Source organism: Pelmatolapia mariae, linkage group LG4 (genome assembly GCF_036321145.2).
Source record: "Pelmatolapia mariae isolate MD_Pm_ZW linkage group LG4, Pm_UMD_F_2, whole genome shotgun sequence".
Lineage (NCBI taxonomy): Eukaryota > Metazoa > Chordata > Actinopteri > Cichliformes > Cichlidae > Pelmatolapia > Pelmatolapia mariae.
Window position 1 is genome coordinate 24,587,814 of NC_086230.1, and position 63,671 is coordinate 24,651,484.

Here is a 63,671-nt window from a genome sequence, read left to right on the forward strand (position 1 = left end):
ATTTAAAAATTGCAAAAAAGTGAGACAATGTGGATGTTTGTGTTTTGTGCAGATAGAGCCCTGCTATTTTCTCGTGGGTTTGACTGAATTAGAGACATCTACTATGGGATAGCCACTAAAATTAAAGTTAGGACCCGCCCAGCCCCTTTTATTAATTTCTAAAATGATGACTCTGAGCTGTGGTGGGCTCATTCTCTGAGTTCATTCAGTCAATAAACAAACAGTGTTCAAGCAAAATAACAATAATGAAATACTGACATTTACATATTTAAAAAAATATTACCATCAATATGAGCATAATTGGGGTCATTGTTACGTAAAAAAATCACATTTTTACGAGCGCAGCATTTCCAGTGATCCATTTTTTAAAATCTTGTATCTAATTGACTCAGGTGTCATTCTGTTCTAATTTAGGTCCCGCTAACTAGAGCTGCAAAAAAAATCTATATGACAAGTTACCAGGTAAATTTGTTGTACTTTACACGCTGTCTGTGGGTAATGACAACCTCTCAGAAGTGGGAACTGACAAATTACGCGAGTAATAAACGTGATTTATGATGGAGTCCCTGGAGGCGCACCGCGCAGCCATGCGACGCAGTACACCGTCCTGTGGGAGGGACAAGGCGGAGGAGGAGAACACAGGGAGGGAGGGAGTGATGGCGAGAGGGAGAAATTGAATTAGAGGAGCAGAGCGAACCTCAGAGAAGCCACCACAACAAAACTTCTCCTCAACAGTCAAGCAAGTGGAGCTGCACACTGGCTTGTCTCCTTTTCTTCGCACATGGCTGCCTAGTTCCAGCAGCAACAACGCCTGCAGTCTAAAGTTTTGGGTCTGGAAACAGGTCCCCGCATTGAAAGATGGACCATTTAATAAGGACCTGGTCGCGCTGGAGACTAACACTGTTTCTGTTTGTTCTGCTTCATGTAACAACGACACAAGCGGGTAAAGTATTTAGCTGGACACTCAAATGTACAATACAGATCCTTGAAAATGCAAAAATGTTTTTATGCCCCCTTATAGCCTTCTGTTGTCTGATTGACGCTTTGTCCCCTTCATCTAAGTTTCCCTGACTATTTTTCAAGACTCTTTTATTGATCACTTGGCCTTTAGCCAACACAAAGTTATTTGCGCAGATCTTCACACCTTCATCTTAGATTCAGTTTGATTCCTGGTGTCTTAGACTGATTTAAATCTTTGCAAATGGTTTGTTGATGCTGCTACTTGTTCTACAGAGTCGCTTCGGGCTGGGATTAAAATTGCAAGCTGACTCAAATGACTTTTAGAAGTTGTCGGAATGCTTGAGAGGTGTGCAGATGATTGTAATATAACCCCTTCTTGCATATGACAGATTAATTATCCGCCTCATTGCACTGGGAGGGTATTCAGCAGCTTCCTCAGCTTTTCCTGTTCTCGTTGTATTTTAATCAAAGATATTTCCAAGATTTGAATTGGGCTATGTCCTTCATGCGTCAGGTGTAAATCAGCGATTTAAGGAGATGTGTGACGTCATGTTTGAGTTTGCTTGTGACCGGCGTCGGTTTACTGTGAAAGAGGGTTTGACGTTGGCTTGCGAATGGCTGAAACACTGCAAGAAGTGGGCAGATTAAAATTCCTTCCATGGATCTGTTTAATGCACACAGATCTTAAATTAATGCACATATTACTACTGCCTTCCTGATTCTGGCACACTTTTATAGTGATGTATTTTATTGCAGACTTGAATCTCAGATCACATTTGCACAGTAACTGATATGACCCACTTCCACTATGGTGGAATGTAATCATTGGACACATTTTCCAGTTATCCACCTGCAAAAAAGAAGACATCTGGTGACTATCAAACAGCTGTATCTGTCTGTCACAGTGTCCAGGCCTTCACATTTGTTGCACTTTCAAAAATAAATAAATAAAAACCAGCCATTGATGCAGCCATTTTAAGAATTGCTTGTTGCCGACATGGCAAGTAGCTCACTTCTAATTGTCACCCATGCAGGTCTCTGGCACAAGTATCGTTAACTGATGCAGACTACTTCTTTACAAGAGTTGCAGTTTACAGATTTGGTGATGGAGTGATTTTGTGGTCTTTCCAAAGTAGTTACACATATTTTGTTGTCACTCTTGGTTTTTCGGCTGCACCTACTTTTATGACTGGCAAGATTTTTGGAATTCATTGGCTCAAACAAAATCAACAGAGGAGGAAGTGAGCCAATAGACACAAGTGGCATTCAGGTGGCACAGCGGTTGTCCATGGTGTCCATTGCTTACTATTGAGGGTCTGTGAAGTGAGAGCCTCACACGATTAAAAGAGTGAATAGGACATATGGTGGTACAGATATGACAGTCTTAGATATGCACATGTGGCTGATAATGCGTTTGTGTCTTGTGCCTGTGAATTTAATCATGCATGTGTGTGTGTGTGTGTGTGTGTGTGTGTGTGTTTGTTGTGTGTACTGCAGTTCAAGAATGTTTTCCCATATGCTTTCTGTGTGTGTTCGGGAGATGAGAGAGTACTTTGTAGTCATGTTTGCTAACAGGAAGTGCGATGTTCTTGGACATGTGCACGGTTCATTTCTTTTAGAATCCTCTGTTCTGCTGCCTCGATGTGTTTCTGCTCAGTTTTGTTTTCTTTCTTTTCTTTTTTTAGTCCGTTCAAAGTCTGGGTGTATGGGATGTTTGTTTTTATTTTATATGCCTTATCACATTATTTACATCATCTTGCTCCTCTTGCTTTTGCCTGTGATAGGGGGCAAATTGTGCATACAGCCCCCTCACTGTGTCCCGTTTGATTCAGTCTTCTTGCCGATCCTTCACCAGACTCCCAAAGGATGGCAGCAAACCTTGTTCGCTTTTGATCCAGCAACAAATTACCGGCAAATGAAAACACATGAAAAAAGGCTGCTGCATTTATCAGCATAGAGAATGAGAAAATAGGCATTACAGCTCTAGTGCTAGTTCCTGTGAAATGAGTTTAAGCTATTCTAATTGAATCATTAAACATGAGAAGTGTTAGATATGCTGATGTCTGTCCTTACTTGCTGATGCTGCAAGTATCACATCAAAACTGCTTCTCTGACATTGTGATGAAGCAGACTGTTTGGAATTCCCCCAAGTGTTTAATCTTTAGATATGATGCCTATACACTTTGTGGCGCCAAACCTCAATCTATAGTATTCAATGGACATCTGGCTTCCAGAAACTCCCTTCCCCTCAGGCTTCTATGGCTCTGAGTTCCTGATCACTGGATGCTCCAAGCAGCTTTTTGGGAGACTAGCTGGAACGGCTTCCTGTGGACTTGCAATGAACAAACATCAGATGAGTTTCCTTTCTGTCCATGTATCCTCACATGTCATTTGCTTTAATATCCATATTTCTGAACTTCAGAAAAGTTATTTCAAAGTCATTCATCACATGCACCATCTCTGACGAGGTCTCTGAATAATCGTTAAGAGTTCCTATCAAAGTCATTTAAAACTATGTACGACCACTAAAATTGCAGTAATCCTGGTCTCTGAGTTCCACTTATACTGTTTCTCTGGAGCAAAAATGAAATAGTCATGTCTGTACCTGTATTACACATAGTTTGTGAATATTTTATTTTATAATACTGTGTTCTGCTTTGATTTTGGAAACCCTGTTGCTCTCCATAAACCTGCCTTAATGTTATGTATCAAAGTCTAGATGACAGCTTGCGTTTGAAACTAAAATGGGCTTGGTCATGCATAGATGTGCATGTTTTTTCCTCACTATTGCCCAGGGCTTGATGATTTGAATCAACAAGGACCATTGTGAGCCTTGCAGTAGAGAATGGATTTACATTAGTGAAAGAAAGTCCTGACAAGCCTAGTAGTATAAATGTGTGTGTGTGTTTCTATGTATGTTTGTGTGTATTGCCTGTCCAGTTATGGGCCTTGACGGGCAGGTGTTTTCTCTATGGGCCAAACAGCTTTTGGCCTGTTAGCCTGTCGTGCTGTGAGCAAACATGAGCAAAACAAACTGTGGAGACTGAAGAATGTGGTACTGATGTGAACTGGAGCAAAATGTGTAACTGGATTCCACCATTTAGTGTCAACACAAAAAGTATTACTGATGTGGGCATTAGCCCAAACAACCACATATGCCCAGTGACCTACATTGACAATCAGCAATGTTGTTGTAATATTTGTTTCCGTTCACCTGTTTGGATTATTTTGAGTGTAGACTTGAGATAGATCAAGTTCTTATTATGAAGAGAGCATATGATAGATACCTGGTTTACATAATACATGCTTAAGACAGAACACTTAATATTCAATTAGGTTGTCCTGTTTACTCACATCCTTGCTTTGATTGACCCCATTAATAGGACTTCCTAACTCGTTACCCCTGAGAAAATGATTAACAAAAATTCCCAGCCACCATCTGTGCAACTGCTGACTTGACACGCTCCTAAACTGTCAGTGACAACCAAAAGCAGATCTATAAACACAACAAATTCAGTGTAATAAATATCTCTGCATTTTTATGCACTGCAGGCTTTCAAAATAATACTTTGACTTGACTCCGACCACACCCATCATATTGACAAAATCCGGCCAAAGACATACAGACAGGCATTGAAGCTTCTGCCAAAAAACCAAAATGACAATGACGTTCCCCACCCCCAAGGTGTATCTTAGAGCAAATTTTGCCATGATGACACTGTGAAACACACTTTCTTAGACAGTCACATGCTGTGGAAAAAAAGCACTTAAGTTGGCACTGCAGGGTAACAATATTTATTCATACATCTGATAAGGAGGACTTTGGGTGTTTGTTTCTGGTGCCCTTTACTAAAAAGTCTCTTTGTGGGCTGTTACACATTTCTCTTCATAGTCAACCTTTATTTTGGTCACCAGTGTGATGACTATATCTTGCCCACAGACAAACAGCCAGACAGACAGACATAACCCTATCACCCACAACATTTAAACCATTGCCATGTTGTATAAATGACACAGATCATCTTGTTCAAATGCAGTATTCTGCAAAACCTTGAGTCCTTGGTCCTGGTATTCGTGTGGGATACTCTCACCTACACATTGCTCCAGACCAAACACAACCCCAAAGGCAAAGGCATTCCCTCAAAACAGCAGCTTCCCCAGCATTATACAGCGCACCCTCCACAACTCAAAAATGGCACAGGGACAGCTTGAGGAACACAACAAAAAGCCCAAGGCACTGATCCAGCCTCCAGATTCCCCAGATCCTAAGCTCAGAGAGATTCAGCTGAATGTGCCAGAACAAGCCTGATCCACACATGCACACAGATCTCTAAAGGTCCTTTGACTATGACTGATGATTTAATGGCACGAGAGATATTTAGTCAATACTAGGTTGTTGTGGCCTCAGTATATAAGCAATGTCCAAAGAACGAAAAAAAATGCTTTTGCAGTAGTTTGCACAAATGTATTCTTGTGTTTCAGTTACTTTTATTTATAAGCAAATGAGTAAAGTGTTTGACACAGTAATTAATATGGTGAGAGAGAAATTGTTACAAAGGCAGTGTTCCAAAGTGCTTTTCTCTTCCTCTGGGAATGTTAAAGCTAGAACTGAGCTATAAACAGTTTTTGTCTATTCTGCTGTGACTAGGTGTGCAGACAGTTTATTATTCTTTTTTTTGTGCTTGCGTGTCTCTTCCGCATGCATTAGCTCTCCGCAGCTCAGAGAGTTCCTGTCCACACACAGTCGTGACCCAGACAAAAGGTCACACCAAGTCTTAATTAGATTAAAGGCTATTTTTCTTGCAGCCATGGGGGAAAATGTGTCTGGATTTATTTGACCACTGTGTCTGTCATAATTTTCAATACCATTCAATATTTTACATCATTTCCCATTTTCTGAAGAAATTCTGTCACAACAGCAGATTTTGTGGTGAGTTGGATTTTAATAAACAGATTTTAGATGGATTTCATATACCCATCTAAAAAGAATAATTCACTGGCTGTGTATTTCAGCTTCATGTGCACATGTTTTCTGTCTAATTTGTTATAGGCTACATCTGAAAAGTATTTCGGTCTTTAAATGTAAGATTCTCTTCCTCCACTCATCTCAGGGTGTGGCCCAAGATACTATGGGAAGTTCTTATTGCTGAGATTTCTTTCTGGCTGCATTTCTTTTTAAAAGTCCCCAGTTTCAGGATTCAGTACTTTTTGACAGAGTAGTGTGTGTGAGAGGGGTATTTTCAGGGATGGTTGTGAGCGTAGGTGGTATGAGTCATGGAGAATGTCTTTGGAGACATTTGCTTTTCAAACACAGAGAACACATTATGTCTATCTACGACTGAAGTGGTGCTAAGTTGTATGACCGCAGGCGATGGAGAGATTATGTCAAGTGTCACACAGCCAGAGAAGACACAGAGAGATGTGGATTGTTTGGCTGTATTTACATGGGAACTCTGAGTTGGACTGCAGAGCTTTTTACTATGAGGAAAACTGTGCCTGTCACTCTTGTGGGGCAGACATGGTGTTCTCAAAGATAAAAGCACAAACAAACAAAAAAACAGACTGACAAGTGTCTTACGGCATTGAACTGTATGCATTTATATGGATGATTATGTATCATCATATGATGTTCAGTGCATGTTAGCTATGAGTATTCTCAAAAAATGCCTGGTGTCTGTGCAATTGCTGGACATTTCAGCCCCTTTCCAAACAGTCTGACCTTTTGGCGTGATTGGAAAACATTCTGAGTCATCAGTCCTTTGAGAATTTCTGATGCTGTTTCACAGCACATTCAGCCAAATGGTGGGGACCGTTTTGTTTATCAGTAGCCCGTACCAGATGTTCTCTTTTATGCTCATCTACTCTTCCCAAGTTTCTGTAGAATTAACATAATTTGAAGGGTGAGGTAAGGGCACGAATACTGCAAAGCATAATGAGATGCGAGCAGAACCTGTTCAGACAGTCAGTGCTGCAGGATAGGTAAGGAGGATGCAAGAACTGACACAACTCAAGGTGACATAAGAGACTCCAAAGCAGGGAATAGATAACATTCTTTCACTGATCCAGACTTCATTTGGCAATCTTCCACCACTCCTAGTTCTTCCTTTTATGCCAGATAAGGTGTGAGGTGTAATAGGGATAGTCATCCTTAAATCTATCAAGCTGTAACAGCAGTGAAAGTTTGATAGATTTAAGGACATAGGAAGTCAGGACAGTGACTTCCTATGCCCTCTGAGTCAGCTTACCAAACAGATCCATGGCTATTTTTTTTCTCTTTCTTTCAGTGTAGCCCATTAAACTGATGGATCCTTTTCGAAGGAGTTCCTGCTGCTTGTCTCAGAGTTTTCCCTGTGGCATTGTTGTGTTTTTCCACTTTTCTTTGTTATCTTGTGAAAGTCAGAGGTCAAGAGTCTCCTGTCAGCCCATACTTAAAAAAATGTTTGGAATTGGGTAACAGCTTTAAAGCTCATAGTGATTAGAGGGGAAAAAAATCTTCCCTGACTCAGTAGTTGCATTATTAAATTAATCTCTGGATGGTAATTGTGCCCAAAAGCAAATTATGTTAGCTTACATTGGTCATTTTGTCAGGTGCTGGTCTAAATTCAGTTGAATGTTAAAAATCCTCTATAATTAAAACCACAAGACTTTAGTTTTAAACATTATTCAGACTGTTCCAAAAATCATTGCCTCATGACCTCGCATCCTCAGACAGAGGAACATTGTGTGTATACTGGATTTGGACTTACTTTTGCAAAGGAAATTGATTTGCAGTCAGGAATCAAACAAGGCCACACCAGAGCAATGAAGAACTCTCTTGGGATTAGACAGAGAATCTACCAATTCAATGAAATACAAACATTAAGGATTGGAACCCAGACATGAGGCGAAGTCCAAAGTAAACTTTTGCTAGAAATAAAGACAGAAATGTAAACGCTTAACTATTTAGTGAGAATTTAGCTAGATGAAAAAAGGGGACTCTAGAGTGCTATGCCTTTTGCTTCTCCATAGGCAGTCAACAGAGAGTTTTTGGTCATCCATCCATCCAACCATCAATTTGCACCATGGTGTGGTGGTTATTGGTTGTCATTGATGTCGCGCGGCAAGATGTTTTGGTTTTGACTTTACTAGTCGGCTGTTCTGTACATGGATTCACTTTGGCTTTCTATCACAGTCCAAAGACACGTTAGGCTACTTGGTGGTTCTGGATTGGCCATTAGAATGAATGTGAGGATGAATTGTTTTCTGGCATCATATGGTAGACTGGTTGCATGTTTAAGGTTCAGCGTGCCCTATCTCTTCTCCTATGACAGCTGTGATTGGCTCCTGCAACCCTGAACCGCACATGCAGTTAAGAAAATTCCTAGGTTTTTTTGGTGACTTGCTTATATTAAGCGTCACAAAGATGAACTGGTTGTAACAAGTTCATTTTGGTAGCAAATTTAACCAGCAGGACAGCCCATATAATTTTTTATTTATCACACCTCATAATAATTCAAAGAGTCTTGGTATGCTTTCTCTATCCATCTATTTATTGCCTCTCTCAGCACCTGATCCTGTGATATACTGCCAAATCTGTGATTAACAGATCTGGCCAGTTTTCTGCAGAGGACTCAGGTAAGTGAAACGTAAAATTTGAGGTAATTTGGATTAGTGGTGATTTCATTAATGGAGTCTTCTCTTTCTCACTTGGCAAGAAAATGGTGGAGTCTGTCGCTAGGCATCATCAAAGGAAAATGAACAATATATGTTAAATTCACTGTTCAGATCATGTGCTTAATTTATTATGTCACTCTTCTCTGCCTAGTTATACTCACGAGTTCAAATTAAAAAACATGTTTTTCTAATATTTCTGTGTAATTTTTGTGTATTTTCAATAGTAACTATGGCTATAGATGTTAGTGTGCAGGACTTGGTAGAAGAGAAGCTGTGTGTTGTAATGAAGTCATTTAACAAGTATCAGTATAAATGTATTTTTGCAGGGAATAAATAAATAAATAAATTGATTAAAGCATTATTACGTATGTAATGCTACATGTAAGGTTTACATACATAAATACACTGCCATTAGTAATTTGTCATTATTTTTCAACCTGATGGTTGTACGCAGCAAAAAGACATACAAGGTAATATGAAATTAATACAATTATAGTGTTAACTCAGGCACCTCTAACATATCTCTGTGATACTATTGTTGATAATTTTGCTGAGTATTGAGGAAAACTCTTAAAACGTTGCACAGTGAAAATAACAAGAACTAACACAGCCTCCCTAAAGATATGAGAATATGAGAAACTGAAAACCACAACCAGAAATTTGCAAAAGGAAGGAATGCCAGTCCTCAATCAGGTTATAAGTGTGGGCAGTGTGTGGGAGTATAACAGTTCAAAGTTTCTGTTGAAAGAAGATAGGACCTTCTGTAACTACTTAATTTACAAAGCTTGTTTAAAACTGTGCATAAATGCAAAATTTAATCTTTGAGATCTTAAACGCTTTTAGATCTGTCCTTTTTGTTTTACATTGTTCGAGCCTGGCTACTAGCTTTACAACCTTGTTGCCATGCTGGCTTTCTGAGAGGGTGAGCTCTCAGAGCTGATTTGAACAAAGGATGTATGCTATGCAAATAAATAATGGCATAAAATGTAACACAGTGTTTTTTCGGTAAGCACTGTCTGGACAACAGTAAACTCATTCCATATGTTTAATTAACAAGGAGATAAAAGGAGAGTTCTGTACGAGGGACAAGAGCTTCAGGAGGCAATTTGGGTTTAGGATCCTCATTTCAGATGCCTGGAATGCTAAGTGCTGAGTGGCTCTCTCTAGCAGCTGGTGGGGGACTGGCTCCACACAAAGCTCTGATCCTGGCTAATGCTCATAGCAGCATTTTATCAGCGGAACATCTAAAATTACACGAACAGCATACTGCAAATACAGCACAGGCTCATTATAATGAGAGAGACTTTATACTGGAGTACATTTCATATCCGTCAGGCCAAAAGTTGCTCTGCTTATTGCAAATAAGTGAAATTTAATAATATATGCGTTTACATGAAAAAAAACCAACTTATTTTTCAAGATTTTTCTTGCTTGAAGTAGTAATGACGTTTAGTCCATTTAGATTTCAACAGCTTTTATTGGAGTGAGTCATTTTACTGTGATCAGGTACCGTCATGGTATTAATTTGATTTCTTTGTCTATTGTTCGAAAAGGTGCAAAGGGAATTTCATGGGAATAAAAGAAGTGTCACCCTGTTACCATAGATGTTACATTTTTCAGAAAAAAAATTATATTAAAATTAGATATCTTACTTAAATATGTTTAAGTAATGAATCACCGATGAACTAATTTAAATCAGTGAATTGTTCAGTGTGATAAACAAGATGGGGGGCATATTGCTGCTAGCTGCTGCAGGGTGAGTGGGGTGCAGGTGTCAGCTGCCAGGTGTGCTAGAGCAGGATTATGGTTAGGCTTTGTACTACCCCAGTCCTATAATAACACCCACAGTAGTCTGGCCACCTGCCGCCACATCTCAGAGGAGCTTTTCTCTTCCGACTTCTAGGAAGCAGGAAGGCTCCACACTTTCAAACAAGCTTCCAGCCTCATTAAACCCTGCCTTTCAGCTTGGTAGCAACCAGCACTTAACTGAGCCAGACACAAAAGTGCTGTCACACTGGCAGAATTGAAGTTTTAAAGTGACAAGCAAAAACACAACCTCCACTCAGCATGTTTATTATAGTTCTTTATACAAGAATACAGAAATAAAGATAAAATATGGAAGTCAGACAAGTTAACATCACCTTGTTGAAAGAGAGAAAATTAGCTTCAGTTTATGAGAAAGAAAACCCCCCACTAAATTGTTTTATCTGATGTAGAACTATAGACAGTTGGCTAATTTCTTTTCTTTCCTTTCACTTCCAGCTGATTCCATTGATGTTCTGCAAGTGCTGAAGCTGTCAGAGAACATGGAGGGGGTGTCCTTGGAGGCTGGTCTCTGCACCAGCAGGAGAGGCACAGAGGAGACAGACCTGGCCTACAGGATCAAAAAGATCCAGCTCAGTGCTCCCACCAAACAGCTCTTCCCTGGTAATGGGCTATTTTTTTTCCTACAAGATCTTATACAGAGTCGTTTTTCAATGTAATATAAAGAAAGAAACTCTGAAATTTTCCAAAGAAACAAGCAGAAATCACTCAAATGTGTCTCAGCTCGTTTCAGCAAAACCATAAGAAATATGAACAAACTCCATGTACTGCTCCTCCTGGGCTGACGGCTTTCATTGGCAATAGTTTTAACCATTATTATTTCTACTCAGTTGTCACTATAGTGAGGGTGAGGGGTCCCTGCTGTGCTCTCTCTTGTATGACTTATCAACTCTCTCCTGTTCTCTCCTCTCTCCCTTCAGATACCAAGTTTCCTGAGAATTTCTCCCTGATGACTACCATGCGAGCTAAAGAGGGCTCCCAGTTCTTCCTGCTTTCGCTGTATGATGACCAGGGAGTACAACAGCTGGGGCTCGAAGTAGGCCGGTCACCTGTCTTCCTATATGAGGATCAGGATGGGCAGCCAGCACCAGAACTGTACCCCATTTTCAAGAAGGTCAACCTTGCTGATGGAAAGTGGGTAGTTTGAGGGCTGATATCTTCTACATAAGACCTATTAAAATTTAGAGTGAAGGTGATTTGTGTGTTTGGTAGATCAAACCAGCACACCAGCATAAATGCATAAATGACATTAACTGCATTTGCAACAACTTTCTTAAACCTTAAACAGACAAAGCTTATATCTCAAGCCCAAAGTGTGTTAAGTTTCCCTTTATCTTTGTTTCTTTCAGATGGCACCGGATAGCCTATAGTGTGCAGGATAAAACTGTGACCCTTTACTTGGATTGCAAGAAAGTAGAGACCGTCGAACTGCTGCGAGGGGACAATGCTGTAGTCAGCACAGAGGGTGTCACTGTGTTTGGGACACGGCTGCTGGATGAAGAAATATTTGAGGTAGGGCATTATGAAAAAATAAAGCTCAAATCTAAATGTTCTATAGTTTTTCAGGCAGTACGATTTTCTGTTTTTTTTTTAAATTTGTTTGTTTTGGAGGTTTTTAGTATTCATTCAACATTTCTGCACATCTGTTTAAGCAGACAAAAAATAAAAGTTTGAATAGATTATTTTTATGTTGGCTATGAATTGTTCCTCTAGTCTCCACATGCTAAAATGTTCTTGGGCAAAACATTGCATCCCAGAGTTACTTGAGGCAAGCCAGTGCAGTCAATTCCTATCAAGTGTGCATTCTTTGTGCATTAATTAATTGAGGTATACAAATATCTAGTTTCACTGATATGCAATGCAATGCAGGGCGCATTGAATGATCTGACAAGATGACCTTGTTTTCATTTGCACGAGTTGTTCGTGTTTGTGAGCCTCTCGAACTTCTTAATGTTTCATACTGATACCAATTTAGCTCTTTAATGCCTAAGATGAGTCTATCTATCTACCTGTCTGTCTGCCACAATATAGCATTCATTTCAGCCTGTGATGACAGGGCACTAATAATCAAGTGCTATTGAACAAAAAAAAGATAAAAATAAATGTGTTTCAGAGGAAGTAGAAAGGAGATATGACCAGTTTAATCAAGCCCACCTCAAATCCAATAATTATGCATTTCTTGAGGGGGGGTTGCCAGCATATATCTACCTGAAACAGCTGGTGATTTAATCCTTGTTCAGTTACAAAGATTTGTTCACATGTATCAATATGCATGGAAAAAAGGAGAAGCCAAAAAAAAAACATAACAAAAAAAACTTGTGTTTTTTTTATTCCTCTTTTTTGTCATAAATAATTCTGTGTGCTTTCCATAACAATACACAACCCCTGCCTCATTGTCATTCCCAATGAAGCTCCACTCTAAGTCTCTCATCCACAGCATAAAATAGAGACAGGCTCAAGCCCCTTCCCCTTCTATATCTCCAGGGCTTTGTCTCTATTCAGCGATGGAGCAAGAAAAAAATGTAAAAAAGAGAAGGTATAAGATGTTAATTTTAGTAGAGGTATAAGTTATACAGTTGGGTTAATAAAATAGTTTTCCTTCTCCATCAGTGACCTAAGAATACTACAGTCTGCAAAAAGGAAGACTGCATCTGAAATTATGAACATCCAGAGGAAGGGTTATTATAACTTTACTCTGTCTTTTTTTTTTGACCAGTAGAAACAGATTTCCTCAGTCCTGACAAATGAACACCTCTAGCCTTTTCCTTTTCATATATAATCAATAACTAATTCCTTAACCCTGTCCATACATTTTTTCATCTTTCCTGTGCAATAATCTAGTTGACCATCTCATATTGTAAGTCACTCTTTTTTTCCTTCCTACTCTTTCCTCTCAGGCATTCCAGTTGTTAAATTATTTTATATCCCCACTTCAGTTAAGAAATGTGTCTCCTTGTGGGCTCTATAAATTTCCCTGTTCAGAAGCAATGGAGACTATTTAATCTTTGGCTTTGCTCCAAAAACACTCCCATGCTCTTATTCGTCTTCACTTGTGAAAAGTTATGATGATGATACCAAATTTGTGGTGATGACTAATACTCTTCAGACCATCTTTAATCAGATCCATCCTTTACTTTAATACATGCACTTTTTGTGGTCACGTGTAAGGAAGTGTGCAATCAGCTTAGTCTATCAGAGTCTTTAAATCTTGTTTGCTGTAGAGCGTTAAGTAACCCAAAATAATTTGTTCAACTTTATATTTTTGTTGATACAAGTGTCGATAAAAGACACGTTTCTCACATATGTTATCTGATTATCAAAGTTGTACACCTTGGGTGAGGCTGGTGCCACAGGGAAAAAAAATTAAGTAGGCTGACCTTTGGCCCTCTGTTCCCAGACCCTGGTTCTGGGGAGGAGGTCAGTGTTCCAGCCCAGTTCTCCCACCGTGGGAGCTCAGCGTGGGAGCATGGGGACTTTGGTTAGCCACTAATGTCTCTATTGCTTCCAGATTGCTTACAAATGACTGCAGAAGTTTTGCATTCATACCCTGCTCTTTATAGGAAAGCAAATTTTAGGTCTGACTGGACTCCTTTTTGGCTGCTATGTGCCCTGTTTGTATGTCTCTAACATGCTGACTGCTCAGATAAAATCCAGCCCAGTATTTATTTGTTAGGAAATTCAGATTCTTTCTGTCTCGCTTAGTACAGGAAATAAGAAATATTTTTGGCTCTGCTTGTAAGGCATGTTGAAACAAAGTTTTGTCAAGCATATCTTTAAAGTTTAGCTTTATTGAAATGCTTACCAAAGGCATACATAGATTTACCATTAAAAAATAGAGAAGTATTAATCAAAGTCTCTTTAAGTCAAAGTTAATTTTGTCTCGCTAATGACTCATAGCTGATGATAGTCAGATGTTTTTGGTTAGACATGAGCATCTGTTAGTGTCAAAATGCAGTTTTATTGCAGTGAGATCGCTTATTATATTCTAGCTCCTTCACTCACACAAGATTATGACTCACACAAGAAATCTGATTAGGCGAAGGCTGGACAACTCCACAGAGAAGGCCTGGTTACTTATGATTTGGTGAAGATTATTGGCTATCTGGCACAACACACCCTATATGAGACAGCAGGGGGAAGTGGAGTGGACTTTTAAACATTAATGAGCCTGTGCCTACAGTGACATGTGTGACAACATGAAAGAAGATTGGGCGTCACTGGAAATTTGCAGGTTCAGCTGAGGTGTACTCCTTATTCAACACGCCCTCACATAGCCTCTTTAGATGTCCTTGCCCCAACCTAAATGAATAATGGCAGCATACACACGATTTGGTGCAACACTCACTTGCTGTGTTTTTCAAGAAGAGAGGGCTCCTGCTAGGCAAGAAAAACAGGAAAGCTTGTCTGTGGAAGCATTTCCTTTGATCTTGAATTGAGATTGGATTAGATTGGATTAGCTCCTTTTTGCCTTCTCTCGCTCTCTCTCCATCTCCCTGCAGCTCTCTCTTTTTCTCCCTCTCTCCCTCTCTCTCTCTCTATCACACCTTAGAGTGCAATAATTTTCTTTGCTTGACATGGGCTTTTGGCCAAAACAGGAAGAAAAAAGGGATAAATGGATAACAAATCCTTTCATGTTTAATACATTAAAGCATAAATGACTGTTTGAACAGTCATTCCTAGGATTACAGTTTTGTTCACGATGATCAAGGCTTTGCATAGACATGCGCTGCTGATTTGAGTTGTGCTGGAAGAAATATGAGGCGGTGGGTAAAGGAGAAGTGATGTGTTTAGATTTATTTCACCTCTGGCAGCTAAATCTTAATTAAAGAGATTACAATGGGGCTACAATTACCACAAAATCAAATGCTTAATCTAACTTAATTTATTATAAATGGTTGCCCAACTGTCCCTGGACACATTTCACCAGGCAGTATGTTTGCTATAGCGTGTCAGTTACATAGATTTGTATCACTAATTCAATCAAACCTTATCAGCCACTGTCCTGTGGGGCTGGCAGCACTGTGTTTTTTTGTCAATTACTCTCTGATCCATGTCTCACAGAAATTAGCCCCGCAGCTCCTATTTTTTTACTATGAAGCTTGTGTTTGTTATTTTCGTATTTATTCATCCTTTAAAATGTTATGATCTCAGCCAAAAAATGGTTAAAATATAACATTTTCTTAAATATACTTTTATATAATTTTATTTAAACATTATTTTTGGTATTTTTCTTGATAATATCTGTATGATGAGTATTCGTTGGCATTATAAACTAATTAACCTTGTCATTTCAGTACAAGAAGGACTGATGTGAAATATGATGTTAATAGAAGTTTACAGTTGTCTTGTGTTAAAGCCGCTAAAGCCAAAAAAGGCTCTGGGTTCAGTGCTGCAGGGTACAGCCATGCTGTCTCTCTGTGTGTCTATATATACACTCTGGCAAGGCCCACAGGGCAGGATGGGAAGTGAAAGGTCCTGACGGGGGGCGGCGGTAGAGAGCTGCTTGACTGTTTCGTGTACACACTTGGGCCCCTCATGGGGTTATGGCCAAAAAGAGGTCCAATAGTCAGTAACAATTTTACTATTGCTGACAATTTGTGGCACTCCTTTACAACACTCTGCTTTACATTTAGCAATGTAGCCAGATGTTCTCATAGCATCTGTCAAGTTGGAGTGTTTAATTTCTATTTTCTGTTCCATCCCAAATGTCATTTCAGCATGCGATAGCAGCTGCATGATTTCTTTATTTTGGATTTTTTTTTTTATTTCAGGGAGATATTCAACAACTGCTGATTGTGGAGGACAGCGAGGCTGCTGCCAACTACTGTGTAAACTACATACCAGACTGTGACTCAGCTTTGCCCTATCACAGCCAAGCGCTGAACCTGCAGGAGGTCAGTACTACCATTGAGAGGAGGTGATGCCTACTGGAAAAATGTGCGCAAATTTTTGTACGTTTCTTTGACACTTCAAACTTTACAGTGAAGCGAAGCGTTTGGTGACCTTAAATAACTGTAGAATCCTGGCTTATGTTTTTGTCTGAACATGAAGGCCTGGAAATTTTTAAATGTTGTACATATTGTGTCATTGTCTTTTTTTCATAGTAGCCCAACATTGTGTATTAACGCTTAGGCAGTATCATGAAATTCTGCTTCCTGCCCTAATGGCAGGTCTCTCTGGCTGCCAAACACTTAATTCACAGCCAATCAGTTAAAGAAGCAAAAGCACACAGCTACATGTTTCAAAGGTTCTGAGGGCTTTTAAAAAGAGACTTGGATGATTACCACAGAATAGGGCAAGTAAGTGTATCTTCTTTTAAATACAGCCAGCAGTGGAGCAGTTCTATGGTCAGATGCTCTTTTGGCAAAATAGACAGTGCCAGAAGCCCATAACTCAAATATGTTATAATAGCTCTTCCTTTCCTTAAGGGATGTATAAAAGCGGATCTGTCATAGACATAAATTACTGTATATGTCTTTGGTGCTGTATGAAAGATAGAGATAAGATGAAAGGAAGGAAGCAGCTGTGTGTGTGGGTTTCATGAACCACACACAATGTTTTCTGTGTTTGTCTATTTTTTGTGCGTATGCCACATGAACATAGGTGAAAAAATTATGAAAGCACAACTTATTGAGCCAGGCCACTGATGATCATGTAAGAATGGTTCATTAATGGTACCGTGTGTCCGTTTCGATAGTCATCCAGCTGGCTTTTAAAGAGCTACAGCTGAGCAATGAACTCTTGAGTCCAGAATATGTCAGCATCTGTCACTCCACTGACCTACTTCCCATCATTCTCCCTTACACACTGACCTTGTTTAAAAGTGGATCTAATTCATGTCACTGATGTCTTTTACAGACTTTGCCTACAACATCATTTTCAGGCAGGGGCCATTCCTAACACTGACATGTAACGGACATCAGTCTGGAGCAGGGGTGGGCACTTAATTTTCCCAAGGGGCAACATGAGAGACTAGGGCTGCTGTGGAGGGTGCGGTCCTTCACATTTGCTCACTTAGTAGAGAACACTTTTTGCATATAATTAACAAATTTGTAGCATTAAAGGCACTGTGACTTCTAAGCACACAAGTAAATATGTTGTTTTTAGAATCTATATTTGTGTATTCCTTCTCATTTCATATTTTGCGTCAGGCTTTTATCAGCTCATTGGAACTTACAGTGGGCATCTGTAAGGGTGTCATGGGACCTGATTACATTTCTTGGCTTTCCTGAAGCAGGCTATTTCTATGATTTTCATTTACAGCAGTGTTTGTTTTTTTCTCCATCCTCCATCTATGTCCTCATCTTGCATTCTACTATTTCATAAAAGACCTTCCAATATGGGTCTGATGCCTTGATGCAAAGTGACCAGCCAGCTGAACCAAAGGAGGCCCCCAAAAAGGAGAAGAAAGGAAAAAAGGACAAAAAGAAGAGGGATAAAGGCTCTAAAGGCAAACATAGAGGCAAGGGCAAGGGCAAGAGGGGATCCAGAAAGAAAAAACACGAAGAGGAAGCTCTGGAGGAAGGCTTCCTTAGAGTTTCCACAACACTGCCTCCATATCAAACCCAGGAAACTTTTCAGGCAACTAAGTTGCCAGAAATTAAGAGTACCCTAGAAACTACCATTCCAACTGATGTTTTCTACAAGACCTTCACGGAGATACCAACACGTGAACCTGACTTCACAACTGAAGCCTCTACTTTCATACCTAGGACATTGCCTGTGTCAAAGGTTACCGAGGAGGTAGACAAATATGCCTGTAGATGCTGTCCGTTCCAATCCCTCCCACTATTTACAGCTCTAACCAATCACTCCCCTAATATTTAGAGAGCACCTCTTCCTCCTCTCACCTCTGCAATCACTTACCGCCACTATGTATTTGTCTGTTTATAATTTGCACATAAACTAATTTGTCACACTCACACTGTTTCTGTTGCTGCAGCAGCCTCTCTCATGCTGTCACATGAATCTGATGTAGTCTGTCAATTAATAACACTGTAAACACTGTAATTAACTGCACACCTGTAAGCTTTTATCTTGGTTAACCAGTGTACTCCCATATAATCCACCTGTTTTGCTAACATCCATGTGGTACAATACAGTGTTTTTATTAGGCAGTGCGTGGCACAGACACATGCCCAGTGCCGCCTGGTTAATCTCTGCTCTGACTCACTTAAGTCTGTGTGCTCGCCTGCAGGAGGACACACCTGTAAGGGAACCAGTGGTGGAAGAGTATGATGATGACCTTTTAGAAGACCTTTATCATAATCTCTCAGTTTCCACAGTAACAGTGGGCCCAAATGTTACTGAATATGAGGTAGGTTAAACGCAAAGGCAAGAAATGTCTTCAGCACAGCATAGAAACACTGTGAGGTTATTTGGTTTTCACTACACCAGTCACTAATAGTTTGTTATTCCTTAACAGATTCTTGAATATGAGGATTTCAAGAATGATACAGAGTTAGAGTATGAGGAGTATGAAATGTACGAGGATGCCTTTGACTTTGCAGAGCGGGAAAGGGCTCAGACATGGGATGGAGAGGTAAATCTCACAGTGACCTGATACATCAAGTGAGTGGTCATGTTTTCAATTGCCTGTGTTAAGTGATTTCTGACAGTCCGCATCTATTCATCTTTTACCCCTCCTCAGGGTAACCTCAGAGCAGAGAAAGGCCAGAAGGGAGAGCCAGCTATTCATGAACCGGTGAACTGTTACAGACTTTTAATGAATAGGCTAGTAGTTTGGCTATGAGTATGGAAAATAACTTGATACTCTCCATGTTTTTCTAGGGTACAATAGTGAAAGGACCCCCAGGGCTACCAGGGCCAGAGGTAAACAAATTCCACCTGAACTTTTCAGATGAGGTGCAAAATGCTGAGATTTTCAGTGTTAGACATTGTTATGCCTAACACTTGCACCTTAAGTTTTTGAACAGTAGTTAGTATGTAGAATTGATATATATACCCGATTATCGATTAAACGATTATTACGTTTATGTAAGCAAATATGGACTAAATGTATCTTCCACAGGGGTCTCCTGGACCAGCTGGTCCAGTAGGACCTCCAGGACCCAGGGGAGATCCCGGTGACTTGGTGAGTGAGGTTTAGGACTTGGGCTCACTCGTTAAATGTAGAGTGAATTAGTTTGACCTCAGTTTTTTCCATCACCTGTGAGACTCAACTCTGAATTTAACTGTGACCTTAATGTGAAACACATCAGCAGGATCAAGATGTCCTGGCTTGCTGAAATGAACCTGCAGGAGTTCAGGGATTCATCTTGGCTCACAAATGTTGTTGTCTATGATTCATCATAGAAAATATGCCAAATTACATACAGAGACACCAGCAGATGCTCTGTCATTTCCTAGTAGCAGAAAAAAAGAATTGAGTGGATGAATAAATGCTACTGCAACCACAAAGGAAAATTATCTTGCAGTTTTAAAGATAGAGTCGCACCTGAATCTTAATGACACAAAGGCAAACTGACAAGCAGCACTAACAACATTCCTCCACCTTAGTGTTCACCTTGGCTTGATCTTTTGAGGAACTGCATGTATTACATTTATTCCTATCACAGGATAATTTTATACTTTTGTAGAGATAGAATATTTACTGGATTATTTTGATAGCCTAATGTAAATGCAATAAGCCTTCTTCTTCACAGATTACTTATCAGATCTTTACTTATCACATATAATGCTTTTGGATAGCTTAACTTTTATTCTAAGTATTACAATTGAAGATGTGAAAAGCATTATGGTGATACTCTACTGATGTTTATGCTCCAGCGTTTTGCCATGCTTTGACATAGACTTACACGGACATTATCTTTAATGCACTATATAACACTTACTCAAGTCCATTTTGTCGACATACACTTATTTTATTGGTTATTCTGAGCGTGTTGTTATAAGCAAAATTATTTACCCTTGAGATAACACAATTGTAAATATTTCTAATTATGCGTCACTGTTGGAAATGGTTTAAAAATTCAAGACTAAAGGCAACATTTGGAAAAAATATCATTGATTTATTAAAATATTCATTCAGTAGTCAGAAGATATAAAACAACTCACACAATCTGTATACAGAATATAAAGTCTTGTGTGTGGATGTGCATGTGTGCGTTTGTGAGACAAGCTGTAGAAACAGAGCAACATTTTTTTTCAAAGAGTGGATTATTTTCCTCTTCATCTAGCTTCCAAGTGTTTCTCTTACTTTCTCCCAGTGATATGCTGTGCACACCATAGAACTTTCATGATTTCAGAGGACATCTTGTTGACTTGCATTCATTTCACAAGCTAAGTCACAACTGGATCTTGTGACATTTTAACCCCTAATCTTAAAAACAAAACCCATCCTCTTAAAATTCTCTCAATCTCTACTCTGTCTCTGTCTCACTCACTCACTCTTATGCTTGATGCCAAGCTATTTTTCATCCCTTTCCTGTCTTCACTTTTCAGGGTCCCCCAGGACGGCCTGGTCTTTCCGGGGCTGATGGGATTCCAGGCCCTCCAGGAACACTGTTAATGCTACCAGTAAGACCTTAAACACACTGAAACATGCCCACGCAAATGCACAAAGAGTACACTTTTTCCACATGTGGTGTAGTGGTAAGACCACAAGGGGGGGCTGTGTGACTGAACTAGCTTTATGCTTGGGAAATCTGCAGTGAGAAGTGACTTCTGCTTGTCATTGCCTCCAGTTTCAGTTTGGAGGTGATTCCCAGAAGGGGCCAGTGGTGTCCCCCCAGCAGGCCCAAGCACAAGCTATATTGCAACAGGCCAAGGTATAGTTCAAAGAAGCAAATTCACAATACAACATTACTGCATACTGAGATTTAGTTCTCCATCAGAATATTTTGTAGCATGTAGCAAGTCAGTAGGTACCTTCTTTAGCTTACATAAAGCGTAATGTTGTTTTTCTTTCAGATGTCACTCAGGGGGCCGCCAGGCCCGCTTGGTCTTACAGGGCGACCGGGCCCATTGGTATGAATCTCTCTCTCTGACCTTTATCAAATTTGCATCATATCTCAAGGGCTCCTACGTCCTCTACCCTCAGCTTTAAACTCTATCTGACCAAGCTCAATCTCATGTCTCTCTTTCCCACCCTAACCTCATCATTACGCTTGCTCGGTATATTTAAATTGAGAAATTTGTCTGTATTTCCAAAAAAAACCCCAAAACAATCCCCCCAAAAAACAACCAAAAAAAACCAAGAGATGGAAAAATGAAACAATTTTTAGATGATTTATTTTCAGTTCATTCTTAATTTTTTGGTTTGGGTCTATATTTGAGGAGTATGTTTGTATACGTGTATATACATTTGAAAAAGTTAAGTTTCCCCTCTTTGTCATGTCATGCATGACCTTTTATTTCCCAGGGTGATCCAGGTTCCTCTGGGCTCAAAGGAGAACGTGGAGAAAGTGGCTCTGCTGTAAGACTAGACATAATTTTTACCTCACGCCTACCTTCGATCATAGCCTCTTTGTCTTTTTTGTCATGGTATTGATTTCCATTTGTCCCCTTGCCTTCCTTTTAACACCTTTTCCTATTTGTCTTGCTCTCTTCATTTGTCATGAAGGGACCACGCGGGTTGCCAGGCTCCCCTGGAATTAATGGGAGGCCAGGCAAGAGGGTGAGATATCTTAAGTATTGGACATTTAAGTGCTGAAAACATTTATGTCTACAGCTTGTGTAAAAAGTATATTGTAGCGTAGAGTGGCCTACGGTGAATCAGATCTGGATGTTGTATCTCATAGGGCCGTGCTGGAGCGGACGGTGGTCGTGGCGCTCCAGGTGAAACTGGCACAAAGGTGAGCTTTTTGTGATTATACTGAACTGCCCTTCAAATGAGCTACACCCAGTACACACACATTTGGCTCTTCTACAATCTCGTTTAGATTGTGTGTTTGTGTGAATGCTGCATTGTAAGTTGTAGGACGATATTATTGTTGTTCCTGTTAACTTTACTTGAATTCATTGTCCTGTTTCCATGAACACAGTAACACACATGTTTAGGTGGCGAGGTCTTACACAATAACAAACTATCTCCACTTGCAAGAGTAAGCCTTTAGGTGTCGAGTGTCCCCCAGCTTATTATACCTTACTGACAACAAGGCAACTCAATATATAACAGCTGCAGGAAGCGCTTAGTAAATAACTCAGTCTTCCCTGATGTGTCTGACAGAACAGCAGAGTCTTTATCAGTCAAAGCAGCATTTTAGCAGACCTACAGCTAATCTTAACACTTTCTCTTCCCGATGCACACTCTGAGCAGATGGGAGGCTCTGCCAGGGGAGACTTTCACTACAATTCTGCTAATGTTTACACATTACCATATGTGTGTGTTTCAGGGTTTAATGCACTTGGTTCTCTATTACTTTGCAGGGCGACAGGGGTTTTGACGGCCTCCCAGGTCTCCCAGGAAACAAGGGGCACAGAGTGAGTTACATTTGGCTACTTGATACTGTCACTGTACTTCAAGCACTTAGTCATTCAGACACCAACATGATAACATAGCATGCATGAATACCTTACACATCGTATAGCAGATGTTTATTTCCATTATGTGACCGTAATGGTTGTTGTGACTTCTGTGATGACAGGGTGCACTAAAAAAAGCATCTGCTATAAACAGAACATACCTAAACATCTTGAGGCTTGTCGCTAATGCTTTTTTCTTGTAGGGGGACCGAGGAAAGCCTGGTCCTCAGGGGTCTGTCGGGGAACCAGGAGAGAGGGTAAGTGTGCAATGCCTCCCAAAATTTAATTTCACGCTGAAAATAGTTTTTCTAATTTTTCTGTTATGGAAAGTTAAAGGGAAGGTCTTCACAGAGCATTAAATAAAACCATTTATTCAGTTAACCACGACATACCGAAGACTTCACAGTAGATGTAAAGTCTATATTATAACTTCCTGCTTTTTTTATTTCCGCTTGGCTAGCCTGAGTTCATTTGGTAACTACGTTTGCAAAATACATTAAAAAGCTAGCTAATACAACCCTGCCATAGAATTGAAAATATGAAAGATAGAAGCTCTGTCAGGATAGTATCAATTTATGCAAGCTGGCGGGTAAGGTTTGAGAGGGCGGTCTATTAGTCTTTGCTCAAAGATAGTTGAGCCTTATCTGTCAGGCAGTGAATTTCTTTAATGAGCTATTTCCACAGATTATGTCTCTGGGGATATAAATGTATCCCTGCCTAAGGTTGAGTAAGAAAGGCACTCAAAATCTGTGTTGAATGTGTCTCCTTCCTTTTATTTTAGGGATCTAATGGACCTGTTGGGCCACGAGGGCAACCAGGCGAACCTGTGAGTATCCACATACAGAAAAATAAAATGTGATATTGTTTATATATGTAGTTACACATCACAGCATGTCTCTAATGAAAATCTTTATTTTGTAGTGTTCGTCGATGGGATAAATTCTTGATTCAAAGGATGCATTAATCTAGTCTGTGCTTTAAACGCTCTTTAATACAGAAATAAAATAAAAAACTAGTAAAACAGAAACCGATTTCTCTAGCAAACCCAGAGGGGATTGCTGGTGATTACTTTATTTAGCAGCTGACTGAAGTTTCTGCCCAAAGCATACAGCAGAACTTACACAAGTATAAACTGTGCTGCTTGTATTTCTCATGTACAGAAACACTGAACAATATTTTGCAATACACAGCGCCTAGTTAAAAACACTAGGACAGTCACACCTTATTAAAGTAACACTGTCACAGGATTCACCTTTGCATTATAAGCGAAAAGGTCACTGAAAAAAGGCATCTCGAATACAAAGTTATAGCATTCTAGTTCTGTCATAGAGATTATACCTAGAGATTACTATAGGATCCCTGAAAGATTTTAACAGCACCACTGAAGAGGCTGTCGTTTTTGTGCATCTGCAGTGAACATTGGTTAATTGGTTATGAGTCACACTCTCTTTCTCCCCGTAGATGAGGTTAGGGCTCAGCAGGGTTCTGTCCCTCCAAATGGATCACTGAGTGCAGGAAGAAACGGAGCGCAGTAAGACATGTTGGGAAAACTGTGCTCAACTACAAAGCCGTAGGAGAGGAGAGGATTTAGCTGTTTTGATGAGAGCGAGGAAGATAGAAAAAGTGACACAGTAAGAGACAAACACAAGACAGAAATTTGTTTGGTGGTGAATGAGATAAGAGAGATGGAGTGAGGAAAGTGGAAAGAGAGAGTAGGAGAGAGAAGAGATAAAATCCTGGCCTGAATGATTATATTTCCATATCAATCACTTCCCAGGAGATCACAGATGTGGCTTTGGAACAGGTGGCTTGGCCAGCCTACAAAGAGGGAGGCTGACAAAAACAGAGCACACAAACCCACTCATGCTAACAGGCTAGCACAGTCTCCGTGGCTAGCACATACAAAGCAGATGCATGCACACACACACACCAAAGTATATTATGTCTCTCCTTGTTTTTCTCCCTCTCCTTAGTTTTTATTCATGATTTAGTATTCCACTCTCATTCAGTCTCATCATGAATGCAGGCTAGCTGCTGACTATTTGCTGTGTTTTGTCTCCAGGGTCCTCGAGGTCTTGTTGGGCCAAGGGGGCCACCTGGCCCACCTGGGCAACCGGTAAGTCAACATCGACTGAATTACAGGATCAAAGCTATTCAGCCGCTTCAACTCTATAAAGGCCTCTCTAGTGCATGAATCATCGATATGCCTCTAAGATGGACAAGAAAACTGTCGAACTATCTCCATATTTTGATCAAACTTTGACATTAAATTTGCTGTTTTCTAACATTTATTTATTTTGTCAGGGAATTCAAGGAACTGATGGAGTACCAGGGTCAAAGGGCAACCCGGTCAGTCACATCTTCTCAAACCTACTATTATGTACCAATGATTACTGGCTTTTTTACACTAGAAAAATCATAGCAACTTAGGTTTAACTGCTAATGGAAATATTAAACAGTCATGTGATGTCAGCATACAACCATTGGACCAAGATCATGTGAGGACAGACTGTATGATCACCAGGGTTTCTTGTTCTTAGGGTCCAATTGGAGAGATGGGGCCCCCAGGTCAACAGGGAAATCCTGGAGTGCAGGTATTTCATCATCAAAAAAGTTACTTTGAGAGTTAATCACCTTAGTATTACACAGTTGGCTTCTAGAATGCATTTAGAAACTCTTTTTCTGTGCATGAAGACTTGTTTCTTTGCATTGTTACTCCATCTCAAGGTTTACTGGCTCTTCTCTAGGTTTAAAAAATATCTTTGGCCTTTTGGGCATATAAAAAATTAATTATACATTTGCATGACTCAATAACGGATTCAATATAAGAGGCTGTTTTGTTAGTTAACGAAAAGACTCTTTCAGTAGACACAACGTTTTGTACCCGACAGTAACAAAGTATCATTTTAAAATGCTGTCAATGACATTAGAGTCATATAAAGAAGTGTATGTCATATTTTCAGATAGATCAACACCTATACATATTATTCATGGATCTTACATAAATGTACCATATTAAAACACACAGAGTCATGCAAATCTAGGCTCCCAGCCGTCTCCTAAACGCAACACTTAACTTGATTGATGCTTTGTTTTGGTGTAGGGCTTGCCTGGTCCTCAGGGTCCCATTGGATTGCCAGGAGAGAAGGTAGGTAGCATGTCTCTCGCTTAATTTCAAAATTAAAGCTGTGCCCTTATGAACCCTGTCATCACACACTCAAAGGAGACAGGCTGAACAGGGGAGTATAACCAAGCCACTTCTGGCTCCCATTCAGGCAAGGTGGAGCTAGACAAGAAATCAATACACAAGGAACACACACAGGCATAACAGACACCTGGGACAGCCTTGGGTGCTGCACACCATGATAGACCCAAGCCAGACTGATAAAAGAAATAATAAAGACTTGGTCACAAATACAATATGTAGCAGCAAAGTGGAAATTTTGATCACTCATTGATGAGTTGAGGTGTTATGCATCTGAAGCTTGACTCTAGTATTGATACCTCTTTATGTCCCATACAGGGTCCCCAGGGGAAACAAGGCATGCAAGGACTACCAGGCATTGACGGTCCTCCCGTAAGTAACACACAAACCTGTGTCTGTGCACATCTTTTTATATTCAGTATCAGAGTTTTCTACTGATAATGCACCAGTCACCATCAGCTGATGTACTGCAATCAGTTTAAACATAGCATTTATGTACAGATTTTAATAAATAAGCCTATTTATTAATTTTTAATAGTATCTAGACAAAGATACTAGCTTATGAAGCAGAGAGAGTTGTTCCCCCACTGCATCTGTTTCATTTTTAAGTTTAAATTCTAAAACTTACTTCTTTTTTTTCCATTTTAAATCATCCTTTTTATACGTTTTTATTTTTTAATGTCTCTGTAAAGCACTTTGAATCACCTTGTTGTTGAATTGTGCTATATAAATAAACTTGCCTTGCCTTGCCAATTGAGCAAACTGTGTATGCATACAGCTGTTTGTATGTAGACACACACACACAATGCAGAAAAGTAGGCAAGGATTAAATTGGCTAACCTACACTTTCTGTGGTTTGCCGGTAGGGGGACATAGGAGGCATTTTCTGAAATGGATCCAAGGCAAGGCATTTTGAATAAAAGTCATTTTACAGTGAAGCTTTTCTCATTTACAAGGATTAATTTTAGACGGAAGTCAAACACATTTTTATACATAATGGTTCTTGTATTACTTTTTGCAAAACTTGGTGAGATATAATGGTGCTTCACTCTCAGCCCTGATGCAGCTTCCTGTTTTTCACTTTTCAAACAGAAATTCCTATGTTGAGGTGATATAATAATCATGTATTTTACTGATAAGTCAAACGGGTACTTTTGTTCCTGCTTAGGGTCACCCAGGAAGAGAGGGCCCACCAGGAGAAAAAGGCATCCAAGTGGGTATCTGCATGTCTTGTATCCCAACAATGCCATCTTTATTATAAAAAAGCCTAAGTCCATTAGTGTAAGCAGCATGCACTCAGATTCATCTGCTTGTCTTGTTTCCTTTTTGTCTGACAAGAGAAAAAGTCACTGAGTACAATGTTTATCCATATCTAATAGGAGAATTGCCTCTTTGCTGGCTGCTTCTTATTTTAAAAAAAGTACTATAATAATGTTATTTTTTCACGTAGGGTTTACCAGGGGCTCAGGGACCAGTTGGTTACCCAGGGATTCGGGGAGTAAAGGTGAGACAATGATGGACAAGCTATGTGAGTCTATGATTGACAGGTGACACATGGAGGGAGAGCACCTCAGTTCTCAAGGGGACTGCCAATAGCCAAATGAGAAGCATTTGATGGATAGAACAAATGTTACATACAGTAGTAAAGTAGTCCATTTTGACTGACTATGCTTTTGAAAGAGTGGAATAAAATATGAAGTTGTCATAGTGAGGCTTTCTGCTTGGGTTTGGGTTTGTTAAATCTTCTAGGGGGAAGCCCTTGTTGGATTTTTTTACCATGAAATGAATGTAATGCTAATAACTGCTGGAAAATGGATAAATTTTATGTAAAGAGAAAATCAATACAGATTTACAGTTGTCTTATTTTAAGTTGATTTATTTCTGATAATACAGGTGAGTTGCATAATATATAAAGTCCAGGGTTTTTTTCTTGAATGTTGGTTTCTTAGTTTTCTTAAACTGGATGTTTCTGTTTTTCAAAGGGAGCAGATGGAGTTCGAGGTCTAAAGGGGAGCAAAGGAGAGAAAGTGAGTGACATAGATTGTGAACTTCTCTTTTTCTGCTAGTGCCCAAACAATGGATTGCGACTATAAGGACACTTGACAAATTGTATCGTTATAATGGTGTTTAAGTCCAGTTATTACCACTTCACAATGAATGACAGGGAGAAGATGGCTTCCCTGGGTTCAAGGGTGACATGGGTGTCAAGGGAGACATGGTGAGAGTGACATCTAATAACAAGCCTCTATGTTGTTTTCTCTTAGTTATTGTCTTTTGACTAAGATACATTTTTCTTACTTGCTTTCTGCTGGGTGATAAATAGGGTGATAATGGAGCTCCTGGTCCTCGTGGAGAAGATGGACCAGAGGGATCAAAGGGTCAAGCTGGACCCATGGGAGATACTGGTGCTTCAGGGATATCTGGCGAGAAGGTGGAGCTATTAAAAAAAACAAAAAAAACCCCAAACATTTTTCTTCAAGATAGACTGCCAAAGAAGAAAACTTGTATCTAACTGAGCAGCGAAGTTATGTATTAGTTTTGCTTAGTTTTCAGTTATTTAATGACAAAGCTTTCCTATAAAATCACAGTTTAAAATTTCACAAAAATACTGAACATATGGATTTTAATGGCCTTACATTTATTACGACGGATTATACGCCAGTCCTGAGGCGAAATTGCCACTGCACCGGTGTGCATGTATTAGCTATTAATCTTTATGTCGTCACTTTATGCAGTAATACAGACATTTCTTGCTGGTTTGGCACAATAATAGTGTGCAGTACATTATAAATATCTTGACTGGTTATGGGTTTTTCTATTTAATACTTGCCTTATTTCTTCCTTCTCTATTTTTTGTCTTTTCTCTCTCCAGGGTAACCTTGGTGTGCCCGGTTTGCCAGGATACCCAGGAAGACAAGGTCCTAAGGTGATTTAGTGTTGATGGGCTATTATGATCAGTTAATGTATCCCCTGGTCCTTTATCAGAGCTTTAAGAAGAAAGATGTGTGTCACTGGCTGGACTGTTTCCTGTCTGATTAAAAATAAAGGATGATGAATAGCATATTAAAAAAGGCTATTTTATTTATAGTTCATTAGTGACATCAATTCATTACATGTTGATGAATGGTGTGTTTAAGGCTGTGTTGAGCTCATGGATTAGATTTGCTTTAATTTGATACAGTAGTTAATTATAAGTTAATGAGACATTAGGGGTGATGTCTGATAAATGGAGGGCTGAGGCTGATTAACCTCTACTTGTGTCTCCAGGGATCACTTGGCTTCCCTGGTGTGGCCGGGGTCCCAGGAGAGAAAGGACGAAGGGTGAGAGCTATATGAACATTTTAGTACACATTACATTCTGACTTTCACACGATATGCATTTACATTTATTATGTAGCGGATATGTACTGATGAATATTTGTTACCCTTTACAATGCAGGGCCCAGCTGGTCAGCAAGGCACCGGTGGGCAAAGAGGTCCTACTGTGAGTACAGCTTTAGGTGCCCTGCCTACACACCGTTTTATTTTAATATAGAAACCCAAGTATACTCAGTCTAATTATATGTGGTATATCAATGTGATAACTTGTGACTCACACGGTTACATCACCACAATGTTTTCATATTACAACATATTTGTCTTCCACCTCCTGATAATTTATCAAGGTGCTAATAAGCCTGCTGTTTGTTTTCCAATAGGGAGCCCGTGGGGGAAGAGGAGGAAAGGGACCAACTGGAAAGCCTGGAGAAAAGGTACATGTAGTGTCATAAACAAAGATTATGTCCATGCACACATTTACACACACCTGGCTAACTCATAAAGTATGGATTAATGCTTTGACAAAGTGAAAACTGGTTGTTGCTTTGCAATTCTTGATGGCAGGCCATCTGGCACGCTACTGTCTAGAAGGGGATACTTCAATTTATACTCTCACCCTCAAAGAGCAATTCGGGAAAGCTAAAGATTTGTTGGCAGTCCGAAAACTAAAAATGTTTGAGTGTCTGATTTCTAGCTATACATTCATTTGCCTTTTGCCTTTTTAATTTGTTAGGGTGCTGCTGGACAAGATGGTCCTCCAGGGTCCCCTGGAGAACAGGTAATGTTTTTAACTACTTCATAATAAATATGATACATTTAGCACCTAAATAATATTTTGTGTGTGAAATCTTGGCATCATAGCTACGTTTTGATAACCTGCCTAATTTGTTAGGGTCCTCGAGGACCACAGGGAAGACACGGTGAACCAGGACCTAAAGGGCCTAATGTGAGTGGGCTAAAATGTGTTTGTCCTTTGGTTTACTTTACCCAATATTTATATTGACCTTTGATGATTTGTTTATAATAGTCATATCAGAAAATTCTTCTTTTGCAGGGTCCACCTGGAAAGGATGGAATACCAGGCCATCCAGGTCAGAGGGGAGAACCAGTGAGTCACTTTTGATCTACTGTAAACAACTGATAAAAACACAATGCCTTTTGATAATCAATCATCATATAAAATGATCAGCTCCCCTCAGTTGTGATAGAGGGTCACAGCTATCACTTTTCTTTTTCTGTAGGGCTTCCAAGGAAAGAATGGGCCCCCAGGCCCCCCGGGTGTGGTTGGACCACAGGTAAGAAAATCAACAATTTTTAATTCAATTTTTAATAAACTGGTTGTTTTTCACAAATGACATCTACAATAACTAACTACCATCTGCTATGTGCTGTATGCTATGGTTGCTTTTAGGGCAAATCTGGTGAGACAGGACCAACAGGAGATAGAGGCCATCCAGGTGCACCAGGGCCACCAGGTGAGCATGGTTTACCAGGAACTGCCGGAAAAGAGGGTGCCAAGGTGAGTACTTTTCATCATGATGTTCGGCTCATAATCACCTACCAGTATTGCCTTATCACTGTTATATTAGATAAAGCCCAAAGACTCTCTCAGCACTGCCAGAATATCTCTTCGATCTCATCCTGTCCTCTAATTTTCTAATAAACAACACATGAAACCAGACAGTTTCGAGTGTATGATGGCCTATAAGTGATAAATGTTCTTCCTTGGTGTGACTGTCTGGTTGGTATATGAAGTCCAATTATTTGCTCTTTCTAGGGAGACCCAGGTCCATCAGGTGCCCCTGGGAAGAGTGGCCCTGTTGGGCTTAAAGGCTTCAGAGGGAGCAGAGGGACGCCTGGCCAAACAGTAACAAAAATTTTCATATACCTAATATCTATACTGTGCTGACTGCTAACAGCAATTGATAAGTCAGGTTTTTGCGCTGAATTAGAGTACTTACATTTACTATAGGTACTCTAATTCATGTGATTGCCATTAGATCCCAAGTTAAGAATTTTGCAAATTAAAGGTGTAAAAAGATTTGTTGTCCCAGGATTGTGAAGGCTGTTTGTTTCTGTGTCTCCAGGGTCCTGCAGGTCTGAAGGGAGGAGAAGGCCTACCTGGTGTCGCTGGACCTATTGTACGTCTAATTTGTTGAAATTGCTTTCCCATCCTATTCTCTGTTCCATTTTCTGCCGCTATGTTTTATAGAATGCTAGGACATATGAAGCAGGAGGCTGTTTCCATGGTGACCAGTGATCGTGACCGTTGCGTTAAATAAAATAGTGAATCATGTGATATAGTTTTCTCACCTCGCTATCTCTTCTTATTTCCAGGGTTCCACTGGAGAGAGGGGTCCCGCTGGGCCGGCTGGCGCTATTGGCCAGCCAGGACGCCCTGGCGGCGTTGGTCCTGCTGGGCCGATGGGAGAGAAAGGCGAGCCAGTAAGATTTGGAACATTGCTAATTTTGTTTCTTACGCAACAATGTCCACTAACACGTATGGTACAATCACCTCCCACCACTGGGTAATAAGCAACGTGTGCTCTCACTTTGGAATGTGATATTATGAGCCAGAGAGCAGGAGAAAGGTAAAGAAGACAGTGAGAGGATATATAAGTGTGATCATGTCTGCTTTCCTGAAAGTGGGTTTTTTCTCTAGTGTGACACATTAATCAATGTGTCGTGTTGCTTAATGAGAATAACAGTTATAATATATAATATAGATATATGCTGTTTTGCTATCTGTTTGCTAGGGAGAGAAAGGACCTCCAGGGCCAGCTGGGCGTGATGGAGAACTGGGACCAAGAGGGCTGCCAGGGGCTGCAGGACCTCCTGGGCCTCCAGGGGAGGATGGAGACAAGGTGTAGTGAACAGCTAACATTTGCAACCTTTGTTCTTGCTGATTTTTGGACTTAGTTTTTCATGTGTTTGCACTTACCTTGATAGGGAGAAACAGGAGTACCAGGCCAGAAGGGTAGCAAAGGAGACAAAGGGGAAGCTGTGAGTATGAGTTTTTAAGTATAAGCATGACTGTGAATCACCAGGAGGTGGGGGATAAAGGGTTATGAATGATTTGTCCTATTTTAGAAAGCCTGAGCCTTTAATCGTGTTCTTCCATCAGTAAATATGTATTGAACTATCAGTCCGCTCCTTTATAGGGACCCCCAGGACCTGTTGGAATTCAAGGACCTGTGGGTCAGCCAGGACTGCCGGTATGTGCCACAATTTAAAAACAATAAAAAAACCCATAAAGGTTGGCTTGAACTGTGCAATTGTGCAATGCGGACTTGTCTGTGTCTGTGTTTGTTTTAGGGTGCAGATGGTGAACCAGGTCCTCGTGGGCAGCAGGGCATGAATGGGGCAAAAGGAGATGAAGGACCTAGAGGCTTTAAGGGAGGATCTGGTCCTTCTGGACTACAGGTAAAAAAAAAGCACTGAATTTCAAGAGTGACTATGTCTCCATATTTATAATAGAGTATTTCCTTTCCCTTCTCATGCCTATCACTATACTTCTTTGTAGGGAATGCCAGGACCACCAGGGGAGAAAGGAGAGAGTGGGCATGTTGGCTCAATGGTGAATACTGCGCAGCAATCTCAGCACATACATCATTCATCTCATGTCCATTATGGTCCACTGCTGCTTTCAGGTTGCTTCTGACTCATCACTTCTCTGAGATCTTACATCATTATCTTTTTGACTACCCATAATCTTTTTCAATATTAAACACTATTTCTCACTTCATCTAAAAACCTTTAAATATGTTTCTTTAATTTTTTCCACTTTATCAAGAACAGTTTAATCTCTTTGAAATTCAAACATGTATGTATTTAGTAATGGGAAACAATTATTTACAAGAAAGATATTAGACCATAGGATCCGTAGCCTTTGCAAATAGTGTGTAAATTTATACTTTACACATTTACATGATATACATTTTTGTTCATGATGAGGAAATTGGGCATTACAGTGGTGCAGTGGTTATCACTGTCGCCTCACAGCAAGAAGGTTTGAATCCTAGTGCAAAGACATGCAGTTAGCTGAGTTATATTATTTGGTGATTTTAAATTGGCTGTAGGTGTGAGTGCAAATTTCAGGCTGTCTAGCATGTCCAGCGTGTAACCCTCATCTCGTCCTATGACAGCTGGGATAGGCTTCAGCCCCACTCTAGCCCCGAGTTGGATAAGTGGAGGAAAATGGTCTTATTAGCATTATTATGTGTGAGATTATAGAAGTTATTGCCCAGCTCATACAAATGAAACTGCTTTTTCTTGGTCCCAGCGTTCCTTTTGACTTATTACTTTTGCATTTTCTCGCAGAACAACAAATACTATCCCCTTTCTGTGGGACTAAAAGGAGATGGAAAGACAAAGCTGGCAAGATTAGAATAATTCATTAAAAAATGCACCACTATTTAGTTCATTATGTTTTGTTACAATTTCTGTTTCTGGATAGATATACACAGCTGCACAAAAATAATAGAATAGCTATGAGTATGATAGTTTTCTCCAGGACAATAAACATAAAAAGAATTAAAGAAAGAATAAGTGATGAAATTCAGTTAGTGTATAATAGAATATGCCTTTATTTTAGAGAGATAGCTCCAATGAAAAGATGTAATAGCTAAATGTTATTTTAGGATATACATTTTTTCTTTAAATTGCTTATTATGGAAAAAAAAAAGACTTCTAATGAGACAACAAAGGAGGCAAAATTGTTTTATTTTTAAGATTCTGGTGTTTGTATTGCACAGTTTTAAGGTATCTGCAGTCAATAGTTGGTACACAGACGCCCCACCTGAGCTTTAATTAGTACTACCTATTTAGTTCATTAGCGCCAGCTGTGCTGAATCTGCTGCTGCGGTTTAAACTTGTGAGTCACCCTTTCCTCTGCCGATAATCATTAACATTTACTACCCCGAAACTGTGGGATGTGTTGTTGAGTGGGGCTGGTTTTTCTGAGGTCAGTGATTAGTGCTGATATTTTTACAAAGAGGTAAGACTGATGTCCAAAGAAAATCCAGTCTTGGCTTTTCCAGTTTATTGTGAGCCAAATGCACACAAATTAAAGAGGAGTCAACTACATCCTGAAATAAGGCTGTTCTGTCAAAACTTGTGTAGGTTTTCTGTGGATACACTGGTATCCTTTCACTGTCGAAAGAAATGCACATTAGATTAAGTGGTGATTCTAAATTGGTTTTATTTATGGATGTGAGTGGGAATCACTGTATGTGTCCCTGCAATGGACTGGCAACCTTCCTAGGATGTACAACACCTCCTGGCCAGTGATAGCTGAGCTCCAGCTGCTCTGAGACCTCATGTGGATAAGTGCTTAAGAAAATGGCTCCAGCAGTGTTCCCCTTAAAACATGCTTGAAAACAGTAATAACTGACAAATTCCACCTTGGAGGAATTTATGAAAACCTAGCTATATTTGTGTTTTCCCAATAACAGGCATTTTGATACGCAGGCAGTGTGACTTGTCATAACAGCAAAAGCACAAGTGAAACTAATAATGTTAACTACAGTTCCGCTCCAGGTAATGATCCCAGTAAGCCGTGTCAGAGAGCCAGCATGCACAATATCATAGCGAGCAAAAGATTTTAGTAAAGACATATCACAGCAGTGACATAATGACATGCTTAACAAATGAGCAATCCTTAAGACTTCTTATAGTCCCTCATTATCTCCATAGCAGTCAATGTTCTGCTGACAGGTCAGTCATTAAAATCTGGCATGTAAATTTGGGCATTTTGTTATATTTTATAAATAATTATTATTAGTAGAAAGAAAGCTATTTAAATGCATTAACCTGTAATATCGCTACATCATTTTTAAGCTGTGATTTAAGGCCAAGATTGAAAAGTAGTAGTACTCAATAGACCTTGGCTTCATGTGTAAGAAAGATTATCCCAGTTAATGAATAGGTCATTCTGTATGTGAAAGAAAGAAATAAGATAAATAAAAACAGAAAAAGAAGCAGTGACAGAAAGGAGGCAGTGGAGCAATGGAGTGGAAGGAAGAGGCGGGGCTCTTATTGTGAGCAGGAAGACGGTGTGACAGCTGCTAATCAGATTAGCCTCAGCCTTGGCTGTCTAATGAGCATCCTCCTTTGTGACAGTCATCTCACAACGCTGTCAGCCATGAACACACGCTCAACAAGATTCTCTATAGCCCCTCTTCTCCACAGCCAGATTAGGGAGGGAATGCATTAAAATGGAACCAAAACAAGAGAGAGGGAGAGAAGAGAGATGCTGAGGACTCAGTGGGGAAGTTTCATTCATGTGTGAGTGCCGCGGATCACAGAATTCTTCCCCCTAATGCTGAAGTATTTCTCCACCAGAAGGATATGTGTTTCCTCTAGTCCCACACAGTCTCTCTCTGGGCAGATTGTCTGTCTTTCTGTTTCAGTGTCTTTACAACACAAGGTTCCCTCCAAGACTTCAGAGTGATTCAGAGCGCGGCTCAGCATCTACTCAACTGAAACTGAAGCCGAGCACATTTAGGATTAATTGCTTGGCGCTCTCTTGAGCAACACAGAAGAGTCAAATCACATGCTGTCCCTGGTTTGAAGAATATGGTCTTGCACATCACAGGATAGAGGTTTCTTATTAATAAGAGAGAATATGAGAGAGGATGTTTGGGGAATTTGAGAACGAATCGGAGCCTGTGTCATACTGAGGATAACTGTCTGACCTGTGTGGATGTCTTCATCGTGTCACTACGATAGCAATCATAGATACTTAGTTCCATTTCATAAACAATTCAATATGGACTTTAATTTAAAAGCACTAGCTAATGCACTACTTACATTCAGTTACATTCAGCTGCATTTCTGTTGTTATTATTATCATTATAATTTTTAGTGAAACATGTCATTTCTGTCTTCACAGGGGCCTCCAGGACAGCCGGGTCCACGCGGTCCTCAAGGGCCAATTGGGGGAGAGGTAGTTTTTTCATTTTTTAAAATATCTTTTTTAATTACATACCTAGATATAAATACTGCACTATTATACTACATTTGTTACAAAGGTAGTTTCAATAAACATAAAGAGACAACTATACATGTACAAAAAGTAAAATAATTAAAAATTAAGTAATAATTTCTACAAGTTCTATCACTTGCCCACAGTCTTGAAAAATCTCAAAGCACTCATTGTGGAGCATGATATAAATTCATTTTTATTTCATCTAAACTGATTTTAATGTCAGAGGCGTTTTCTCCTGAAAGTTGAAATCTTTTTTGGTTCCAAAATTCTCTGATAGATTTTCGTTCAGGACTTAGTCTTAATGTTTATGAAGCTGTTCATATGCATGCAAAACATGGACTGGAACATGCACAAAGTGAAGAAACAAGTGTTAAATTAGTTAAAACAATAAATGCACCAGCACAGTTTGCTTGATTTAGTAATGCTAATCAGCATAATCAGTATTACCAGATATTCTAATTTGCCTCTCGTGATGAATAGATGTGCATAACTTTTCATAATTACTCTGTCATATTGTACCATGATTCTTTAACTTTTCAGATCATTTTCAGAGCTTTGAAAATATTTATTCTTTGTTCTTGATCTGGTCTTTAGGAAAATTAGTCATTTAGATTTCATTAGCATTTTTGTCATTTAATACATTTTAAAAGTAGAAAGTCTGTAAATACTGAAGTAACACACACCTTGTGCAAGCATTAAAATAACAGAGACAGAGTACTATCAAAAATACCAATGTAATAGCTCGTGCGGTGAAATACAAAGCACAATGCTTTGTATTTTCCAGCCCTTCATCTATACAGTCTCTTTTCAGCACTTCCTTCCACGCTGCCTTTGAAACTTGAATTATTAAATAGAATTAGGATATAATCCCTGGGAGAGAGTTATATTTACTGCTCTATGAATCATTAAGAAGTATTAGACTATTATCCTTGAGAGGCAGTTATATTTACCTCTAGTAATGGCCGTCCCTCTACAGCCTCTCATGCCAGTCAATTATTTAGCAGTAAGTTGCAGAAAGCATGTGAGCCACACTTTTGCTTCATCACAGGAAGCTTGGAAATACAGCGGTGCAGAGGTGGTTGGATCCATAAATGGACCGGTACATGGAATAGTGGGAAAGAGTGAAATGGGGTGAGACAGCATGTGAGGAAAGCAGTTGACAGCAGGAGTTCAGTAGTAGTGCGTGGCTGTATTCAACTCCCAGGCTTGTGCACTCTACCAAAAACATGTTTTTTTCTGGGTTTGTCTCTAGACACAGGGCAAAGTACACTGACATATGTGTGTGCATAATAACATACTTGCACAAACAAACAAACCAAGTGATAGAAAGAGAGGAAATAGAATATCCACCCTCTGTGATTTAGACAATATCCACACAGCAAATCTGACAGTATTTTCTTGTGTTGTGAAAACTCTGTTCCAGTTTCTGCCTTCTGTGGGAAAACTGCTGACAAACAAACACAAAATACTGCAGAATGCTGCAAAAATTGATTTTCAAAAATCAGATGAATATTTGAAACTCGCTCTTGTTTTATGATGCTGCAGTTCAAACTGTTCTCTCTCCTCCTGCCACAGGGCCCACCTGGAATGCCTGGTGGAGTCGGACAGCCTGGACTTGTTGGAGAGAAGGTCAGCGTTTCCCATTAGTAAAGACATGTGTGTGCATATGTACATACAGTAGAATAGTAGTGGTTTGTGTGTGTGTAAACTTGAACTTGTGTGTATAGAGTGTTATCAATTTTCCCCTCACCATCAGGGTGATGATGGAGAAGCTGGAGACCCTGGACCAGCTGGAGAGCCTGGCATTGTTGTGAGTCACATTACCTTTATGCCATCTTCTGGTCTTTCTAAGTTCATTTTATCTTTCCTTAGGCTCCTTAACCTTTCAAGGATTGTCATTACATTTGCTGGTGTCTCAGGGTCCCAAAGGCGATGTGGGAGAAAAGGGGGATTCTGGTCCTTCCGGTGCAGCTGGCCCCCTTGGACCCAGAGGAACACCAGGAGAAGACGGACCCAAAGGCAACCTTGTTAGTCTCTGCGGATCAGTGACATTTTATTGCTTTCTTGCTATTAGGCCAGCTAGTCCTTTAGTGCCACATATGATGCTTTTTTAACTCACTGCTTTTGCCTGTAGGGTCCTATTGGATTCCCTGGAGATGCAGGGCCCCCTGGTGAGCCTGGCGTCAAGGTCAGAGCTAATGTTTCTATTTACTGTCGTATTCTGGGTTTTTTTTGTTGTTGTTGTTGTTGATTTTTTTTAGTCTCTATTCTTACATTACATTGATTTGTTCAGGGAGTCGATGGTACACCAGGACCTAAAGGAGATAGTGGAGATCCCGGCAAAGCAGTAAGCAGCAATGTTTCTTTTAACATAAATTTTTTATAAGATTAATTGAAATCTTGTTCATTTGTTGACACAGTGACATTAAGTAAAGGTTGCCAGTTTCTTTCCAAATGATGGGAATTTCTTTTCTTTTTTTTTCTCTTATTTCTGCAGGGACCGCCAGGGGCTTCAGGAGAGCCTGGTCCTCCAGGACCACCTGGAAGGAGGGTAATCGTAGTTTACAGTATATATATTGTATATATATTTTTTGCATGTGTTTATTTGCAGATAATACTCATGCTCATGCCATTCTCTCCTGTTCTTTTCAGGGCCATGTCGGTGCTGCAGGAACAGAAGGAAAGCAAGGCATGAAGGGAGCTAAGGTAAGCTCAAAAAACAGTGATCTCTCTGAAGAATCCTTTTTTGATCTATTTTGCTATTGATGCCTTGCTCTTGCATCTGTCTCCTGGCTCTGTAGGGGACAAGTGGAGCCCCGGGATCAGTGGGGAAGACAGGCCCAGTGGGACCCCAAGGACGGCCAGGAAGGTCTGGTCCAGAAGGATTTCGAGGCATTCCAGGTCCAGCGGTATGTATATGGATGCAAAATTGTATTTTTATTCAAAGGTGGCATAATATTGGGAAACTAAAATTGACTTTGAATAGCATACACATTGATATTTTGTGGAATTTTTTTTGCAGGGTGAACCAGGATTAAATGGACCACTAGGGCAGACTGGACCACCAGGACCAATTGTAGGATTCTTATATGTGGCTAATATTTGAATCTGTTTTCATAAAATAATGAAAACAGAATAAAATATATTTCGTACACCCTACATTACTGATGTAAATAATACATTTGACTCTGTAAACAGGGGCCACCAGGACTCCCAGGCTTAAAAGGAGATCCTGGAAGCAAGGGCGATAAAGTGAGTGTTTAGCTTTCGACAGAGAGGCCATTGTGCACCAGTCTAAATACAATGACACAGTGATGATGAACCATGTCTCTATTTGCAGGGTCATGGTGGGCTGATTGGTCTAATTGGCCCCCCAGGAGAACCAGGTGAGAAAGGAGACAGAGGCCTGCCAGGAAACCAGGGTGCACAAGGATCCAAAGGAGATCAGGTATATATGGTTGCAGCAAGGAACACCAATACATGCAGAACGTCAGTCTACAAACAAGATATGATAAATCTTTGCTTATATCCAGGGTATGAACGGTCCTCCTGGACCCACTGGCCCACCAGGACCACCTGGACTCGCAGTAAGTGTTACACAGCAACCCTTAAGACAGTGTGCTCTTTTTCATCTACTGCATGCATGTATAAATAATCGTTTTGAGCGCCCATACATGGTGGATCCTTAGATTTTGCTAAGGCCAATACATTAGTATTTGCATGTGCATTTGTATGCAGCTATGTCAGTAAATTTTGTCTTGTTTATACTTTTTCATAAAATAATTTCCAACAAATTAATGTAAAACAACTTCAACAAGCTTGAAATGCACAAATAATAAATAATAACTTATTATGACCCAACATAGCAGCTGGCTTGCAGATTATTGTTGCTATTGAGAAGGTGCCTGAATTTTCGGTGGATGTCTGATTAGTATTTTGCAGTGCTTTCTTGAGTAATTAGATCATTTTCTAATCTTTAATAGCTGCTAAAAATTTGTGTATGTTTTTAGTACTAACATACTCATCATCTCCTCTTTTAGGGTGCAGCTGGCCAGAAAGGATCGAAGGGAGAAACGGTGAGTTAAGTAATTTCTCTTATTTATACATTGCTCTTCCTGTGTTCACACCTCTGCTTCGTAAGCAGCTGCTGGGAACATATGCTGGGGAAGAGAGAGAAAGTACCTTTGTTGGCTTAAATGTACCATGCTTCATAATCATAATACTCTGCTGTGTTTACGGCATGTCTTTGGAACTAAAAGCCTGCCGCACAGTCATGCTTGCCTTGTGTCTGATTTTTCCATTGGGCCTATTTAATAGGATGTGGCTCTGGTTTGTGTGATGTTATGAAAACTACTATAGTGTGTCTTGAGAGTGAAGGCTTTGACCACAGCGTGCTGATGCACACAGCTGGATAATCCTTTAAAGCGGCATCCATATCTGGCCGGATAATGTCAGAATTTAGCCTAGAGGCACTAGAGAGGCTACAGGTGAGACGTGATTGACATAAAGTTTTGTCCCCTTCTATTTCCCAGGGTGTCGTTGGTCCCAGAGGAGATCCGGGTCCTGCTGGCCCCCCAGGACCTCCAGTGAGTACCTGCAATAATCCACTTTGTGACCTCAGTTCTGGTTTTATCCTTTCTTTTTATTTGACCCCTTTTTCACATCTCTGTGTTTCCCTTAGGGACCACCTGCAACAATCATTGAGCCCCTTCCTATCATGGAAGGCAGGCGGAAGAGACGAAGGCACTCGGAACGGACAAGAAGAGCACCCCCACCTAGGGATGACAATATAGAGTTGGACATGGAGGAGCCCCTCCAAGGAGACCAGCCTCTGGAGGAAGTTGAAGGAATGGAAGAAGTGTTTGCCACCCTGTCTTCTATGAAAAACGAAGTGGAGCACATGAGACGGCCTCTTGGAACCTTTGAGAGCCCTGCTCGGACATGCAAAGAGCTCATGATGGTTCAGCCGAACTACAAAGATGGTTAGCAAGAAATATGCTTAGTAATTAATGCTTCTTTCACCACTTGCTGCCAACAAATATTTAATCAGAAATCTACTTCAAGGAAAAGTGATGTGCATCTTCTTTAACCCTCACCCTTTTAAGTCAAGATGCTGCTCACCATTTTGTTACCTTAGTTGTTTTCATTATATCAGCATTTGGTGTAATTGATTGATGCCATTATTCTGTGGGTTTTGTAGGTGACTACTGGATAGATCCTAACCAGGGGTGTAACAGAGACTCCATCAAGGTGTTCTGTAATTTCACTGCTGATGGACAGACCTGTCTCTTCCCTGACAAAAAGGCGGAGATGGTGAGTCTCCAATCTCTTGATAGAAGTCTTTGAAATGCACAAAGCAGACAACAAATTGCTCACTATATCCCTTGATCCTTATAAGTTTGCACTACAAACAGTATTTCTGCTCCTCTTTGTATCTAGGTGAAATTAGCAGCATGGAACAAAGAGAAACCAGGAAGCTGGTACAGCCAATTCAGGAAAGGCAAGCAGGTACAACAAAAATAAATATATAATTAAACCTAACCAACCCCACCTCCTAGCATTAATCTCAAGCAGTTCCAAATGCCAGGCAGTTCTTTTCAGGTAAACTACTTATCCGAACTACTGTTAGGTAATTTACCTGAGTGATACTGTTTATGTTCATGTTTTACATGAACATAATCTGTAGATGTACGTTTGTGTGTCCATCCAAGTGCACCTGGTTGCAAACATATTTATGTGCTTCTCTGTAAATGTCTTTACTGTGTAATTTTGTAATAATTTAGTAGATCACATGCAATGACATAGCTAATATGATATTGCCAGCCTTTGATTTCAGCAGTCAGAATGACTCACACAGTCACTGGCAGCTGTGTCTCATTGACTAGTATTCGTGGTCTCTCATGTGCACCTATTTAGAGGTCTCATAACCCTCTCAGATAATCACAGAGCTGCCAGTTGTAATTCACTGACTCATTCACACCAGGTCATTGGAATAGATTATTTTTTTCCTTCCCTTAATTCCATTGCTTTCTAATTTTCCTTTACTGTCATTTTCACCCTTGCACATGTAAATGCCTTTATTATAATTTGAAATTATTTAATAACAGGTTATTTTTTGCTGTCTTAATCTCAGTGAGGTGTAGCCTTATTGTTGGGGTGAAAGTGGAGGGTTCCGTGTACTCTGTGAGATATGAGTGATGTTTTGAACATTTTTTTTTTTGCTTAGCTTGGACAATAATACCTGTGTATCTGTGGCATTCAGTTCTCCTACAATGACAGAGATGGGAACCCTGTTCATGTAGTTCAGCTGACCTTCCTGAAACTACTAAGTGCCACGGCCAAGCAGTCCTTCACTTATAACTGCCAGAACTCAGCAGGCTGGTTTGACAGCACTTCCCTCTCCTACCAGCATGCCCTCCGCTTCCGGGGGAGCAACGATGAGGAGCTGACACAAGCCAAAAGCCCTTTCATCAATGCAGTGCATGATGGATGCCAGGTCAGTGCAGTGACAGTGCCAGGGAAAGGGACTAGCTGCACAAATGGGAATTAACCTTAATGAAGCTAATGTGTTTGTCAATTGTGTTGCTGTTGTCGGCTAGTGTTTGATTCAGTACATGGGTGACTATCAAATCAGTGACTTGAATTAGGATTAAGAGGGAAGTGGAGAGAGGTAGTAGTCGATTTAAGCAGAGCAAATTCCATTAATTGCTTTCATTCTTCTCTTTCAGCTTCGCAAAGGTCAGGAAAAGACTGTCTTAGAGATTGACTCACCCTCAGCAGAATTACTTCCTATTATAGATGTTGCTCCGGCAGACTTTGGCGGCAGCAACCAGAAGTTTGGATTCCAAGTTGGAAAAGTATGCTTCAATGGTTAATGCCTTGGCAACGACAAACCCATACAAAGGCCTGCGCAGCAAGTTTTCAGCAAGAGAAACTAGGCTTTAACTGCTGCCCCAAACATATTTATTATGTTATGATCCTGTATGTGGTGGGTTTTATTTAAGACTCTTCAACAGCCAATGACATGGTTTCTATGGCTTTCCAGCAGCGGGAATAATAGTAAGAAAGAAGATATGCAACAATGAGAACAAAGCACGTTTACCAAAGGGAATTATTTCAGTTAAATATATTTAATTTGTTCTTGTTTCTTTGTTTTTTTCTCATTGTTTCACTATGCTGTAAATGATCCTCTAGAATTTCAAGGACTATGCCACTTGACCATGACCACTTACATAAACAAGATGGATCTCTCCAATCACACAAAGGAATAGTCTGTCTTTTACTGGTAATGATCACTTCAGTGGTGCTTCGTATCTCATGTTTAACAAAGACTGAGACTGAAAAAAGTCAGAGATGTTGCCATTCTTGCATGCTTGGATTTTACTCTAATGACAATTGCATAGCAGTTGTGAACTAGCCTTGCATATTAATTACACAGAAGCACTATAATTAATTTCTTGTGTGCAGGAATGATAAATTATCCTTTTTACCCTTCAACTGCAGTTTGCTCAGTGAATTACCTTGATTTGTATTCATTTAGTGTAGCTAGTTATTGAACCCGACACTTACTTGAACAAATAAGGTTGTTTCCTTGATTGGACTGCTTCTCCCGTGGGCTTGATAATACGTTTTCTGAGCCCATGTTTCTACAGACCAGAGTAGTGTGTAAGTCATCGTAATATTGTCCCTACTGTGGTATACTGTATACTTGCTGTGGCATACCTCAATACCTGGATTGAGGTTATTTTAAGGCAAGAATTGAGAATATGCTGTTTAAATGCTCTCTAGTCTGAACTGCAGTCCTTCAAACCACAAGACATTTCATGCTTCTCTTAAAGGCATTTTAGAATTGCTGACACAACCTGTTTTCATTTTTCTGCCCTGCTCAGAGGTTTTTGTTTCTCTGTATTGTTCATATCTTGCTATCTGAACAAAGTACATTGCTGTTCACTTGGAACAATTTGCTCTTCAGTGGTGCTAAAGACGATTTTGTTATTTTTGTGTCACTATGTTGTTTGTTTGTATCTTTGGGCAGGATTATAGGACTAGAGAGTGAGAGGGTTACTGCTCTTTCAGCAGCATGAACCATCCTCAGAGGATGGGGACTAGTGTCCTGTTTTTTGCACATCTTCTGGCCAATTTCACAGGGCCTGTAAGAGGAGGTTAGGAACAACACTGTGGTCGATTGCTTTAAAGGGAAAAACCAGCTTTAAACCAAATTTATATTTTTTCTATTACAGTTAGATAGCAGCTTAATAGCCCCTAAAGTAGAAATTATAACATCAAAACTGGAGTTAATAATGTTGCAGAAGTAGATCCATCATACATTTTCCGTGGAGATTTTTTTTTTTCAAAATCCTTTTTATTGTAGAGCTATGCATCAGAGATTGTCACGTCTCAGTAAAATTACCATGGGTGCACTTGTAGTGTCACAAGTGTAATTCCATTATTCACTGTCTGTGGAGCAGCTCTGGGATTTCGCTTTAGATAATGTTATTACTACAGTCTGTCTCTGTACGTTGGCTTAAACAGTCTTCCTTGAATTAACAAATGGAGCTGTGAAATATTACAGAAATTAGATTTCTGTGCAAGTTTTATTAGTTTTCCTTTAGCAAGTTACATTTTTTTAATCCTCCAAATACCTCCTGTAACATAATTAGTTGACTAATTGTATCTAGCATGTTTAACTTTGCAATTCGCTCTGTTTTTTTTCCTAGCATTTATACAGTGCCATCATTAACACCTCTCCTCCTGTCCCATCATGCACTGCCCCTCCTATGTATAGTGTTTGTTGTACTAATTTTATATACTGTACAGGACTTTATGAGCAATAACCTGTTGTGTGAATGAAAAACGAATGCATTTGTCAAACGTTGGTGTCCAAATAAAAACAAACAAAAAATAATTCAGATTTTTTTTATTTGTTTGTTTATTTTGTTTTGTTTTGTTTTCCTCTCCCAACCTGACAAGCAGGTTAGAACAACAGCCATGATTACATGTCACTGTCTGCAATGTCTGGTCAAAGTTTAATAGATAAGACATGCTCTTCAATACAAACTAGTTCTGCAACATTCGCCTAACAAGCATTCAGTCGGAATCCTCACAGAGAAGATGCAATCTACTCTGATGTGTTCTCCAGTTCATTTATTTCAATTAGCGCACTTTTGGTTCTCAAGAGGGAAGGTGGAGATCAGACAGAAAGGGAATGATGAAACGGTGGATAGCGGGAATAAGAGACGGGGTCAGTAAAGAAATAGACGATAAGCTGTGGAAATGTAATCATTTCTGTTAGGAAAGCGAGAGCTGTGAAAATGACTATTTATGTGAAATAGACTCAAATAATTAGCAAATTCTCACAGAATCATTCCAATACACAGCACACACATATACACACACTCTAAAGCCCATTCTGTTGCTCACATTAGAGTACAAGTTTCTCATCCCCTTTGGGACCATTGTTCAAGGTTAGCATCAATGGCAGAATAAAGGTTACCATGTTTTTCTCCTTTCTGCTCTCTTCCACTCAATTGAATTTTAACCACACTAAGCTCTTGACCAGGAAAGGTCATCTGTTGCCACTACCTCAGAATAATGATCAAGCAGGAGAGCAATGTGACTGTCAATATGGTATTTCCACAGTACTGTGCCCTTTTCTTTCGTCCACATTCCATCTTTGGGTCCACCACTCCTGTGACATTGTTTCCAAAATTTTGTTTCTGCTGTGTGCTAAGCCTTTGTTAGTGCTGTGCACAAATACTGTCTCTGCTGATAGATGATAATGTTTCTGACATGCTAATATAGCCAAATAAATCCTCATAATTGCAATGTCAAATATGACAATCATTTGGAAACCACTGTGGTGTGTTTTTTTTACCATCGCACACAGATGCACAGAGCATTGAGAGGAGCTCTTCATCCGACTGATCTGGGAGCTCAGCTCTGTGAAAGCCTGTGAGAATACCATGGAATTGCTCTTTCGTGTCAGGAAAATGGCATTTTAAGCATACAGATATGAACATACCCAATACAAAGAGTGATGCTTAAAACTGTGGATGGGAAAACAACGTACCATGAAATACGGATTTACTATTTCTTTTCAGACGTGTTTCATATTACCAATATCAAATTTAAAAAAAAAAAATAATACAATGCAAGATATAATGTTGAAAAGAAAGGTAAAACTGTATGTAAGCAATTGTTTTCTATAATTATAATTCTGCATAATATTAGCAAACAAAAAAACTAAAACAAAAACGAATTTATCTTTTATCTTTGAAGTTTTTATTTCATATTGCTGACCATTACATCATGTAAATTTTATACTGCTAAAGGCACAATTTCCACAAGATGGTACAGTGGTGTTTTGTTTTTTAATTAAGTCTGCACTCTAATCAAAAACCCTTATCTGTGTGATGCACAAATTATCACCTTGTAAGCTTTGGTCTTGGCTAGCTTTGCATTGCATCTACTCCATGAATGATTTGACAAGACCTATGAATGGTTGGAGCTGGTACAAATGAGTTGACCCAGGTTTACATTTGTAACGCAGCAGCAAAATTCTTACATACCACATACTGGGAAAAAAAACATGATGGCATCTCCTGACCTATTCTTTTTGTCTATGTTCTCTCTTATCTCTCTCCCTGTGGCTGCTACTCTCTTGCGCGGTGTCTCATTATTCTGGAGCTGAAAATGTTAGATATTTCTCTATTGTTTGTTGTCGGACTGTCTGGTCGTCCCGCTTTCTCCCTCTAGTTTTCCCTTCCCTCAGCTCTTCTCCTGTGACATTGATTCTAACTAAGCTGAACGTGTCACAAAGTCACAGTGAGAAATGAACAAATTAAACAGATGTTCAGATTAATTAGAGAGAGTCAGTGGAAACATCTACATTTCCGGGAGAACAGGGACATATCCTTGGTCTCAATGCGTCCAGCCAAATGCGGATGTTGTGTCACAGTAGATAACAGCAGACATTATTTTCCAACCCACTGATGTGTGTGCATGTGTGCATGCTGCTCTCAGTTTAGCATCTTGTACTGTACATTTGGTGGGGAATAACTTGGATCATTTTGAGCATGAGCATGGTCCTTCATGCGTAGGCTTGGATGTGTGTGTCTGTGTGGGCATGTAAAAATCATGAGCATTTGCCGCTGAGCAGGGGTTCTCTTATTAGTGTGCATGCAGGCACCTCGCCTGCCAGGTCCCATCCACAGCTCCTTTATCTCATGAAGGGTTGGGGGAATCATTTCCACCGATGCCTTTTCCGTCAAGCGCTTATCAACAAAGCTAACATTAGTAAAGCAGTTTGAAAAAATGACTTGAAGGCGAGGGAGGGAAACAGAAATCCCTGGGCGAGTGGACAAACAGCTCAGTGATGATTCGGAAGCCCAAGGCCCTGTGTGTCTGAGAGTGTCAGATGATTATCTGGCAGACAGAGAGCCCAGATTTAAACACACAGCTTGAGAACACCCCCGCCACCTCCAGCACACACATCCTATTCGTAATTTTCCGTCTGCTGCAACTCTCAGCACCACCACGGCTAAAACCGCAAGCACTGCTACCGCCATGCCAGCCTCACTTAAGTTAACTTAGTCCTAAGTAAAAGGAAGACAAAGTTTTTTGCTGGTCTTTACTGACAGCCAAAGTAATCAGTGTGTCTTACTTACCAGATTGGGTGAAAGACAGAATAAGAAGTAGAGCAATGCAGAAAATCAGAAAGATGGGAGAAAAAGAGTGTGGTAGTCATTCACTAGACAGGCAAGAGTTGGATGAATTACTCAGAGCAATTTAAACATGAACAGATGTTCATAAATTCAAGGCAGACAGTGTTAATGAACAAACTTAGCCCTGATCAGAAAGACATGAGGAATAATCAGAGGGGGCTTGTATTCAGCTATGTTTCACGTGCATGTGTGCTTCTGACTTGTTAGTGAGCAAGAGTAAGCGAGAGAGTGGTAGCTGCATGACCCCATCGCTCAATACAAAATGATTTTTTGCCATAAATCAGACAAGGCTGTGAGCAAAAGAGCGAAAAGGAAAGACAGAGACCGAATGATTCAGCTCTGAGAACACATTGGCTCAGACTTCAGTTGAAAAGCTAGGGAAACAAATTGTTTCCATTCACCTCAGTGAGTCCTGTCTCCTGTCTGTGGACCTGAATGCAAAGAAATCCTCCACCTCTTACTCAGTCACACCCCTTCCATCGTTCCCCCTCCTTTCCCTCTGTCTTCCTCACTTCACGCACTGAGTGATCAATGCATCAGTAGTGGCACTAACACGGTTGTTATTCTATCAGAGAGAATCAGAAGTGGCAGCATTTCATGGGCACCTGGACACTTTTCATAAATCTTGCAAAGCAGAAGTGAACTGCAAAGACAAAATACTCTGCTTGAAGTGTGCGGGTGCAAAACATCATTCAATGGTAGGAAATAACATTTTCCCTGTTGGTTGTATAAACCTGCCAGTGGAATGTAATCTATATATTTATACCAGCTTATATTTATACCTAAATGGATAAGTCCAAGTAATCAATACTCTTTCTGGAAAGATAAACTGTATCATTTGCTCCTGGCTTGACAGCGCAACTGACAGCATTTGAATTATGCTTTCATGTGTTTAACAGTAATGAGTACAATTGGGCCTGACTTTGTCGCTCTTTAATAATTTAGAACTAACCGGAGACATGAAGCAATATTCTCAGACTACAATTGGGAATTAGTCTTCTTCCAGGCACTGTTTTTTTACCTGTCTGTCTTACTCACTTACTCTGATTCCCTCTTTTCGCTACATAATCGAACACTAAGGCTTAAAAGCCCCATGCTCTCTTTACTGTGCATACGAATGGAGCACACACTCAGGTTCAAAGTAGAGTGTGTTGTTGGCTTTGGTTGCTACAGTGGGAATTTTCTGGTGCAAAAGCATCCAGGAAAAGTTGATAATGAATAGCATTTCTTTTTTTGGTGACAGAATCAGTGTCTGTTATAATTTACACTTTGCAATCTAAAGAAATCCATGAAGAATTCCAGCTTTTTGACAAAGTCTTCTGTAAATTCAGCCCCTCAAACATTAGGTTATTTTTATTTTATTACGCATAGATAAAGGTTCCTGTCTTTGTTACTCCTGTAAGTCCTGACCTGTTTCTCTGGGATATAGCTGACAAATACAAAGACATAGCAAACAGGCCAATGTTCAAATAAAAACACATGCTGGTGTTTCGCTTTCTTTCACTTTTTCTCGTATGAATGGAGCACAAACAGAGGTCTTTAGTTAAACCTCCAGCTCTCTATTCATTTCCTCCAGGGCACACCAAACAGACGTTTCTAGTTACAGTAAGTCTCAAATGTCTGCTTGTTTCAGCATCTGATGAAAATGCAATGATGTTCTGATTGAATTCATTGCCTCCTGAATAAACTAGAACCTACTCTTCTAAAGCACAACGCTTCAATTTGAATTCTAATGAAGATCCAGGCTTCATTTATGCTCTGCGTATGGTATATCTTCTTTTTTCTGTGCAAGTACAAGTATTACAGTCATGATGTAGACTGAATGTATCCTTGTGATATAGAGACTTTTGATGTGTTTCTTTGCTGCTGCAGTACTAATGAGAGACTAGGGGTTTCAGGGTTTCAGGTGCTGGTGCGCTGAGAGAGGAGGTGAGTGACAGGGCTCATGAATAGTGATGGCCGACAGCTGCTCATTAACCAAGAGACTGTCTGTCAGCCAGCAGACTGGAAAAGCAGCCCTTCCCCTATGTTTACACACACGTTTGCACATAAACACATACCAATATGAAAATACACACACATGTGCAATCCTATGGAGATTTGGCGAACAACATGAGCACACACACAGACATCCACACAGTTCATATCCCCTTCATCTGGATCACTTGTGCCTGCTGTCGAGTGGAGGCCAATCATGCCTTTCCCCCTGACAGCATGAGCACTGTGTGCTATTACCTGTATGCACCTACCACTCCCACTGGGGCAAGACCCTTGCTGAATATGGAAAAACCTTCTAGATGTAAATTCTGAATGAGGTCCAGAGTGCAAAAGGCACAAAAGATTACAGCTAAGGCAGAACAAGTGACATTCTGTACTTTTTATGCTGTTGTTATGAGGAATTGTGTGCTACCTTCAGAGTCTGTCTCTTTCATTTTAACAACTTAAAGTAAAAATTCTAAAGAAAGGTGACCTAGATATTGGACATACATTCATGTTTCATTACATTTCTAATGGTGACATGCTGTTCTTCCAAATAATTCATTCTTAAACATGTAATAATCTGAAACTGGAGCTCCTTGAAATCAGAAGGCAAACCCAGGAGGACACTGAAAGCATTATGTGATATATGACATGGCATGTCAAAAGTTAAGTAAGCTTTTTCATTTTCTTCTTTTAAAACAACATATCCCATATCTGAAAGCTGTCAAGACATAAAAAAATGAACACTTTTAAAAGAAACTCTCTCTTTCTGCTTTCCTCACAGTTTCTTTAGCTTACTTGGTGGGAAAAAGAAATGCAGAGGGCAGCTGCTGATATTGTTTCTCTGTTTGGACAAAGCCAGAAGGCAAAAGGTGTCAAAAGCCTTACTACTAACTTTCTGTCTATCAAAAAGTAAATAGCAAAACAGCTAAATAAGACACTGTCTTAAATCAAAGTTCCTGTCTCTGGATTTTCGCTTAACATGCATTACTACAATCAAAGATAGCAAAAGGCCCTGAGACCTCAGTGACACAGAAGTGAACGCTGAAGTTATTTATTAAGCATGATAAAATTATTAGAAATATAATAGAAATATTAACATCCACTGCCCTAATTCCACCCCCTATCTATATATGTGTGGAGGTGTCCGTGTGCTGCAGCTTTTGTAATTATATTGGTTCCCAGAAACCCCCCATTCACCCAAAATGCTAGTTCCTCCTCTTATTGTACAGGAGCTATAGATGAATGATGACATCATCACTCAATGAGCACCACCCCACCCACGCAGTCTCACTTCCAGAGTACTTCCAAGCCCATTATTCACCCATCTCTATTCACCCAGTCACTTAAGCCCCTGTCACCATTTCATTCCTGGCCCTAATTCAAGCTTTTGTATCTCAACCACTCTTATAAACTAATTTGTGCATGTATAATAGTGTAGTCTTTGATCTTAGATATGCATGGCTTGCTTTCACCCTCTGTGGGCTCTGAGGGGTTTATAGTGGAAATCATGGAATTATTGTTTGTGTGGAAGTCAGTTGTTTACTCAGCCATTGCATAACTTTGTGTAATACATGGCTTATGTTTGAAGCTTGACTGAGCTGATGCTTGATGTGTGAAAAACAAATATGGTGTGAAATGTGTTGATTTCAGTGCACTGGTCCCTGTTTTGAACTTATTTTATTGGCACTGTCAGCTAAGACAATTAAACTCAACAAGCATGAAATGCTACCTGTCCTGGTAGAAAGGTGAAAAGAAATTACAACTACAGTTAATCTGACATTTAAAAAAATATGGACCATGCAGTACTGGAAATGTATCATCTAATCAGTATTAGAGCTCTAAAAAGAACAAAAACAAAACAGACTATGCATAATAGTTGTGAATTTCAGTTAAAGCATTATTCACTAGATTGTATGATCAAATCAAAAGATGTCAGTAATATGTAAGGGGTGCTAATTCCTGCTGAAACCTCAGACAAACACATCACAAAAAACAGTTTAGTGAAAGATTCAAACACAGTACTCATTAAGTGAATGATTATAAAAGAAAATAAAAGAAGTCAATACAAATTCTTCAGGCATCAAATGCCACTTGCATTAAATCTCAGATGTGCCGAGAGAGAGAACTTCAATGGTGTACATGTTGCTCTCTCTTTCATTTGGATAGCTATGCTCACAGTAACTGGCAACGGGACACATGCTGGACTCAAAAGCTTTCAAAGGACTTGGCAGTTACAGTCTACTTAGAACCATGTTCAAAAACAGGTTTTTTCAAAGAGCAGGCAGGCGGATAAAGGACAAAATCACAAGAGCTAAGACAATCATAATGTAACAGGTAAACTAATGTAGGCTACAGACATTTTGGCAGAACTGCACAGAAATAACAGAGATTGTCTGGCAATGAAAACATCTGGATTGGGCATTATGTTTCATAATTGTTTAGATTCATTCACATTTCATACACTGTGTTGCAATATAACTAGATATACTATAATAATATAATATTTGAAAAGTTTTGAATATTACAATTAGTCTACACTCAATAACCTAGAACCACAAAATAATGACATTTTTATACTGATCCACTTGAGGGTAACGGAGTGGGCTGCAGCCTAGCTGTCATGGGGTGCAAAGTGGGTTACACTCTGGAAAGGTCTCCAGTCTATCACAGCACTAACAAAGAGACAGATAACTGTTCACACCTATAGCCAATTTACAATAACCCATTAACCTAGCATGCACATGGTTAGATCATGGGTGATAGCCAGCAAGTGTAGGGAGAATCCATGAAGGGAGAACATGCAAACTCCACAAAGCATGACCCCAGTTGACCAGTAGATTCAAGTCCAGGACTGTCTTGTGGTGAAGCTACAGTGCTAACAACTGCGCAACTGTTCTACCCTAATATTAAATTTCAAAAGCTAAAATCTCAGCTTTAAGTATTCAGATCTTTAATTTAGTGGAAATTCATTTTGCAGCACTTAAAGCTTCCCAGAGACTCAGCTGGTTTTACAAATGCATATTAATCACATTCATCTTTAACGGATCATGCCGAGCTTTTCAGACAAGAATAGAACCATCTATAAACTGTCCACAGATGTTCAATGGGGTTTTAATGTGAACTGTGGCTTGGTTAATTACCAAATGTTAGAGACTTGTCCCTAAAGTCAGTAAAGTATTACTTTATCTGTATGTTGTGGCTGTGTTTTCAGGTTATGTACACTCTGGAGCAAGTTTTCTTCAAGGACATTTTTGTATTTGGCTACATTTATTCTCCTTTATTAAGTTAATGTAATGTTATTAGCAGTGCTCTAATAGATCAGTTTTTAACTGGCTAGACCAAAGAATATTTCTCTCCATGCTCTCTGAGTTTGTTTTAGGAACTTCCAGCAGATTGTCATCTGCTTTCAACTCAGGGTGGCTTCTTTCTGCTTTGTCATAAAGGCCTGGTTTAATGAAGTGGATGGTATTTATGAAGTCCTTTAAGAGAGATCAGTGGATTCTTGGTCATCTCTCTGGCCACCTCCCTGTTTCTCAGTTTGGCTGAAAGGCCACCTCCAGCCATGCTGGTTTTAAAACTGCTCCCCTCTCATAATTATTGAGTGCTCTTTGATTCTGGGAGCACATCTGATATCTCTGCGTTACTGTGTTGCGCCAGGACCAACTTTGCAACTGACCAGTTGCTGTGTTTTAACCTAGTTATAAAATAATAAAAAGCCACTTTTTCCCATTCAGAAGGAACCAAATCATAAACTTTAAAAAGATTTTCTTTAATAGTTTTCTTGTAGTAGAAAATTTGAGGGCAAATACAATTGCCTTATTCAGGATTAATTGTGGCCAAATCATTCATTTTGTCTCGGTTAGACTCACTTGGGTGATCTTGATTATTAATTAGCAAAGATGTCTAAAATTATGTTTTTACTTTGACATTTCCCCTGGTGAATGGTATTCAACCATTCACCAGGGGAAATAAGAATTTTATTCATTTACATTTTTATAACACAATCAAGTTTTTTATAAGAGCTGTGAATATTTTCTTACACTAGTGTGCATTTTGTGTTCAGAATCACTCTTACCTGGCCATCACGATGCTTTCACTCAGTTCTAATAATCATGCATTAATGATAGAATAAATTAATTTACTTTGAAAGGTTATTTGTGACACATACTAAGTTACTCTACTTTCATGTCTAATTCTTTTCTTTGTCCAAATGTCTCATGTTTATGCTTAGTACAGACAAAACAGTACAGAAACTAAGTTGCATATACCTTAATATTCAATTTCTGATCAAAATAATGTATCTCCTGAACACTTCTTTAGATCTTTTGAGTAATTAGTACCTGCTTTCCGTGAGAGAGAAACTGCAAAAGACTGCTTCGTCCAATTTCAGTTTTATACTAAACATCTATTTGGGTGGAAAACATCCATTTTAAAATCACTTTCTCTGTATTCTTACAGCCCAAAGATTCAAAGCTAAGGAACAATAAGGGAGTAAGCTATAGATGACCATGCATGCAGCTGTATGCCAAGTTAAAAGACTCTGATGGAATGCTCCTTTTGTTTGTAATCGATTGAGAGAGAAGGCATCCACCGTGTAATTGTAGCCTCATTTGATCTCAAATAAACCATGCTGTCCTACACAAGGGAGAGAGCAGGGCAAGGATAAGCTGGAAACACCTTCATTACACCAAACACACACTCCAGCACACTTACTTCCTTGGCCTAACTCTTCCATGCGCGTGCACATACACACACAAAAACACTCATTTGCACTCTCTTTTTAAATTATATCCGCCCTCACCTCCACCCCTCACTCCCTCCCCTGGTCTGTCTTTTTCTCCAATCTTGCTCTGTGTCTTATCTTCAATCAAACTCAACACACAGCTAGATAGAGGGTGTATGAACACACCAACACACACACACACACACTTGCACACACATACACACACACACTCACTCTCTCTGCACATCTTGGAATGAGCCTGGGATTGATTCTAGTCACACTAGAGTGGGGCGAAATGAGCAGTCACTCTGAATAGGCAAAGGCGTCAAATAATACAGATATGAACGTCAGAGGGATAATTGAAGAAAGTGTTTTATATGTAAAAGACAGAGGAGGATGGAGTGGAATTGAATCTCAGAGAAAATGAGGAACTGGTTCTGGTCCCAGAAGACTGACTCACAATAAATCCAACTATTTCTGAAGAAAATAGGGTGTAATTAGACCGGTCAGGGGGTTCCACTGGGTCTAAGACCATTCACATTCACTCTTTCTCTATCTCCCCTGCATTCACTCACTCTCTCCCCATTTTTTAGCCTCTTTTTAGCATCTCTAAGTCAAATGTCAGTATGTTCATGTGAGCCAAAGCTTCTTTTCTCTCTCTCTCTGTTGCACTTACTTTGCTATTTCTTTCATCCTGTCCTGTTCTTTTCTATGTGTACTTCCCTTTCCACCATTTTCAACCTTCTCTCCTTCTTCCTGCCTCCCTCCATCCGTCTATCCCTCCCCCACCCAGCAGGCGTGGAGCTACATCAGTAGAATTGATCAGATATTCCAGGCACATATGGACAGCACTGATGGGCATAAATCATGAGTATTTTGAAGTGCCCATGCAGGGCTCTTCAGACTGCTTATAGTGAGCAGCCAAAGCTCTGTGGAACCAGTGGATGAAATCCTCCTCTTCTAGCTCCATTTTCATGCCAAATCTCTTTCTTTTACTTTGCTTTCCAAAGTGTGTAACATCTTCCTCAGCAGACTTCGAGACTCTTTTTCTATGTGTCTCTCATCCTATGTTAATACTGATGTAACCTCCAAGCCCTCCTTGTCTGAGCTGTGTGCATTCACAGCCTGAAAGATGGTCTCCTCCCTCACCCCGTCCCTTATATGCTACCTAACTTGGCAGCATTACAACAACTTGTTTCTATGGCAACAGGCTGGCCAGCAACAATAATCATTATTGTTTGAACATGTCGTGTTGTTTCAAGCGTTTTCCTGGTCACATGGTGAAAGGCGAGCAGATGATAATCAATACCTCCTTCTGAGCCATAAGGGGTTAACCTGCCCTTTCCTCCTCTCACAGACACACTGAGCACCACAGTAACACACTATGAAGACTTCCCATCTAACACGGCTTTGTATAAGATTATTGGAAAAAAACAATAATTAATCCTCCAAATAAATGCCAAACTTTCATTGTTCTGTTTTCCTATTTGCAAGTCTCATTATATACTAAAATTGCCTCTGAATAAAATACAGCTAGTCAATATTGTACAGAGATGAAAATCGCTACAAAATCAATTGACAGTCTCCATAATTGCATGGGAGATTCCTGAAGCTTCCCATATGCATTTGTCTCTCTGTGTGTGGTCACAAACCACCGGGCAGCAGAAATAAATCTCCACGCTTTGCTCTGTCCTTGTTCCCTCTACCTCTCTACCTTTCTTCAGATGACTTGTCCTCTGTCTCCCTCTCTCTCGCTTCAGGTTCCAGGTTATTGATTGGGACCCTACTGGAAGGTGCAGGGATAAGATAAATAAAGAGTCAGTGGCCATGAACAGCTCTCTCGCTCACCCCAACATGAAGGGAAGGATAATCATCTGCCAGGCCTGAGGAAGTGGTCATGTATTTTTTTCAGGCTACTTTCATGCAAAGTGCCTCAACTATTGCCTTCACCACAAGGATCCCCAGTGCCAACTGTAACATGCTCCCAAACCTACTAGATTCAGCAACAATTTTATGGCTTATGGACTCAAGGTAGAACTTGTCGACTCAGTCGTATTATATTTTATGGATGAACTATAGTTCTTCAGTGAAACTCATTGTAAGTCTATTCTTTAAAACTGAAATTAAACAGACTGCAGCTACAAAGATTATGGGCATAAGCCTTAGTGTACTGAACATGCTAAACTACATAGCAGAAAAAAGCAGGTGCCTCTCTGTTTTATCTTATGTTATCGAAGGAGTGTGCAGGGCCTGAAGTTATTTTGCACAGATTATAACAGACCATATCACTCAATCAAGGTGGATTTCAGTGAAATGCAGTAAGGATATTTGTCACACATCACTATGTAGCGCAAAACACTGCTATCTCCACGCAAATAGATGGCACACAGGCATGTATAAAGTCATCTGTAAACACGAGCACACACAGTGGGGTAAATAACTGTCGGTATCTCTTGCAGCATCGAGAGCAGTGGCGCGAGTCTTCCCCTCAGATTTTGAAAGCCCTATCTGTATCAGGAACAGCAAACCGAAAAAGCAATTTGCTTTGTCACACAGAGACATGCTTGACTACACTGAATAATTGCACTGCAGCTCTGGAAAGAGCTGTTTTCCTTTTATCTAATGAAGGCCTTCAGGGGAAGGAGCACAGGACTATGTGTTTTATATCTGTATGTGTGTGCTTGAGGATGTGTGTGTGACTGTATGTACATACAGGTGTGATATGCAATGTATGGACTTAAGGACTATATACATATGTGGACATTTAAAACTGCGGAATGAAAAGATAAGCAATTGTGGCAGAAATAAGATATCCTTTGCTCTGGCTTTATACCATCCATTCTACCAGTGTATATATTCTACATGTCTTTTCTGCACAGTGTTCCCCTGCAATATAATGATTAATCAAATCTGCATCTCGCCTCTCGGCTGTGTCCAGTTCCATGCTTCAGGCACTTCACTTATTCAATATTGCAGAAGCAGACTGGAGAATAAGAACCCCTGTGACTGGCTTTAGAAACTAACTCCGGAGAAGTGCTGAATCCACACTCAGCTGCCTGTCGGCCTTCCTCTATGGAGCTTGGCAAAGCAGTGCAAAAGCTGGAGGGACAACTTCAGCCCACAACTACCACTCAGAGGACTGCAAGGGGCCCTAGTGATGCATGCAGAAAGGAAAAAGTGAACCTTTCCATCCCCTTCATTTCTATATTATTGGTCATAAATGTAGCAGAATCAGATGATAAAACACATCAGTGGGAGGAGAAAAGCAAAAAGAAGGAAAAAGATTACAAAAAAATAGAGTGGAATGAAAACGCCTTCTCTGATTTCTCTGATGATTGCGTTCAGGAGAAAGGTTTGTGAATCGCCACAATGGCTCTACAACATTTGCTCCACTGTGAAACTGTAATTAAGTCATCAGCGACAGTTTGGAGTCTTTGACATCATAATGAGGCTGAATGTGCGCAGTTCGTGCTCTGTGGATAAGCTGCTGTAATCACTTCTATCTGCTTAATTATGTAAAACCATTTTTCTATCCTACTAATGTCTAGGTCTTTATCTCTTCCTCTCTCCCTCTCAATCTCTATCTCTGCCTCATATTTTGAAAATAATGTACAATAAAATCGTAAAAATGCAGTAGAAAAGGACACACATCCTTGGACTTATCAACCTGAGGCACATATTTGGGTCTTAATGGATGCTGGAAAATAGAGTACAGTGGATGTTGGAAGATAGAGTACAGTGGCAAATGAGTAATAAAAATGGGCACTGAAGGATTTATATTAGCTGGAGCTACTTTAAAAATGAGCACAAAGCCCTGACCACTTATTGGTGGAGGAGCTTATTGTTACCCCTCCTAAGTACTGATCAGAAGAACAGTACAGCTCAAAAGAAATGTGCATGCAATTTTCATATCTTCTTTCTTTCAAGTTTACTTGTACACATTTCCTGCGTCACACTTATGGAAGTGAAGATGTGCGCTGGCTGCTGCAGGTTATTTGCAATGAAGTAAACATCATTCTTTCTGTCCCTAATGGAGATAACCTGACTGTACTCTTTTTTAGATAGACCCACATCAAAGCTCCCCTTCGATAGTACATCAGAAATCACCATATCGCAGTGTACAAGCTCCACGCACACAAACACATGCTCACCCTTGAGAGTGTGGCAGTGGAGAGTGAAATCTTGTGATGCTTGGGAACTTTACAGCCAAGACAGGCTGCAAAGGGAGAAAAAACCCTAAATGCATGAAAAAACAGGAAGCTGCCACAGTTTCAATGGAGCAGAAAAAAAAAACAGTAGAGAAAAATGTCAACAACAAATAGCTGCTGGTTTCTATTGCCACAGGCGACGTGGACTTTGGTTCTCTCATGTTTCTTTCCTCCCGCATTATGCATCATCTTTTCATCCAATTAAACACAAATACAGGCAACAGAACAACTCAGGGAGCATCTCACTACTATTCACTCTGGGAGAAATAAAAAGTAGAGCAAAACAGAGGAAGACTTGTCAATGAAACAATGAAAAACAAAAAGGATAGTACAAGATAAAACAATAAGAAGATTGTGCATGTACATAGCTTTACTTAAGGATGGAACTCTTGGCAAACAATCCCTTTCTATGTTTGATAGGTCAGCCAGCGTCTCCTCTCATTTTTTATGTTGCTGTGAGTCTGTGCTGGGCAACAACTCGCTGTTTTGATTCTGCAACATGAGCACACTGCCATACAGTTCTTCTAGATGGTGATTGATGATGTTTGCTGATTTATGGCGAGGCGCAGACAGGAGGCATGGCAAGGCCTCTTTGCAAAAAATCCAACTGAACCTGAGCTGTCCTTGTCTTCGTTGCCTTGGTTATGATCAGGTAGTGAAGTGAAGCAGCTTAAGATGAGTGTGAAAAGCCATGTTAAATTCTATCTTCAGGCAGACACTGAAGGTTTCACACCTCTCCCTTTGGGCACTCAGCCGAGAATTGCGTCGGGCACATTGCACTCTTAACCTTCTGTCCTACTGGCTGCTTTAACTTTGCCATCATTTACGTGTTTCTCCTTATATTATTTGACATATCCTGATAAACCTAGGCTCTCTCCTAGGTTTATCAGGATATGAGAGAAAGATTAGTCAGCTGTCACTGTTGTAACATTAATCTTTAAGCATCAGGATAATAGATTTTATGACTAGATTTCCACGTTGCCCTTTTCACCAACCCTAGACTTCTGGAACTAGGTATTTGAAAATTTCAAATTCAGATTAACAACGATTTTCCCCTAGTCAAGTGAAAAGGAAAACTCAGCAGGCAGCTGAGTGTTAGCAGTGGCAGTCTTCGGTTGCACAAAGACACTGTACTTTTGGGACTGCTGAATAAGATGTTTCATGCTGTTTAGGCATTAGAGATTCATTAGGTAGTATGAATGTGAGATGCATGCTCTAGGAAGCTGTGCACATTGCTTTTTTGTTGTTAGATATCTGTGTTATGTTTTCTGGAATGGCAGGGTTACACTATTTGTACTATTATCAACAAGCTGATGTTGTAGTGAAGTATCTTACATTATTATTAGTGTCTGCTTCTACATTCTAAGCCAAATACTAAGAACTCCATAAACTTTACACTTTCCCACATGCCAGCTGAACATACTATATATAGACTAAAGATCTGGATACTTTGAAGGAGCATATGATCTTTCAGTTCTACTGCATAATAACTCAGCTGCAGTAGCAGCAGCAGTAACATTACAAAGATCAATGACAACCACAAGCTCTGTTATGGGACAGACTCCAATGTTTGCTAGATGGATGGAGCCACTCATGTACTCCAACGTCACACAATCCAATTAGACTGTCTGTGTATGCCTGTGCTGTGCTCTACAATTTAGTCACTCCCTGGGTCCATGCACCTGTCTTAGATTCACTAGAACCACAAACAAAGCATAGTTACTCTTTCTCTAGCGCTTCTATACCACAGTTCATTCTCAGAGTATGCTTAATATTCTTCTTGCTTTCCAATTGTTTTAAGAGAGTCAAGTCTTGGAAATTGAAAATCTATATAATAATAGGCTTGGCAACGGTGGCTCAATACAAATGGCCCCATCTGCACAGCTGTGTTTTAATGCTTAAGAATGCTTTGACAAGCAAGGTGCCTGCAGGCAGTCAGACACACTCGTGCAAACTCGTACTTGCACACACATACACCTAAGCACCAAGATGCCATGGTTGTTAAATATAGTCCTTAGGCCACTTCGAGTGTGTTCCATTATTGCAAATATTTTAGCAATGCACACACTAACTCGGAGAAAAGCACCGCAGGTAATCCTAGCTTGAACCACAAAGCATGAAATGCATTCACACAACCAATCAACTCTATTCTGATGAAATGTTTTGATAAGCTGGTTCTCCAGTACATCAAAGACAGCTTCCTACCAGTTTGCATTGCATCCACAGAGGATGCCATGTTGAATGCCCTCCTCCCTGTCTTCATACTGTCTGGAAAATAACAACACCTAAATAGAAATTCCCCATGAAACTGACTGACAAATTAACCTCCCTGGGCGTGGATACTGGACTTCCCAACAAAAAATACCAGACAGTTGAGATCGCAAATCAAATCTTCTCAACATTGAAGCTCCCTACAGTTGTGTATTCACCACCCCAAATTCATGCTATATACCTACAACCGCACTGTCCAAATAAGGAGAGAACTCTACTCTTGCAGATACAACACCAGATCAATCGACTGTTCAGTAAACAAAACTAAGGAGCTGACTGCTGGTTTTATAGAACAAAGAAGGTAAAGACACATTTCCCTCCATGAAGATGAGGGAGAGTAGGTCAACAGCTTTAGGTTCTTGGCAATCAATATCACAGAAACCTGTTATGTTGATCACACAGTTCTTTTTAAGAAAACTAAAAATGGCTAAATCAGCTATTCTGGTTATGTGAGGTGTCTGAGCAAAGCCTAAAGGATGCTATAAGACAATATCTGGCAAGCAATATAGAGCTATCTGTCATACCACCAAACTTTTGTCACAGCCTGTATTCTCCTCAGGCTGTGAGAATACATTATTCCTTCACCACAACAATATCATGACATTTCTTAACAATTATTTATTCATCCATGTAAATATATCTATTTGTTTTGTGTCAGTAGTATGAAAGAAGTTTGTACTTAACTTACACAATTCTATATTCCATGATCACAGTCAAATTGATCCCCGAATCTTGAATCAGTCAACTAATAAGATAATCACTGAGAGTAACCCTGGGATCATCATGGTTTTAGTGCTACATCTGCCTTATACAGAAACACAGAGAGATTATGCCTGCTTGCCTGAGAAGACATATAGTGGCCCTGGAGGTCTCATTCTTCTTTCCCTTGGCCTTTTTGGCCTGACTTGAGGATAACAAGAGAAAAATAGTGCAGTTTTTTGACAAATGGGTCATGCTTTGTTTGCATTTACCCCAGAAGCAGTCCCACAATTTTCCGAATGCCCCAGGACTGCAAAGTGTGACAGGGGATGGAGATGGAGTAGAGCAACCAGGAGAAGGGACGAGTCTGTTAGTAGAGTGTACAGTATTTCCTCAGTAATAACAGTGGCACCCTGGCCAATGACTTATCACCAATTTTACACACTCTGGCAATCTTGGGCTTCTCATGCTTTACTGTATGTATGAGCAAAGACAGCATCCAGAATGAAACACTAAAATACAATAACACTGGTGAAAAGAGCATGACTGGAAGGAGGAATCATTCATGCATTCTTATTTTTGTCTTTCTCAGATATCACCATTCCCTTGCCCTCCTCTAGCTACTCATTTCACCTCCTTGTAGTTTTTCCTGCTGGGAAAATAGAGGGGTGTGCACTGTGTCACTGAGGGCAGCAGCAGGGGTGGAGAAAGTCAACCCTCTCGCGAACCATACAGGGGCAAAAGGGATAGTAGAAACAACTCATCACAGTTGATATCCTTTCTGAATTTATTTGAACTATTCTATGCTATTCTAGCTTTGGAAAACTTTGAACTGCAGCCACAGGGTTTTGTTTTCAAGAGTAATGTTTTATGGAATTAACTACTGTGACCTTAGAAGAAAAATAAATAAGAAACACAACAACAGTGCCGTATTGTGTGGATTTGACAATGAAAATTATAAACAGGCATGTTTTATTCAGTAGCAATACACCTTCCGTTTTATGTCCTGCCTTTGCAGCTTTAGCTGTCTTAGCTTTGGTCAGTCAAGACATTCCAGAGCCACAGATGACACACTTTGCATTTACCTCAAAGACGTTTTTAAGCCAGAACATCCTTAAGAGGTTAGGACAAGATGGAAGCAGAGGCTGAAATATATACCTTTTTTTTTATACCCAAGAAAGCATCACCATCACCACCATCACAAACACAGCCTGTCACAGCTTACATGAACACACACCAAAGAAGCTGTGTGCACACCCATTCTAATCTTCACCTGGCTCGGACAATAGGTATTAAATGAATGTCAGCAGAATCACTCAATTATCTCTTAGATAATTGACTGGATAAAGCTTGGAGCATTCATTATTTTAATTGTAATCGGAACAATAATAATCTTTATCATTTTCCTAAACCCAAGAGAATCCCTTTGTTTTGGCATGTTGTAATTGGATATATGTCAGAGCTGAATTGATGGTATTAATGTTGATCTAACAGCCTTTCTACCTATCATTCATAATGAGCAGGAAGACATTAATGCTAAATGTCGGATTCTTAAGGTCCTATCTATCTATCTATCTATCTATCTATCTATCTATCTATCTATCTATCTATCACACACACACACACACGC

The 63,671-nt window shown here is 39.9% G+C and overlaps 1 protein-coding gene across 1 annotated transcript; it reads left to right on the forward strand.

Moving 5' to 3' along the window:
* Positions 1-697: 697 nt before the first annotated feature.
* On the forward strand, positions 698-45,343 carry col5a3a (collagen, type V, alpha 3a). The gene is made up of 67 exons (XM_063472084.1): positions 698-943; positions 10,876-11,040; positions 11,358-11,571; positions 11,787-11,949; positions 16,209-16,331; positions 17,767-18,180; positions 18,635-18,754; positions 18,863-18,979; positions 19,088-19,141; positions 19,228-19,269; positions 19,469-19,531; positions 20,902-20,976; positions 21,144-21,227; positions 21,370-21,426; positions 21,821-21,874; positions 22,022-22,075; positions 22,200-22,253; positions 22,828-22,881; positions 23,127-23,180; positions 23,705-23,749; positions 24,986-25,039; positions 25,228-25,272; positions 25,464-25,517; positions 26,027-26,071; positions 26,447-26,500; positions 27,297-27,341; positions 27,579-27,632; positions 28,111-28,155; positions 28,293-28,346; positions 28,452-28,559; positions 29,001-29,054; positions 29,396-29,449; positions 29,568-29,612; positions 29,827-29,880; positions 30,180-30,224; positions 30,339-30,392; positions 30,501-30,554; positions 30,688-30,741; positions 30,858-30,965; positions 31,224-31,313; positions 31,534-31,587; positions 31,784-31,891; positions 32,203-32,310; positions 32,396-32,449; positions 32,608-32,661; positions 32,762-32,869; positions 32,970-33,023; positions 36,339-36,392; positions 38,010-38,063; positions 38,191-38,244; positions 38,354-38,461; positions 38,569-38,622; positions 38,728-38,781; positions 38,932-38,985; positions 39,087-39,140; positions 39,236-39,343; positions 39,457-39,510; positions 39,633-39,686; positions 39,775-39,882; positions 39,968-40,021; positions 40,475-40,510; positions 40,967-41,020; positions 41,116-41,416; positions 41,635-41,747; positions 41,874-41,942; positions 42,697-42,930; positions 43,163-45,343. Exons 1-67 carry the CDS (start codon positions 859-861, stop codon positions 43,307-43,309), a joined length of 5,619 nt encoding a protein of 1,872 aa, XP_063328154.1. The 5' UTR covers positions 698-858; the 3' UTR covers positions 43,310-45,343.
* The last annotated feature ends 18,328 nt before the right edge of the window (positions 45,344-63,671 follow it).

What these genes read in the sequence shown, in the direction of transcription:
- col5a3a (XM_063472084.1), top strand. Translation starts at nt 859, where the DNA reads ATGGACCATTTAATAAGGACCTGGTCGCGCTGGAGACTAACACTGTTT. An exon ending in CAGGGATTCGGGGAGTAAAG is followed by an intron (nt 27,633 to 28,110) that starts GTGAGACAATGA and finishes TGTTTTTCAAAG; the next exon opens with GGAGCAGATGGAGTTCGAGG. An exon ending in AAGGCATGAAGGGAGCTAAG is followed by an intron (nt 39,141 to 39,235) that starts GTAAGCTCAAAA and finishes CTGGCTCTGTAG; the next exon opens with GGGACAAGTGGAGCCCCGGG.